The following is a 55,406-nucleotide window of genomic DNA, read 5'->3' on the forward strand; positions in this document are numbered from 1 at the left end:
CCTCCTTCTACTTCGCCCATAAACTCTCCCCCCCTCCTTTTGTTTTTTCAGCAATCTGCAGAGCTCTTTTCCAAGTCAGGTGAGGCTCAAAAACCCAAGTGCCCTGCACTGTGGTGACTCTGGGGTATAGGATGCAAAGGCTATTTATAGTCAGAGGAGGTTACCCATCCCCTCCGTGGATTTTCTCAGTGAATGTGAGTGTAACCTTGTGTGAAAGCCTCATGCAGATCACCTTGCCTCAGTCTCAAAGTCCGCAGAGAAAATAATTTGAATGGAGTTTGGTGAATCAAGCAAATTCAAAAGGCTCTGCAGAGCCACCTTGTGCCCATCAAAAGCATTCTGGAAGAACAAAGCAGTTCAAAGGCAAGGAGTCTGAATAAAATATACACAATTTATTTATTTATAGGAGGTTTACAGCTGTACAATGTTGGCTTTCTGTTTGGACCATTCTCTGACCTTGTGCAGCACGACACGTCAGTGCCTTTGGAGATGAAGACAAGTCACAGCCTGTTTTAACAGGCAGATGTCAAAAAGAAATGGATTCCACAGAGTGTAATGCCAGGCTGCCTGCAACCATTGAAATGATTAACAAAAGAAATGTGAAATACATCAGACACATGTCCTACCCCACTCATGAGGGACTGGAAAGTGTTTTTCAGACCTGCCCTCCTCTAAAAAAAAAAAAAAAAAAAATCAATCCTGAATATTTCTGTTTACTTCATTCAAAGAGAAAAGGCATCAACAATAGGAATGGCATTTCAATAATTCCCTTCCCTCATCTGCTCTACAAATAAGACAAAAAGAAGAGTAAGAAAGGTAATTTTTGTCATTTCATTGGAAATGTAGGGGAAGAAGGCTTCTGCTCTAACTTTTCCAAAGTTTTCTCTTTTTTTTTTTGTTTTAAAAAGGACAAATAATACTGATATTAAGACAATTTTGTCCTGATACAGAGACATGATTTTTTTTTTTTAAAGAAGTTATTAAAAAGCTGCCTTTCCTCTCTTTATGGCTTGATTCTCTGTAGGGAGGAAGGAGGCTGCCCATGGGTACCAGGGCACCACAACTCCTTGGTGAGCTTTGGCACCACTCCTTGGGGATCACGGTGCCATTTGGCACATGGCAGGGCACTCCTGGACAAATGGCTCTCCTTTGCTGCAGCTACCCACAGCCTGATTTCCTGAGAAAACAAGGCTAATGCAGGCAGGCGGGACACCTCCATCTGCTGCTGATGGTCCTGTCACATTCCTGCAATGCCAAATAGCTCATCCCCCTGCCAGGTGAGGTATCTTCAGGCATCCCTCTCACATATCACTCTGAACATAAGCCTGAGGGATCTTCTCCTAAGACCCAAATCATACCTTCTAACCCCACAGTCCTGCTTCCATTTATTTTCAGTGATGAGTCTCATAAAAAAAACTAGGATAAAATCAAAATATCTCTGCACTGGTCTTCCCAAATTCAAGGATTTGCTTTGACCTTGGGATCAAAAAGTTGCTTTACCTAACTAGGAGCATTTAAGTCAATTCTGCAAGATGCTGAACCAAACTTGGTCCCAGTGATGGCATCTGGAGCTGGAGGGTGCTCAGTGCAAGCCAGGAGTAATTGAGATCTGGAAAAAGCATCATGGGGACCTCTGCTTGCCTTTAAGTCCTGGAAAACAAGACCTAAGAACATAAGCAAATGTGGTAAAAAAGCCAACTCATAACTGCAGGACTGTGAAGATGAGGAAAGGGGAAAAGCAGCCTGCAAAAATCCCTGCAGTTGCACCATCAGCTTCTGGTTGCACCAAGAACTGAGCTAGCAGGTACTGTGACTTTGGGGAACACTTCACCATGTTTCAGACTTAGCAGACCTTTAGGTACTTTTAAAAAAACTCCAAACAGACTTGCAGGACAAACATGGGTGTTCAGCAGGACAAGCAGAAACCATTTGCTATGGCAAAAGAAGGCTTTCCTGTTCACTTTTCTTGCAGGAAAAGGACTCTGCTCAGGTCAAAATTTACCAAGATTCAAAGATTTTGTATTAATTTCCACTTGCATGCAGGTGACTGCAAAATATTTGCTCGTTAGAAAATCTGACCGAAAAATCCCTTAACTTGCACCACTTTAAAGGCACACGAATAAAAAACCCAAACAACAGGAGAAAAAAAAGGGGTTGAAACTTGTCCTAGTCAGCTGCTGAAAGGCCAGACAACGGGTTGTTGTTTGGTTTAGCTGGATGATTTATAAGAAGCCAGATTCTGCCACCCAGTGGAATAAGGAAGATTAACCCAGTTTTCATGGAATCAGGAGCAGACTGTGGCCCTAGACACGTCCCCAAGGATGCATTTGGGTTGTGCTTGTGAGACTGGCTCTAGGACTGTGCAACTCATACTTCATGACAGGAGACTGAAAATTAAAGGTGAGAGATGGGCACTGGTATGAATGAAATATTCCCAGCATTTTCAGGCTGCACTGGGAGCAGTGCTCCTCTAGTACAAGCTAAAATCCCACTATTTTTAAAAAGAATTTGAGAAAGCGAGGCACTGAGAAATGATGCACTGTAGGCAGCAGTACAGATGGAGCCCATGGAGCAAAGCTCCCCATCCCTTGAACTTGACACTTCAGCCTTCAGAGGAACCAACCTTCTCTTACCTAAACACTGAACTGCCCCAGTAGACAACCCACCCCAGCTCTTGGGGTGAGATTTTGGGATGGGGATGGCATGGAGACATGGAGACAGCAGGCACCACGGGAGTTCAGGAGGCACACACGGGAGCCGGGTGCAGACTGATTCAGAAACTTGACCCCAGAGAACAGTTATCCCACCACAGCTGTTGTTATCTTTGTATACTTCAGAGTTGCATGGGGTTGAACAAGACTTGGGTGGAGACAGCTTGTCCCCAAAATGATGGAGCCTTTGGTCTTGTTGCCCCTGTGGATTTGGGATTTGGGCTGCCTTGGTGCGTTTTCCTTTCAGTTGCAGTATGCAAACCCATATCCAAAAAACATCCAGCAGGCCCCGATCGGTTTTTCCACTTCTCCTTTGCTGTGGTGCCTCCACAGATAAGCGATTACATGGTAATTTCAAGGGAGAAAACTCCATGCACACTACTCTTAACCCAAGCAGACACATTGAAGATGCACTGAAGCAGCTGGTGGGACCGCGGTGGCCACACGTGTGCGTGGTGGCACGTGTGTGTGCCAGCCTGTGTAAACAAACAGCCCCAGGGCATCGTGCTCTGGCTGTCAGGACCCACAGCATGCTCACAGCGGTCCCACAGCGCACGTGGCAGCCAGGGGGGCTGCAGAGGACGCCAGCAGAAGGATCATTGCGGTTCCCCAAAAAAGGCACCATTTTTTAACATTGAAAACACAAGATTGGCTCCTTGGAGTGGAATGCATGCATGGTTCATATACACTTTGCAGGTGGTAGGTAGGCTCTGTGTGTCTCTCTCTATATATATGTATGTGTGCATGTTTATATTCACATATGTGGCACCAGAAGAGTCATCCTTGAGTACTCAGACATTAGTGAGGATGTTACTGCTGAGCAGCATCACAGCAATGGTTCCAGGGAGATCATTTGACCTCCTGTTCCCCTTGTCCTGGAGGTGCAGTGTGTGCACCGACTGCCGGTCGCTGGGATCCCCCGTGAGCACCACTTGGCCCAAGAACTCATCACTTATCAAGTTGTGGTTCCAGATCTGCGGAAACAAAACAGGGATGAGAGCAGCTCCTTCAGGGATGCAGCCAACCTTCATGAACTGGAGAGAAGGGGTTACTGGGAATGTGCCCTGAGCTGAAGCCAGGGAGGTGGTGAGGTGTGGGGGTGTCACTCTGGAAGTGAGACGGGTGAAGGACATGCCTTTACCAGATGTCACCATGGTGATGAGAGGTTGAGCTGCATTAACTAATGGACAGATCTGCTGTGGACAGTGTGAGGAGAGGGCGGGGGGGTCCAAGTGAGAGAGGGTCTCCATCCCTCAGCCCACTGCTTGCCTGCCAGGTACCTGAACAATGATGGGCTGTCCTGGCTTCTTGCGGTAGAAGAGCCCTTTCACATCGAATTCTGGTGATACCGTGTTCTTCTTCACTGGAGAGCGAACCTTTTGCCCTTCGCACTTGATGATCACATAAGGGTCAGCTCCTGAGGAGAGAAAGGGGAATTTTTGGTTTGTTGTAGCTTCTGTAACTCCTTAGAGTCCTTTTCCAGGGGTGTCATGCAGTACTCTGCCTCCATATCCCACCAGAGGAGATGGGTATCTGCCAAAGTGTTTATCACACCCTGTATGATGTCCATGAAGCTCAGCTGTTTGGGTTTAATTCTATTGGGTGACATTGTCCCTGCACAGCAGGTGTTGATGGACTGCTATGAAGCTAGGGAAGGGTCTGGATGGAGCACAGATCTGATAAGGAGCAGCTGAAGGAGCTGGGGGGGCTTAGCCTGGAGGCAAGGAGGCTCGGGGGGACCTTATGACTCCTACAACTATCTGAATGCAGGATGTAATGAGGTGAGGGTTGGTCTCTTCTCCCAGGAAACAAGCAACAGGACGAGAAGAAAAGGCCTCAGATTGCACCAGGGGAGGTTTAGACTGGATATTAGGAAAAACTAACTCATAGAAAGGCTTATCAAGCACCTGGAACAGGCTGCCCAGAGCAGTAGTACAGTCACCATCCCTGGAGGGGTTTAAAAGATGTGCAGATGTGGCAGTAGGGAACAGGATTTAGTGGTGGACTTGGCAGTGCTGGGTTAAGGGTTGGACTCGATGATCTTAGAGGGCTTTTCCAACTGAAACAATTCTATGATTCTATGAAAGGGCCACCTCTCTTGTCCCCATATTCTACAGAAACACTCCTTCATCACTCCAAATCCTCCTAACCATTGCAGTAAATGTTCCATGGAGGACACCATCCTACTCAGCCCTCCTTTCAGGATTTGCTCTCCTAGCGGCAGGCAGAATTAAAACCATGGAGAAGAGAAAGAGGCTCACAAAAGGAAATACCAAATAGAGGATTAAGTTACCAAGTTTACATACTACCAGCCCACAGCTGGATGGTACCTGAGCTTCCAGAAGAAGGAAAGAGTCCCTCATTAGTGAATACTTTCATCTTGCCAAACAAAGTGCTTGTTTGGGGAATTTCAGTAGAGAAAGAGCTATTGCTATGGAAATTTGACTGCCAGAATGCATTTTCTTACCATGAACTTTAGTTGCAATGATGGAAACACAGACCTGTTGGATGAGTTTTCTTGTCCAAAGGAAATGTGGAAATGAGGAGGAACAAACCAGCCCCTTCTGAGGGCCAGGGATTTTGATTTCCAGACCACCTCTTTGCTAGCTTTCTGTTTGCAAGGACCTGGCTCCCTCGGTGAAACACAGCTGCTGGATTTCACAGCTGTTTTTCCAAATTACCTTGTCTTTTGGGATGTCCCATTGAATCCTCAGATTCCATCAGCCAGAGCCAAATTCCTATCTGTAAATCACTATTTCCAAAGTATTTTGAAAGGCCTGGTCTGGGATGTGTGAGAGATGCCATTGCACTGGAAAACACCAAACACACTGTTGGTGGTGGGAGCTGAACAGCTGGAAAACAGCTGGAAGAAAGCAATTCCCAAGGGGTTTTTGTGGAGAAAATGTTTTGTGACTCCAGAATCCACATGTCTTCTCGTCTGAAGGAAAGATAAACATCCTTGTTTCTGTGAACAGTTCAGAGACCTTTGGCTACCGATTTCCCTGCATTGCTACAGGTGCACTGACCTGTTGTGAATAATCCAAGAAAAAACCACCTGTCTAGGGTTAAATTCCCTCCTCAAACACCAGATAGGGCATAAGAACTCCCTTTGTGGCATGTGGTATGTAAGCACATTTGACTAGTCCTTGCTTAGGAAAGATCCTGCTCGTTACTCTCAGGGATATAGTGATAGGCAGCCCTGATAAAAATTCTTGGGTGAAAACAATTATAATTTTAATTGGGTTTTATTTAGATCTTTTAAGTTTTTAATTTTTATATTTTAAATTTGGCTTGAAAGTGTTTGGCTAAGTCTTGCCACAGCCACCACATGTCCTTGACTCAGGAAATGGGGGAGAAAGGCTAGGATCTGGTCTATTTCCATGGGGGAAAGATATTTGCTTCTCTAACTGCAACCTCTAGACCTTTTATCCCAACTTTAGCAATCTCCCAGTACAAGTTATCACTGCCACTGGGTTTCTTGGTCCAGATGCTCCAGGCAGACAGAACATAGGGCTCTTGCCATGAGCCTCTGTGTGGCTGCAGGACAGGGGGAGGTATGGTCCTGCAGCCATCTTCCATGCAAGAAAAGTGATGGATGTCAGAATTGGTCTAGATCCACACCATCCCAAAGTGACCTAAATTTGACATACCCTCTACTGATAAGACATTTATCCAGCCTCCAGGGATGAATGCTACACATCAGGCTGCTTCTGTCCTTCCTACTGAAACGCCTTTAAATACAATTCCTGGCTTTTACAGCTGCTCATACTTGAGAGGAAAGCTTGGGTTATTACAGGACCCCTGCTAAGGGCTTTGGGAAAGTTTTGGGAGGGTCTCAGATGACAGCCTAAATATAACAGCTCCCAGATCATGTCCACTGCAAGAAGTGAGTTTGGTTCTCCATAGACTTTCTCTTCCTCTGGTGTCTCAATCAGGCATGTTCACTGAAAAAAAAATCTGAGGACATTGATGACATGATTTTTTTGCCTTTTTTATATATGCCTTTTATATACCCTTGTATATAGCTTTTATGTATCCCCAGTGCTTGTAGCATGCATATTTGTAATTCCTTAAGTCTGATAACTTAGCTTAGACCCAATATTCCGTTAAGCCAGGAGACCAAACATCCTGGAGGCCTCGCAGTTGGAGGCCGGAAACCCCTACGCTATCCTGAGAAAGCAAGGTCTTCCCTAGAACATCCTGTAAGCCAAGACAGGCCCATCCAGGGGGGGATTCCTTGGGATGGGGGGTTTGTTTGAGCCTCTCATTGGGGAATCTTTGATAGATATGCTAATTTGCAAGGTCTATAAACTGTAGACGTGATCTATCGTCGGGGTGCATTTCAGCGTGCATTTCGGCGCATTCCACCTGGATGAAGTGGTGCACCTTAAGGTTCCTTAAATAAATATCAAGGTAAAAAACATTTTTTCCCTTAAATCGTGTTTGATTCTTAATTTTAAGACCAGGGAAAGGCAACAATATAAATTCCAGCCATGTCCCAGTTCATAAATCACCTCCCAACTCCTCCGGGGCTGGACAACAGGTAGGGAAAGACCAGTACCTCCTTGGGAGTCCTGATTCTTGAGCCCAGCTGCAGCAAGGACATGGATCTGGGATACTACTTGTGGGTAGCCACACATTCCACTCCAGCAGGTGTGTGGTGGCTCATCCAATGTCAGCTCTCTGCAAGGAAAAACACGTGGCCTTTGAGAGGTGCCTAATCTTACCCCAAGGAGTTTGTTCTGGCACAATGAAGGACTGTATAGGCCATTCACTTAAGAGTTGGACTCAATGATCTTTGGATGATGCTTGTGGATCCCTTCCAACTCAGAATATTCTGTGATTTTGTGACTATCCACTGTCCACTGTCAGACTCTGCTCCCCACTCCAATCTCCTCAACCTGGGTTTGGGATGCCCTCTCATATCATGCTTAGAAGCAGAGTGGGAGCTTCTCTGCATGTCTGTAGAGAGACCTCTAAAGATGTCCTGTCTCTTGATCACCCTTTACAGAAAGCCAAAGAGCAGCTGCAGGCAAGGCTGTGACTATTAAGAAAAACCACAAATCAAAAGCACAGGGCTGTCTCCAAAGAGCCAATTCCTCCCCATCCCTGCTCATGCTCCTTACCGGCAATCTGAAGGCACGTCTGTGAAAATCCTGAGAAGGAACTCGCCTTCATGACCAGGGTCAAAAGTGGTGGGGATGATGACGTAGCGGCCTTCCTTCAGGTCTGTCCTCAGGAAGACGCTGCGGGAGTTGATGTAGATGGAGCTGGCCACCTTCTGCTGCAGGGTGTGCATCCGGTAGTTCCTATTCAACTCCACCTGGGCAGAGACCACAGTGGGATGGTCAGCGGATTGTCACTGGCTGAAAATGTACTGGTATCCACCACGGGGGGGGAAAGACAGCAAGGACTGAGTCCACAGTGCCAGGAGACCTGGAGTTAAGAGAACCAGCAAATTGGTCCCAGCTGTGCTGGGTGGAAAGCAAGTGTGGACGTGGCTTTCCCAATTCTTTTGGCTCAGGGATTCATCTCTTGCATCACAGCTTAACACTGGGGACCCAGCAAACAACATGTAAGCATTAGTCTAACAGATCTCAACATTTGGAGAGAAAAGACTAATCATTGCTTTTAGCAAGAACTGTGCAGAATCACAGAATGGTTTGGGTTGGAAGGGACCTTAAAGATCATCTAGTTTCAATCCCCTGTCATGGGCAGGGACACCTCCCACTAGAACAGGTTACTCAAAGCCACATCCATCCTGACCTTGAACATTTCCAGGGATGGGGTATCCACAGCTGCTCGAGGCAACCTGTTTTCCATGCTGACCCCTTTGATATCCCTCTTCATCTCCAGAGGAGGGCAGGCTGTGCTGATGGCACCCCAGAAGTACCCAGATCATGCTTAAATGAGCGATATGGTCATGCAGGACTGATGTACCACTCCACAACCAACAGATTTATGGTGGCATTCAGGCCAACATGCAGGAACCCCAGTCTACCTTATGGATATCAAAGCCTATGGCCAAATTCTCTCCTTTGCCCTCTTTGCGACTGGTCCTTTTGGGCTTCTGCTGGATGGAGATCAGCACTTCATCTTCTGCCTTCTTCACATCAAACACATACTAGAAGCAAAGAGAGGAAGGTAAGGGAGATTAATACAGGATCCCTGGGCATAGGTGGGGGTGGATTTAACAGATTTAACATCAGTTTCTCTCCATCCACTTCCATGCAGGGACAGCCTGGCTTCAGTACCCACTGGGAGAGCCCATACACCCTCTTCTTGGGACCTGGCATCAACTTGCCAACACAGTGACCTTTTTGGCTCATCTTAGAGAAATACTGCAAAATCCAGTCTTTGAATTGCTCAGCAGAATCCAAGCAGTCTAGATGTAGTCTTATATCAGAGACTTTCACCCCTTGCGGTCTGCCAGAAGTCCTCCTATAAGGCATAGAAAGAAGAACTGATGTTCAGAGACCTAAGAAAGGCTAATACAGAGCTGGAAGCTGGAAACAACTCTTCCACATCCTTGATGACAACTCCTGCAATGGACCAGACCATCCTTCATCTGCTTCTTAGATGAAGAACACAAAAGGACCTCACTTGTGATACTGAGAATCCCAGTTCAGAGCACGACAAGACAATTGTAGAATCATTTACGTTGGAAAAGATGTCTAAGATCATCCAGTCCAACCCTTACCCAAGCAATGTCAAGTTCACCACTAAGCCATGTCCCCGGGTGTCCCCCACATCACATGCCTTTTGAACACTTCCAGAAATGGTGATTTCACCATGGCCCTAGGCAGTCTCTTCTAACATCTTCACCCTTCAAGTGAAGAAGTTTTCCCTAATATTCAATCTAAACCTCCCCTGGCACAACTTGAGGTTGTTTTCTCTTGTCCTACCACTTGTCACCTGGGAGAAGAAACTGACTCCCACCTGGATACAATCTCCTTTCAGGAAGGTGTAGAGAGCTATAAGATCCTCTTGAGCCTCCTTTTCTCCAGAAAAGTTTGCTCCAGGAAATGAACTTCAAGCTAGAAGGAAATGGCTCTATGGGCTACACCTGTCCTGGTAAATTTAACAGTGTCAAAGTTTGGGCAAAAAAACTGGAATTTGGTCATTCAGACATCCAGATTGTTGGAAATGACTCCTGGACTGGAACCAGCCAACACTGCTACCCTGTGGCACAGTTTGTTCTTCCCTTGTGCCAAGGGTGCTTGGATGCAGCCTCCCTGATAAGAGGGATAAGGTTAATAGAGTTGGTCTCAATGCTGGTCATGCTGAGCCAGAGAACTGCCACAAGCACAAATAATCTATTAGAGGTCTGGTAGCCATTTCAGTTTTCTAGATACCTGTAGGACAGTTAAACACTTGGAAGCACATGTGAAGGCTCCAGAAGGGCCTCTGCCCCCTTACTCACTTGGGGGTTCTGCAGAAAGGTGTCCTTGTGGTTGATGCAGCCTCCAGAGCGGTTCTTCAAGGGGTCACTGCTTCTGGTCCATGCCCCATGTAGCACTGCCTCTTCCCAGGTCTTGTGGATGCTCAGGTAGGAGGTGTTGATCATACGGCACTTGATGATGTCCGTGAAGTATTTGCAGAAATCTTCAAAGGTCATCCTGAATCAGGAAAGGGCAGACCTGGGTTATGCTGCTTCATTCCCTGGAAAAGTACACTGCAGGGATTTTCCTGATCACCTGTTAGAGAGTGTGGGTTGTCTCTGATGGCTGATGAATAACAAAAGTTATTCATCAAATATCTCCAAAAGAGATTGAGATACTTTTGTCTATGCCTTCAGTAAATACTTTTTGAGTTTAAACAACAGATCTCTGCTTTTTGGAGCAGGAGAAGCAGCAGAGTGTCCCTTTCCCCACCCAAGGGTAAATGTGGTACTGAAATGTTCCTGGCGAGTCTGTGAAGTTCAGCACATTTATGACAGGTTCTCAGTACCTTGGCGAAATGGTCTGGCCCCTGTGTGATACAGAGCAGCTTGCAATCCCAGGGACATGGCCATCCAAAGCTAACACCCATGGGCTCAAGGAGAGGGCTTCACTAGAGATCCTATGGCTTGGAAGCCTGTTTTCTCTGGATAGCTGTATGCATGGAAATGATGTACATGCTCCGTGGGGTGGGAGGATGTGGGCATGGCCTGTAGTGACAAACCCACGAGGGACTCACCAGAACTCTCCATCATCTTCCACTGTCATTCCCATCTTCTCTCTCTCACTTTTACTCACTTTCTGCCACTCCTCAGAGCTGAGGGAAGAAAACAGGATCATTACTCAGAGGTAAGGGACACACAAGAATTCGAGGCTCAAGGACTGTATAAAGCCAGTCCCCATGCTGCTGTGGTTAGGTCATCTGCCAAACACAGGGAAAGTGCAGCACGGCTTGGAACTTCAACTTCCTTCCTGACCAGTGGAGGTGAATCCAGACTGGCAAGGTTTTATTTGGCCAGTAGAATCACAGCCCTATCCGTGAAGACAACAAAATTGACTCTGGCCAAAGGCTCTGGTTGCACCAGCCCTTGGTTCTTCATCTCATCCACAGCCATCACAGCAGCCAGTGGTGGCAGAGGTTGATTCTGTTGGGTGCTCGTTTTGCTGCAAAAAGACTGGGAGCACAAAGGTGAGCTATAAACATCCTTTGCTACTACAAATGAACATGGAATCATGGAATCACAGAATGGTTTGAGTTGGAAAGGACCTTAAATATCATCTCATTCCAACCCCCCTGCTATGAGTAGGGGCACCTTCCACTAGGCCAGGTTGCTCAGAGCCCCCTCCAACTTCATCTTGAATGCTTCCAGGGATAGGGCATCCAAGCTTCTCTGAGTAACCTGTGCCAGTTCCTCACCATCCTCACAGGGAAGAATTTCCCACTGAAACCAGCTGTCCATCCCAACTCACGTGTCACTCCAAGGGCCGTTCCACTCCCGCTCGCCCCATGGGTTGCGCATACGGATCATGTCCAGCTTCTCCGACTTGAAGAAGGACAGGAGGCCATGGCCGAGACGGACCTTCCGCACGTCCGTCACCGCGTACGCGTGGCCCTTCACCAGTCCGCAGGCCAGGCGAGCCTCCATGTCAGCTGCTGACGTGGCCTGGCAGGAGGACACAGACAGTGCTCAGACCAGGGGGACATGACCACCTCTGCAGGGGCTGGGAAAGAAAGGAACTCAGATTTCCCTGCAGGTTTCTTCAAGCCAAAATGAAGAGCATCAATGGTCAGGGAAAGACCCAGTTGGCACAGGTCTCAGATGCCATTTTATGTGCTGGATCCCTCCTTTTCTTCATTTGCTTCATGAGGTCTCTGAGCTCCTATACTGGCAACCAATAAAGCTCATCCTTATGGTTATACTGGGAGGTCTGGCAACCAGCATTTGTAGAGACGTCTAGATGCAGACACCAAAACGCCTTTCTCTGGAGTGGATTGCCTCCTAGCATTTAAAGGGTGCTGGGATGAACCTGGGCTCTTGGACATAGCAACAAGAAATAAAGAGGGTTGGTTGGCATTCAGGATTAACTCCTTTTGCCATCATCAAGAAGTTGGAACCCTTGGCCACCATTTATCCGATCTAATTTAGAAGTTTATGACTGTGTAAGACAACTGCCTCCTAAAACGCCCATTCCCATGGGACCATGACCATACTGGTAACGTTGCTTACTTTAATGGAGCAGCTGATGAGGCCTCCCCTGTTGTGCACCTTCAACACGCGCTCAAAGAGCAGGTTTCGCTTGGCTTCGTCAGCGATGTAGTCCCCTTCGGTCAGGTCGATAGGTTCAGAGACCCCACCAGTGAAATCCACCAGGGCATCAGCAGTGTTGCCTCCATCCAGGGCCTCGTAGCAGCCTGACAACCTGAAAGAAGGTGACAGGGATGGCAAAGGGGTCTGGGACAATTCTTGGGGCAGCCTTGGCAACGGAGATTTGCAGGTGAACTTCAAGTGGGAGAGGACAGCAAACTACGGTGAAAAGACAGGACCCACATTCCTTGCAGCATTCTTGCTGCCACAGGACCAAAGTAACAGAAAATTGAAAACTCTAGAATAGGCGTTGCTTAAAGAAACATTGAAGGGTATTTTGCTTTAAGAGTAAATTAAGGCTAGAGAAGGGCTTTTTTCCTTATTTTTTGTCTGTTTGAGTTATGCACTACTACTTTCTTGTCCACAGGAAAGATGTTGGTTCCACTGCTGCAAGCCAGCTGATGAATGAACAGAGAGGAAAAACAGAGTGCTCAGGTCCCACTTTATCCTACAACTGCCTGGGTACCTACTTGGCATAAGCTTTCTCCACCAAGGCACACCAGAACTCATTCTTGGAGTTGGAGTGGCAGTAGATGAGCTGGTTGTGGAGTGTAGGAAGGCGGTCATCGATCACCACATCCAGCCACTGACCAAAACGCCAGAACTGGAAGTGGAAGATCCCCACATAGCTCTCAGGTTTCTCAGGGTTCCACTCCTGCTCCTTCCAGTCTGGGATGACCTGCAAAAGAAGAGGCACATATATCTAAATTATTCCCTTTTTTCCTGGGATTGGCTCTCATCCTGGAACTAATGCAGACAATATCAAAGGCAAGGAAAAATATGAGGGGAATGGATTTGCTTACAGTCTGCTAGGGCCAGATTTTGGACCTGGTTCCACCAATGCAGACTAGATTAATGTGTACTGGAATAGCTTAGACTTCCCTGTCCTTTGGAAGGTGGAGTTAAAGACCTTTGTCCTCTTTCTTACAACCCTGCCCTGGACATCTGCTGCCATCTACTTCTGTAGACAGGCTATTGGAGCAGAAGAGTTCTTTGTCTAACCAGAAGTGGTTATTTTTATGAACACATTTTTTGTTTTTTTAGTGTCAGTAGGGTACTAACAAAGGGTACCTTCTTTGATTCTCCTACTTGATTCTGGTGTGACTTGACTGGCCCAAGAGCAAGAGTTGTATTCATCTACCTACTGCCAATGAACAGGCAGCAGATACTCTGCATGAACCTACTCTGCTAAATAAAAGTGGGAAAAGCAGGATCCCCATTCCCTCAAGGTCTCCATTCTTCCCTGTCAAGAGCTACCATGCTCATCCAAGCAAGCACAGCGAGATGACTTGATGAAAGAAGGAAAAGAAGGCCTGAGTTGAAAGAAACCCTAGAGCAGCTGAGGAGTCTGAGGAGGTACAGGTTTGGTGTCACTGCCAGCAGGGCAGGCACAAGCAAAGGGTAACTGCCCAAGTCCATAGCCCTTCATGGCTGCAGGCACCACCAGCTCTGCTTTGGATGGAAAATTCACCCAACAGCTGCAGCAGAAATGAGCACAGCCAGGCACAGATGTTACACGTAGGGGGATCTGCATCTTGTTTAGAACCAGGACACAGAGGCACACAGCAAGAAACTACCCCACTGCAGTTTAGCTTTTGTTGAGGGTGGAGGCAATGTGGTTTTACTGCATGGCCAGGGCAGGCTGTGAGGCCATGTGTATTTACTGTAGTTGATGGCTGACAGATACTGACTTATTCAGCAGCAGGAATGTAATTGCTTCACTTACCTGCTCCCAAAGGATCATGAGCTCAGTGAGGAAAAGCCCCAAGGTGTCCATGCAAGCATGTATTGTGTTCCAATACACCAAATAATCACTGTCCTGTGGAGAGCTGGGCATGTTGGCGTGGGATAGGAGAGGACACAGCTACATTGCATGGAAAGAACCTCTTCAAGAAGTCACAGGACATGATGAAACCATCTTTACTGTGCCTTGGGCCCTTGTCCATCTGACAGAGCCCTTTTCTTTTTTTTTTTTTTTTTTTGTCTGCTGTCACAAAGCAGGAATTGTGCAGAGAGAATTCCCTCTGAAGAGCCCCCTGACTCCTTAGCTACCAGCAAGGATCCAGCCCAGGGCTCTTATTGCTCCTACACTGAAATATTAATCATGCCATCAGCCCTGCAAGCTCACTGGAACTCTTTGAGTTGTCTGAATCAATAGAAGCAGAGCAGACAAAGCCATGAAAAAGAGCCACATTTGGAGGGTTTGGTGTTTTATAGGAGTGCTAACAATGTCCCAGAGTCCCCTCTGGAGACTGCCAGGAAAGGTCAGACAACCCTCCATCAGTGCCCATTGATTCCCTCTTGGCTGGAGCTCATCCTAATGAACTGTCATAGAGGACCATCATGATAATTAACTCACTATTAATGAGGGCTTAGAAATGATCCCAGCATTGATTAGAGGCAGCTTGTCAGCCAGAGCTGGTAGTGACAGCTTCCAGCTGGCTGGGTCTGAGACTTGCTCTTACTGTCATTCGTGGCAGGACACCATCCTCCTCCATCCCTTCACTTGGGGACAGCTCTGGGAGCACCCTCCACCACTGAAGGCAGCAAAAGCGGTCAGCTTTCATCCAGAGCAGGGTCCAGGAGCAAGGATGGGTTGTATTTGTACACTGACCCAAGAGGAGTCTGATCTCCAGAGGTGTTCCCTGCTGGAGAGTATGCCATGGACCACCCATCCTAGGATCCCAGCAAGTCCTGGACTCAGCTTGGTTTCGTGACACTGGGGCAGTGGAAATCACATCTTCTCCTTCACCCAACTGTGCTGCTTTTTCCTTAGGGGCTCACAAAATCTGGAGCTGCAACACCATTTAGTGTGACGAATTTACAGTGGAAAGGTTCAGAGACAGGTAAATTGGGAGCTCAGAAACACCAGGTTCCCCTCCCTAAGCTGATTTAGGGCTTTTTTCAATTTTCTTAAGAGTGGCTAATTAAGAGAAAAGGCACCTGTGGCCCTGGAAAAAACGTCCCTGATTAGAACAAGAAATTGGTACACGCCAAGTTCTCCAAGCCTTCTGCTGGGAACTGGCCAACTCAGGATAAGGAGAGAGGCACCCAGCTCTACCAATCTGCTGAACTGTGGCACAAACTCAGATGAAATTCCCCTGGAAGATGGGACAGGGTGGTGTATCTGAAAGTCTTTATGGGATGCTGAAACGTGTAGGGATGGTTTCAGTGACTGGTAAAAAGAGGCTCATTTTCCTTGCAGCAGAGAGAGATCACACTGCCCCCTTCACCTCTCTCCCCAGCTCTGAAGAAAACAAGGATCCACCTGAGAATCATTTCCCCTTCTATGCCCAGCTTCAAACCCCTCTCCAAACCACAAAAAAACTGTTCAATACTCCATGAAGCCTTTCACACCAAGAGAGAAGAAGGCAAATGTTCATCTTACATTTTTCAGGAAGTTAAAAGGGGCTCAAAAATACCAGCATTGAGTTGAAATTTGGTGCTTTATTGCATGCAGGATTAGGGTAGCTTCCAAAGGGAGCATGAATAAGACACAAACAGCCTCAGTCCTTAAGGGGAACCCGTTGTCTAGGCTTTTATTTACTGTGGTACACCAATACCCAGTGAGATATCTGCAGCAAGAACTCTACCCCAGCAATGTAGCAATGGCATATTGTGAGATTTGGCATGCAAAACCCCCTTTGGATGTTGCCAGTGGCTCCTGTTACTTCATCTAAAGTGGTTTCTAGTCAGGAACTCTGCTCTGGGATATACAAGGAGGGAAAGTCTGCTAGGACCCTAGAGGTGTGTTTGGCCAAGCAGGGATGCATCCATTTTTCTCTCTACTCACCAAGTCCAGCATTTCTTGGGGTCTAAACAAAGACATCAACTTCTCTGGCAATGGCCATGGCATGGCTGTAGGATTTGGTGGTTGCTGAGCTTTGGCTGTGGGCAAGACTCAGAGCTCCCACCATCTCTCCAGCCAGTAGCTGATCTTCCTGCTTTCCTTCTCCTCTCTGCCTGGCATGACTTGTGCATATCATTTTATACACTATTGTTGGGCTGGGGAAGGCATAGTGTCTGCATCTCTGGAGGCTTTGGAGAAGAGGTTGGACTCTTTTTGGGGCTGGTCTGCATGAGTCAGCAGGCCACAGGTACAAAGTCACCTTGCCCTGGCTTTTCCATCACTGGTCTCTCCTCACACATCTTGGGAAGATGTCAGGCCACACCTTGAGGAGTACTCACACACATTTGAGTGAAATCTGAGCAAAGGACTAACTGTAAGAATACTTAACTCTTTCAAGGGACTTTTCTATCTGTCTGTCTCAAGAAACTTCATTGCAGTATTCTCCACATTTTGGTGGAGGAAAAGGAAACATCCAAAGTTAGTAGTTTATTCGCAGTCATGGGGCAAGCTGGGTACAACACACTCTCCCATTCCAATACTTATAAATGTACCACTCCCCTCCGCTTCCATGGTCACCCAGACACCCTTCCCCATGTTGTAGAGGGTAGGAGACACTGCTTTTCAGGGACAGAAGCAGAAGCAGGTTCCTGCTCTGCGGTTTGCAAAGTGCTCTGCAACCTCATGGCTCTCTGTAGATACTTCAGAGTAAATATTTTCACGGGTGCTTTAAGGACAGAACAAAGCACAAATTAGCTCTGCACACACACACATCTGCTCCAACCCTTCTTGGACCAACACACTCCGCCCTCCCCTGAGCAAGAAATGGAGGCAGTAGTCAGAAAAAGCTGGTCCAACCTCCCCATCAGTTCAGTGGGTTTGCAATCTGCAGAATACAGTGAGTCCAAATGTACTTCAGCTTCACAGCAAGGTGGATTCTCCATGGGACTGGTCTTCAGAGACTTCAAGCAGCCACAGCAGCAGCACTAGTCACCAGAGCCTGCAAGCAGTCAGCACCTTGCAAGGAGAGGAACTCCATCACAAACAAGTCCTCCCTTTTTAATGGCTAGAATGGAAACTGGAAAGCAGGGCTCGCTCCAGGGGTCCCTGCTGTTTTCTAGTACAGCAATTACTTATTTTTCCAGCAGGGTTTTGGTGTGCAGTTGCTACAGTGAGAGGACTTAGGGCAACCTCATATTTCCAAGCCAGCAAGACCCTGCGTGAATCCCTGATGAATTCACAAGCACACAGCCTTATACTCCAGGCAAAAGCAGCAGCAAGCTCATGGTCCCCTTCTCCCCATCATTCAGAAAGATGACAGCACGTTTGGGGAATATTTCACAGGGCTGAGGGGCACCAGAAGCACTGAGCTGTTCTCTGCTTTACCACAGTGCTGTCTCTCATAAAAAAAAGAAAAAGACAGATGTAGAAACTGAACAAAGAACTGAACTGAAAGAAGCATAGCTGGAGCAAGAAAAGCTGAGCAAGAGGGGATCAGGCTTTAAAAACAATGGAGCCTTTCAGCTGGGCTGGTTCGAGGCCGCCAGTGAAAGTGAGGAGGAAATACATCACCTTGCGGATCTGGGCTAATTCCGCTATCCGCTCCCCAAATTCCTGGGCATCTGCCTCATTGCACTCCACCTCCTTGGCCCCTAGCTTCTTCCAGAAGATGCCCACCGGCTCCAGCAGCTGCCGGTTCATGAGGTGGGTGAGATCAGGAGTCCAGTGCTGGGAGGTGCCAGTCACCGTGACCTTCCCAGGTCTCTCCAGCTGCATGTCCCAGCGGAGGAAGCGCAGTCTGTGCTGCTGGATGAAATCCACTCGGTAGATGTGCTCATTGGGACGCAGCAGCTTCTCACCATCCTGGGGCCTCACGTTTTTTTGCTGCAGGCTCTGGAATCGCAGCCGCATGCGCCGGGTGAGCTGCTCGTCGCGGGTGAAGGGCAGCTCAAGCATCCCTGCCTCAGCTGCCATCACCTTGGCTGCTCCTCTGCTCCTTCCTCAGCAGTGTGTGGCTCTCAAACAGGACACGCAGGGGGAAAGATCAGACAGGCCCCTGGAGCTGGTGTCCCTTCTCCACAGTCCCAGCAGTGCTAGGCAACCTAGGCCAGTGACGCAAAACACCTCTGGGACTTCCCCTGAGTGCCCTCCCAACTCGTTTGCAGATTCAGAACTGTTGGTGCTGCTGTGCACAATAATCTATAGGGAAGGGATGTCTGATGTCAGCCTCCCTGGCAACTTCCCTGACAACCATGGCTCATTATCCCAAAACAAAGCCAGGGATGCCACCTTGGCAGGGATGAGGGGCAGTGGCTTTCTCCAAGTGTAGGTTCATGGGATAATTCAGGCTGGAATGAGACTCTGGAAAAGTCTGATCCAACCTACTGCTCAAAGCAGGACTTATTTCAGGGTTAAATCATGTTGCTTGGAGCTTCAGCAAGTCCATCTCTGAGTATCTCCATGGACAGAGGTTCCACAGCCTCTCTGGGCCCTGTTCCAGCATCTGACTGTGCTCATGCTGAAGATAAGCTGCAGCTTGTGCTGCTGTCCTTTGTCCTCTGACTGCATCCCTGCAAGAGCCCGGCTCCATCTTGTCCACACTCCCCTATCCAGGCTGGATGGGACTCTGAGCAACAAGGTCCACTGGAAGGTGTGTCTGCCCTTGGCAGGAGTGTTGGAACTAGATGACCTTTGAAGGCCCCTTTCAACCCAAACCATTCTATGATTCTATGGTTAAGTAGCTGCACGGAGCAGTAAGCTCCCTTTTCACCTTCTCTCCTCCTGGATGCACAAACCCACTTTCCTCCAGACCATTTTGGCGGCCTCCATCAGGCTGTGCCATCCAGGAAAGCACACGAGGGTCCCAAGGGATGGATTGACTATAAGTCAATGAATAGCAAACCACTGTAACCATCATGTCCTTTTCTGGATAGCATAGCTGGCAGGAGTCAGACACCACACTGCGCCTGCAGCAGCAAGTCAGCACCAGCATCCTGGCATGGTTTTGCCCCCCATTTTGATGTCTCAATTTCTTTTAATAAAAGCTAGACACATCTGAAGGGTCATAGAAAGGGTGTTACAGAGCCAGATCACACCTAGAGCCATGTAGGGTCAGCCAAGGCTCAGGAGTTCAGAAAATAGCTCTCAACTAAATTCCAGTACCCCACTCCCACTCAGTGACTCACAGGCATAATGGGAAGTAGGGAGGGACATGGAGAAAGCAAGGTGGAAGAAAATGTTTGAATAAAATAACCTCCTGGGATACACAGGGATGTGCTGGCCTGCCTTATTTTCTTGAAGGTATTCCCCCTCCCCACACTTGAGAGAGACAGTTTCACTGTGTGAAATGGAGCAAGGGACACGCAGAGCCTATGTAACATCCTGGTGTACACCAGGAAAACATTTTCTAGTAGCCGGGGAAAACCTGGGACAAGATCCCTGGACTGATATTTCAGAGATACTAAAGCCTGCGTCAGCATTTTTCAGCTCTTGCCAGACCCCAAACAGAGACATTTTGGTGTCCAGCAATGTTATCACAATTGCATGTGTAACCACACTGAGGACCAAGTGGTCCATTATTTCTGTCTCTGAGATCTTCAGCAATTAAGAAATTCTTTACTGTGAGGGTGGTGAGGCACTGACACAGGTTGCTCAGAGAATTTGTGGCTGCCCCATCCCTGGAAGTTCAAGGTCAGGTTGGATGGGGCTTTGAGCAACCTGGTCTAGTGGAAGGTGTCCCTGCCCATGGCAGGGGGGCTGGAACTAAATGGTCATTAAGGTCCCTTCCAACCTATACAATTCTATAAATCAAATCTTTCTGAAAGAAAAGAGGGGGGAGGTAAAAAAAAGCCTCTGAGAGTTAAAGCAATGGAAACTGAGAAGTCACAAACACCAACAGCCAAATTGCCAAGGGAGGAAAAGCAATGCCTGACAAACTGAAATAATGAAGTGTCCAAAGGGATGCAGCCTCTGGTTGGCATTTCCCAGGGCAGAGCTGGCAGTGAATGGTGAGGAAGGAAGACAACTTGCCCACTCACCCTTGGGGGATGTTGATGGTGAGGAACAAGCTAAACAACCCCATGCATCACCCTTGTAATGAGAGCCACAGCAGTCACCACCACCACCACAGCAGGAAGCCTTATTGCTTATCTAGAAGGCAACAACAGCTATCCTGTTCCTGTATAAAGAAAAACCTTGATTTTAATAAAAAATGGGGATGCTGCAAGAAATCCCTGAGCTTGCTGTTTATGCTCACCACAGGAAGCAGAGACTGGAAGAACCACAGCAGACAGAGCAGATGTAAAGGTGTGGGGTGGAGGAAACCATCTCAGACCTGTGGCTATGGGAGGCTGTGGGTGAAGTAGGTGGTGCTGTCTACACAGACTGGCTGCCTTTTACAGTAAAATCTGGGAGAAGTTGCTTGCAATTTGCTGGTCCCTTGCCCTATGATGATGCCCACCTATACCAGAGTCTGTACCTGCCTTGGCTTTCACAGGGCTGACATCTTGCACAGCTGAGGACATGGTGGAGATGGGCACAGACTATCCAGGGATGTGGCACTGAGCACCTCCTTCCCCCTGAACCTCTCTGCTTGCTCCTCAGGTCTGCAGCCCCTTGCTCTGGTGCGGCTCCTTGGTGGCTTTCTGGCCCACACTTGAAGGAACACTGCTATATGGTGCCATCCAGCCATGGGACATGGCAGGGTTGGATGCTCTGGGCAAGCAGTGAACTTGGGAGAGATGCTAATGCCCTGAGATCAGCCTATCAGCCCCCAGCATGAGGTGTCTCAGTGCAAAGGTGGGAACACAGTAAACAGCCAAAGAGAGAGAACACCATGGGAACTAGGGAAATGGGACCAAATGCTGCAGCTGAGCATCCTGAGTTTTGTACTTCTTGTTAATTTTTAGGTTATGTTGGAATTCAAAGGGTCAGATTTGAGACCTGAAAAACAGGATGGGATTTGATCCACTTAGTTAAGGAGAAACTGGCCAAGGGTTTGGCTGGAGTGTGGTAACTGCAATCATGATGACTAATTCTCTTTGAAAGACAGTTCTTTCAGGGAGGTTTTTGCACATCATCAGCTTTTCAGGACATGAAGCAACCCTGAGAAATAGTCTTTGAGCTGGACAAACCCAATGCAAAGCCAAGGTGTTGAAGACAGGCATGGGGAACCACTCACCTTCTGCCATAGAGACTCCCGGGATGCCAGGGAGGAGCAGGCAGCCACAAACCAGCAGTTCCCGACCTGGCCCTGGTGTAAGTCATGGGAGCTGATCCCATCCACAAAGAGACGTGGATCATTGCAGATTTCCTGTGGGACAGGAGAAAACCAGACACACTGGGTCAGTGAGCAGACAGGGAAATCAGAAGCAGGGCTTCTTGGCAAAGGAAAGTCACTTCCTCTCTTCCTCAGACTCCATGCAAACCTGACCTGCAGCTTTCTGCTGGCCTCGCTCATCATGCTGGTGGCAGAAGGACCCTGTCCTGCCTTCTGCTCTCACCAGGACATGGGCAGCATCACTAGACCTGCTCCCTATTCTGTCCCAGCACCAGTGCAGCTTTGTTATAATTATCCCTGTTGATAATAGTATGCTTTCACACCATTACAGCCCTTCTAAGTCTCCTCTTGCAGATGCCTCTACTCTGCCACCGTTTTACAAAGGGTGAGGGATCTGCCCTTCCAGATCCTAGCACAGCAGATGAAAAAAATTCGGTGAGCCAAAAGCTTTGTAGCTGGGCCAGGAGGATTAAACACTCGTTCTGCCACCAAAACCAGGATGGTGGATTGTGCACAGACACCACAAATGGAGAAACTTGGGTAAGAGGCAGCTGGGAGGTGAGCTCATCCCTCCAACCACGCACCAAGACCATCAGCTTTTCTCTGCCAGGCTGCCCTCCCTGCTTCCCACTCCCACTTAGAGCCTGGCCAAGAAAGCACTTCAATAACAGAGGGTGTTGGGGAAGCTTCAGGTGACACACTGCTTTTTTTAAAATGTATTTTCTCCTGCTCAATCCAGTTTGTAACATCACATCCAGCTGGAGGCTGGGAGCAGATGAGACAGATGAAGAGATGAAAGAAATCTTTTCCCCTTTGTTACTACATTTACTTTGAAGAGGAAAAAGGAAAAGCACATTATCCCTCCTCCCCCACACCTGCCAGTTTTTCAGGCTGGTTGCACCCAGAATAATATGCTCCCCCCCAAGACTTTGCATATGAGGACTTCTATTCCCTCTACCCATAGATTCACGGAAGGGTTTGGGTTGGAGGTGACCCTAAAGATCATCTAGTTCCAACCCACTCTAGGCAGACACCCCACCCACTAGATTACGTTGCCTAGGGCCCCATTGCAGGGATGAAAAGGAGCCATAAAACACCTCCTGCTATTCCCGCCTAGCCAAGCCAGCACCAAATACCTCAAAAATAACCTGACACAAACTGGCCAGGATCAGACCCAAGGAAAAGGACTAAGCCCCTAATGCTGGTGTTGCAGGATGTTGGATGAGCGCTAGGGGGAGGCAAGCTGACACCAGCAAGGGCAGGAGCCGCCTGTGCCTCTCAGCATCACTGAGCACAGGCAGGGATGGGAGAGGAGCAGTGGGGTTCAGCTCCTCTTTCATAGCACCGGGGAAGCATCCAGCAGCTGGGCATGCGTCTGGTCGGTGGTGGGGGTGCCTGCAAGATCAGCTCTTTGTCATCCTGCTCTGGGGAGCAGAGGCACCTTTTTTGTCCCACCTGAGGACCACAGCTGCCCCTTCTGCCCTTGGGGGGGATCTGCAGAACACAATGAAGGAGTCACTTGATATTACAGAGACAGTTGAGAACATGAAATCATGAGAAACACAGAGCCACAGAATGGCTTGAGTTGGAAGGGATTTTTTAAAGGCCATCTAGTCCAACTCCCTGCAATAAGCGGGGACATCTTTAACTGGATCAGGTTGCTCAGAGCCCAGTCAAACCTGACTTTGAACGTTTCCCAGGCATGGAACATCAACCACCTCTCTGGGCAACCTGTGCCAGTGTCTGACCACCTTCATTGCAAAAAACTTCTTCCTTATAGGTAGTCTAAATCAACTCTCCTTCAGTTTAAAACCACTACTCCTTGTCCTATCACAACAGGCCCTGCTAAAAAGTTTGTCCCCATCTTTCTTATAAGCCCCTTTCAAGTACTAAGAAGCTGCAGTAAGGTCTGTCCTGAAGTGCAGTGGGGCTGCCATGCTCCTCTGCAGAAGGAGCCCTCAAGCCCTCAGGCTGAGCCTGGTCCCAGTGGACTCCCAGTGATCCTAAGCACAGAATCACCAAATCAATGTGGTTATAAGGAATTTCTGGGTGTCACCCAGTCCAGGCCCCCTAATCAAAGCAGGGTCTGCTACAGCAGGTTGCTCAGGACTGTGTTCAGTCAGGTTTTGCCTACCTCCAGGAATACAGACTTTGCAACCTCTCTGGGAAGCCTGTGCCAGTTTTTGGACCACCCTCATAGTAAAAAAGTATTTTCTCATGTTTAAATGGAATTTCCTGACTTTCAACTTGTACACACTGTCTCTTGTAATGTCACTGGGTACCACTGAGAAGCTGGGCTCTGTCTCCATCGTTCCTGCCTATATGGTATTTATGGACATTGTTAAGAGCCCCCTGAGCCTTCTCCAGAGTAAAGAATCACAGAATCATTAAGAAGACCTCTAAGATCATGGAATCCAGCCATTAACCCAGCACAGTCCACCACTAAACCATGTCTCTCAGCACCACATCTGTACTTTTCTTGAACATTTCCAGCGATGGTGATTCCACCACTTCCCTGAGCAGTTTGTTCCAATGCTTGACCATCCTTTCAGTGAATAAATTTTTCTTAGTATCCAATCCTTGCAAAGGGGAAGGCAGCATTGCCTCCTTGTTCTAATGCTGTGGAATGGATTCTATCAGAACAAGTCTCATCCACGGGTCAGTCTCCCCAGAAAAACCCCCTGGGAAGGTTTGCCATATTCCTTAGACTGGAGCTTACCAATATTAAATTACTTGGATTCTTCAGTCCTCATTGAAGCTGCTGAGTTTCCACTCACACATTTTGTACCTGGTCTAGACTGTGTGGCCTCAATCCAACGGGATGACATTCCCTGTGTGCTCTGTCTGTACTGAGATGGGAGCCAAGGAGCAAGGCACTGCTTCAGCCAGGCTGCAATGCCCCAGGATCGCGTGGAGCACAGTAGGGCCCTGGTGTGTGATGCAAAGCACACTCGGAGCCATGGAGCATCATGCCCATGTGCAGAGGTGGGTGATGAACAAGGTAGCAGTGGGAACTAGGTCAAAAAGCCAAGAGAAGCTTTGGAACATTTAGTGTTCCTTTTCCTGTGAAAAGTGCTGGAAGTGATAAGGAGCTTATTCTGAAGCCAGATGGAATTACAGGGCCTGGGATTTGCACATGCAAAGGGAGGAGAGAAGCAGAGATTCCCCGATCAGAGAAGGTCATGACCTTGGTTTCCTTCCCTCCCTCCCATGGAACAGACAGAAACCAGGTGAGCAATAACATTTATCCAGGTAGCAAACACCACGTCACCCTCCCAGCACCACGACCCTGAGAGAAGAGAGCAGCACACCAACATTACACCCACACACACCCTGGGGCCTTCTGGGTTCAGGCTTCAGCCACCACAGAACCAGCTCAAACTGCCTCTTGCCACTTGAGGCTTCAGCAGACAGGGAGTCCATTCTGTCCTTCATTTATCATAGCCAGATCCTGGGTCCTGGTTGCTCCTAGTCTGGACACAGGTGGAGAACAGGAAGAAACAGGAAGGGGAAGCCAAAAGCTATGGCTGCAGGGAAGTTATGACTTTAATGTGCTGTTCTTAACTCTCCTGTGGCCAAGGGAGTCATCTATGTCTCTTTACCCCCAAGGAGAACCTGTCTTGGAGGGTCCCAAGAATCACAGAATCATTGAGGCTGGTAAAGCCCTTAAGATCACCAAGTCCAACCATTAATCCAACACTTCCATGTTCATCAACAGATCATGTTCCCGAGTGCCACACCCACATGTTTTTTGAACACTTCTGGAGATGGTTATTCCAAGAATCCTAGGCACCATCAGAGATGATCTTCTCTCCCTAAAATTGTCTGCTGAAATGCCTGCTGAGCTCCAGGCAACAAAACACAATTTAGAGAAAGCCTGTGCAGATGGCTCTATGGAAAGATTCTGACAGATAATACAGAGAGGGCCAAAATAGCGATTCAAAGTCCTGGTGATTCATATCCTTCCTCCTCCAATGGATGTGGGACAGAGGTGGAAATCAGAGCCAGAGCAGGTCCCTGTCGATGAGCAGCTGATTGCAGAGGTCTGGCTTACAGAAGCCCAGATTGGGGCAGTTTGCTCCCTCTGGCTTTGGGTTTTTGAAGTCCATTAAGGAAAAAAAAAGACCCAATCAGAGCATTATCTTGTACTTTTTTGCTTCCCACCCAAAAGCATGTGGTCTTTTCCTCTGCTGTCCCTTTTGGTACACTTTCCCAAAATACACACAATTTTTTTCCAAATGCATTTAAGGCAAAAAATATCTCCCTTGCCTTCTCCAGCCAGTCCAATTCCACACAGGGTTTTAAGGAGAAAATCACTCTAACTGGCTTTATAATTGGCAACTGTTTTACCACAAATGTTTCCTTGTGCAGGGTTCTGAGACTGAGATTCACTGGGAATCTGGATAATGTCAAACCAGATGTAGGGTAGGGAAAAGCTATGGCAGGAGGAGGAATAACCATGGGAGATACAATATCTGCTGCGTGCAGCATTTTTTCTAACAAGATTTTGTAAGGAACAGACTGGTCTAATTTCATTGCAGAGCCTGGCTGTTTCAGAACAATGCCTTCACTCAGACTTGCAAAATCAGCAAAATAATCTATTAGCATGGCTGCGCTTCCTCCCTCCCTCCTGGCCAACTGGGAGCTGAAAGGATCCTGTCTTAAATGTCATTCACACAGACAAGAGAGGAAGAGGTGCCCAAGCATGGCGAGCAACGGTGACAGAGCAGACACAAAGGTCCCCGTGCTGCCCTGCTGCAGGTACCTGCAACTGGGATGTGCTTGTGCAAAAAGGGGAGTTAAAAAACATTTGCACCAGGGTGACAGAGAAAAGGGAAATGGAGTGAATTTAGAATGCCAAGCTTTCAGATGGATTATTATAGGATCACACAATCATGGAGTGGTTTGGGTTGGAAAGGACCTTAAAGATCATCTCTCTCCACCCCCCTGCCATGGGCAGGGACACCTTCCACAAGGACCAGATTGCTCAAACCCCGTTCAGCCTGGCCTTGAACACTTCCAGGGATGCGGCAGCCACAACTTTTCTGGGCAACCTGTGACAGTGTCCTGCCACCCTCAATATAAAAAATTGTGTTGCTATATCTATTTTGAATCCATCCTTTTTCTGTTTAAAACCATTATCCTTTGTGCTATTGCTACAGGCTCTGCTAAAAAATATGTACTTGGAAGATCAGCTTCACACACATGGAAGGATAGGCTTGGTTGGGAATATCTACACCCTACAGAACTGTTTGTGGGGGTTTGTATTGCCTCAGTCAGGCATCCCTAATGCTAATCCACTCACAGTGTCTCAGTGTATACACATTTGTATTGTTATCAGCTCCCACACCATGCAGAGGGCACTAGACACTCCACCCACAGCAAACAGAACTTGCTTGTGAAGGGAGGCATCCCAAAAACATGCTCCCCACAAACTCCTCGACTCAGTTTGTGTACCACAGCACCATGCAATGGTGTTTGTTTTGGCACCAGGAAGAGTGGGGGCAGCATTACTTTTGGCACCAGGAAGAGCGGGGACAGAGGCAAACAAGATCTAAAGGTCAATTTGCAGGACCTTGACAGGTCCCTCTGCAGTTTTATTTTCCGGGTATCCAAAGTACAAAGGCACCAAAGAGGGATAAAGCAATGAGAAGTGGTTGAAACACAAGAGCCTGTTAGAGTACTGCACTTTCCCAGGAGCAGATGGAGAGGGATGGGAAGGAGAATGGCACAAGTACAGAGACCCCAGACCTGTCATTCCTCCCACATGCACTTTCCAGAGATGCACTCTTGGGAAGTCTCACCATTACTCAGCCCAGGACTACTTCAGTTTTTATCCAGCCAAGACTGATGCAGAGGCTGGCACGGCCTGGCTTTTAGAATCACCACACATCCAGACACAGCCTTCTCTCTCTCTCTCCCAGACCATCTCTCCCATAGCAAGTGCTTCTGTCTGGTTGCAAAGCCACTAAGAAAAAAAATACTCCCTGGATACCAACAGCCCTAAGGTCTGCAGAAGTCACTGCCAAAACAGGAAAGTCTTCACATGGCCCACTGACAAACCAGGGGGTAGAATGCTCAGAGCAGTGAGACGACATGCCACAGGTCACCCCATGCAGAGGCATAAATGGTCCCCCTGGGTTTCCAGTCCCACCACAGCCCAGTCACCATGGGAGCCACCCTTCCTTCATAGAAATGATGTCACCTGGCTCCTTTTCATGCTGCATTGCCTGAGCCAGCCTGACCCTTACAGCTGCACACAACTACAGTCTTGAGAAGTGGAGAGGACACTGAGCAAATACAGCTCTCAGAGACGGCTCCACCTGGATCTCCTTCCCTAAATCCTAGTCCATGTAGGCATGGGCTCTAGGAGCTACACCAGAGAGGTAGAGGAGGTAAAAAAAAGCTCCCAAGGCTGTTTAACACCCTCTGACAGATACACCTCTCTGACTCAGCACAGTGCTGCTGGCCACTTCTGCCCAAGTTCCCCCATCCTCCATCATATCCCAGTTTTGAGCTCTCCTACAGATCTCCTTTGACCAGCTTCCTTTGGGAAGGACTTGCAGGGTGAAGACCAACCCTTGTTTGGCAGTATTGTGAGTTTAAAATACACCCACATTCCAAAGCCTGTCCTCTCACATGGCACACCATGCTCTCAGTTACTCCAGCACTTTTAGTTGTGGGGTTTAACCTCAAGCAGAGAAACTGCTTTGGCTTGAAACTATGATGTATCAAGCCTTAGACTTGGAGGATCACAGTCATGCAGTACAAGTGAAGGAGCATGAACCACAGGCAGCAGCCCTGAGGATGCTCCACATCTTGCACCACTTTTGAGTCATCAGTCCCCATCCTGGAGGACACAGTGGTGGGGCCATGCTGGTGGAAAGGGAGGAGCTTATTCAAGTAGGTCCTGCTGTGAAAAACTACAGTATTTTGGGAGGAATGGTCCAAACCCAGCCATTCATCACAGAGCTAATGTGAAATCCTGGAGCAAGCTGATGTGGCCATGAGCTCAGCTGCACTGTTTCTGCCTCCAAGCAACACAATTCAGCAGCTGCCCTGCCTGAATCCCAAATCCTGTGTCTCACGGAAAGCCAATCTTCTAAAACAGGATTTAGAAATCTAAATTATGCAGGGTTTTTTTGTTGGTTTTGTTTGTTTGTTTTTAATCATCCTAAGAGTCAAGTTATTGATGGGAAAAAAATAATAAGAAGCTGCAAAGGAAAACTACCTTCACACTCCATTGTGCATGTCTCAGATCAAAATCTCCTAACTGCTTTTCTGTGGGACACCTCCCACACCCTATTGAGCCATACTCTCTCTATTTCCTTGTCCTTAGGGCAAGGAAATACCCTTTGGTTTGTGATTGTGTCACATTCCCAGCACCTCCATTCAAAAACAGGACTTGACCTCACCACAATCTAAACTAATCCCTGACTATCCAAAGATGATGAAAAATGAGGTTATCATGAGTTTAAGCCATTTAAAGAAACTACTTTCAGCCCACACCTATTCTGGTTATTCATACACTGGGTGTAGCTTTGCAAACAGAATCCTGCTTTATGAGAAAACCACCCTCTAGGAATGTGGAGTCATGAGCTTCTGCTAACTGGGAGAAGGGACATTAGTTCTTATGTAACTCTGTCAGTGGCTTTTGCATCAGACCACAGTCAAAATTTAACCATCCATGACCAGTCCCCATTCAGATGGTTTGTTCATCCTTTTCCTTCTTGGAGGGGGACTGGGAGGAATGCATCACTGAGCAGTGTCTTCTTCCCAAAGTTCCAGAAATATCAAAGATGCCTTGTTTTATATTTCCCCTCACACACACTCACTCACACTCACAGTTACACACTCACACAACCTCTTACACACTCTTAAACACTCAAACATTCTTACACACCCAAACACACTCTTACACAGACCCAAAATCCTATTCTCTCTGAGGGCTAAAATATTAGAGCTCACAGGCAGTGCAGAAACTCCCAACTTGCACCAAGATTAAATCCCTTGGTTGACTCAGAACGTGCATCCAGCTCTGGGACCCCCAACATAAGGAGGATGTAAACCTGCTGGAGCAAGTCCAGAGGAGAGCACAAAGATGCTCAGAGGGCTGGAGCAGCTCTGCTATGAAGACAGGCTGAGAGAGTTGGGGTTGTGCAGCCTGGAGTTGAGAAGGATGAAAGGAGACCTTAGAGCTCCTTCTGGTGCCTAAAGAAGCTCTAAGAGAGTTGGAGAGGAACTTTTGACAGGTGTGTGGAGTAACAAGACAAGGAGGAATAGCTTGAATGGCTTTAAACTGAATGAAATCAGGTTTAAGTTAGATAATAGAAAGAAATTCTTTCCTGTGAGGGTAGTGAGGCATTGGCACAGGTTTCCCTGTAAATGCCCCATCCCCAGGACAGGTTAGGATAGGGCTTTGAGTGGTGAGGAACACATTCAGTGCAGGTATCTTGGTGAGCAGCTGCAGTTTGAGCTCTGGGGGGAGGGAGCCTGAGCCCGAGACAAGAGGCTGTGAACTGCTGACCAAAGAAAAAAGGGGCACCTGTGGCCCATCCACGTGACCGGACACTGGAGACTCCTATGCTTGGACTGCGAGAGGATAAAAACCCAAGGTTTCCTTTGTTCATGGTCCCTCCTCAGAGGCACCAGCTCGGACCATTATTCTATCACTGCACCAAGGTTAAATAATTGTAATGACTCAGATGTTTGAGACTCTGCTATGGGAAAGCTGGGGTCACGGTAAGGAAACCTGGTCTGACATTGAGTGTAGGGAGTCAAGTGGGGCACCCACTGTCTCACTGGAGCCACCTGCTGCGAAGGGGTTTTGGTCCCAGCTCAGGTGGTGGGAGTGTGACTGCCAGAGTGGCTCCTGGATGGTCAGACAGGAAGTTTCCTTAACACTGAGCAACCAGGTCTAGTGGAAGGCGTCTCTGCCCATGGCAGGGAGGTTGGAACCAGGTGATCTTGAAACCCAGCCACTCTGTGATTCTATGAGAAGCAGCTCTGCAATTGCTCCACAGGTTGAACGTGCCCCTGCAGGATCCCAGAGTCCAGTCTGGGAGGATTTCCATGCTCCCTCCCATGGAACTCAGAGGCAGTGGATGCCCAGGGCTCCTTTCTGCAACACCCTCTGCTATTGTTCTGCTCTTCCTCATTACCAATACAATAATTTCTTGTCACCAACATGCAGCTGCACTAAGAAGCATGCAATGAATCTAATCCAGGGATTTTATCGTTGCTTTTGCTTTTAAGGCCACGTCCTTCTGATGCTGAGGACAGAGCAGACTGGCTGGAAATTTCTTATCAAAGGCTGCACTGCTTATCAACCCCAGTCCTCACTGGGGCTAAGGAGGGGAGTGTGTTTGCCTGGCAACAGGAGGCCACGGCCCTGGGAGGATCCGGCGAGACCTGCTGGAATGCAGCCAGGGTCAGCATCACATCTAATGGGAGTAGAGACCTTTTAAAATAAGTACAAGTAATAACAATGAATCTCTTGTTCATCCTTGAGGGATGGGGGGAGCCTATGAATGGCTTAAAAATGTAAAAACAAGGTCAATTCAGAGATTGCATTAAATGATGACCAAATCCTTTCCTGGCAAGGAGCAGCCAGACTGGCAATCAGCTCCAGTTTTACTGAAAACAGCAGATAAATTAACAGGCAAGTGGCTCATAAATTCTTAAGCCAAGAAATGCAAAGGTCTGGAAGGATTTCAACCCCTGTGATGGATGCCAGACAGTCTGTTGACTCTGTTCAGAGGAGATGACCCCTCAGTCAATCCAGCAGCACAGAGGAGCCCCAGCATCAACACTCACTCCAAGCATTCTGTAGGAGAAACCAAAACTGAGAGGGACAGGCCAAGTCACTGTGAAAAGCTCAGCAAAGACACCCCTGGAGCACAGAAGTTAGTATTTTAGTCATTCTGGAAGAAAAACCTCCAAGTGGGACACCAGAAGGTTTCTGCAGCCAGTGGCCATTGCCAATGTAAGTGCCTCCCTGCTAAATTCTTGGTGAGCTTCGGAGAGCAAAGAACTGCAAGAACTTAACCTCTGTCTTCCCCATTATCTTCACTCTTGTGTTTTTGCCAGCTTCCCAGCTTGCACTACACACTGGAGAAAAGACCTTTTAATGCAGAAACTTGTGGGCAGGGAAGTGCTGGTCCTGCTTTTAGTGAATTAGTTCACTGACTCCTTTCCCCTTCCAGGAAACCTCCATGGGGATTGATTGTATAATCCTCACTCAGCAAGAGAAAAGAGCTAAGTGCTTAATAATGTAAAAAAAAGTGGAGCTAAGAGATGCTCTCCCATCCTGCAACACCTTCTCCAAAGACAACAGCATCCCATTCAGGAGACAATGGACATAATGTATCCTGAATGACAGGGCAAGGGAGAATGGCTTTAAGGTGAAATAGGGTAGATTCAGATTGGATATTAGGAAGAAATTCTTCCCTGTGAGGGTGGTGAGGCACTGGCACAGGTTGCCCAGAGAAGCCATGGATGCCCCATCCCTGGAAGTGTTCAAGGCCAGGTTGGATGGGGCTCTGAGCAACCTGGGATAGCGGAAGGTGTCCCTGCCCGTGGAACTAGAGCATCTTTAGGATCCCTTCCAACCCAAACCATTCTATGGTTCTTTGAGTGGGCAAAACCCCTATACAAAAGTCAGGGTAGATATATACCAGGACAGCAGGGAATGGCTATTGAAAAATCCTATTTTCTAGGCTTCTGAAACGAGATTTCCCTTGAATGTCTGGGAATAAACCTCAGGACTGTGACTGAGAGCATGTCTCCCCAGTGCCATAGTAGGCCTGAAAATGCCATGGTCCTAGTGCCCAAAGATCTCCTACTTCTACAACCCTTCCCAAAACATCTGGCCTGTCTCTCTCCCCCAAAACTACTCTCTCAGGCTTTCCCCTTCAAATGACATTGCCTTCATCCAGATAAAATAATATTACCATTTAGCAAGAATCTACCTTTATGTTCTTTAATCAGTGACAATCTCCCCTGACAATTAATTCCTGCAGAGATAATTCAGCACTTGCAAGTAAATACTGGAGAGAGATAAAAATACTGAGAAACAGGGATGGAGGGAAAAACTCTTTCCCTGAAGATGGGAGGGTGTAGACTTCATCCAAGAGCGTTTGTCTGGTGGCTGCAACCATCCAGGCTTGAACTCACAGTGCAGGGATGCAGCTCAGGTTCAACAACAACCACATGTCACCTTGAGCCACACAGTCCCTGTGACAACAGCCCGCTTGGAAACCCTTGTGCTTGTCACAGCTTCTCATTACAGCACTTTTGGCTCAGCTTGGCACTGAGATCCCACCTGGAGCCCTCCAAGCATCTTTGGGATCTCATGTCCCAGCCGCTCAGCATCTTAGGGATGACCATGAGGTGCTCCTGCAATGTCCTGCAGCACACTGCTGTGGACAGGAATACACTCAGCACACAGCAGCCCACCTGCCTCCCAGAAAAGGGAGGAAAAACTGTCTCCACGCTCAACCTTGCTCCCTGGGAAGAGCTGAAGGATCAGAACATGCAGCTCATGTGGTTCAACATCGCACCTGTGCATTATGTAAGCCTCTCACCAGGCTTCATTTGCTTCCCACAGGTGCAGTGATGCCCAAATTTGTCCTGGGTGGTGACCTGTCCCAGCAGCAGGTCATAGCTTGGCAGGCTGAACCTGAACCAAGCAGCCCCCTTGCTGCAGAGAGACAACAAGCCCTGGGTAAGGCCCAGAGGTATTAAAGACAGACCCTAATTGAAGCCTGTACCAATGCCATGGCATCGTTGGAAGCAATCTGTACCCAAGAAGAGAGCTTGGGACTGGGATAATTAGAAGAGATGAACTCTTTTCCCAAAGGGTAGATGAGTCTCTTCTACCTTAGACCATCATTGCTTTTTCTACAGGGGATCAACAGACACAGCAGATGCCCCAGATCTCCCCTTAGTTTTGCCATCCATCCTGCACCTCATCCATCCCCTTCTACTCATCTTTGTGCCACCCCTCCTTATTTACTCTCCAACCAAATACCCAGACCAGCTCACCCAATGCACAGACCAAACCTCCTGATTCTAAGGTGCACTGCCAGCATTCCTGTCCCAAAAGGGGAGGGCAAAACTCAGAGCTTCAGGATCAGGCCAAGATTTCCACTGGGAAAAGTAGTCCTACTTGCCTGGATACATATCTCCCTCTCCTTCATATGGCAGCACACAGAGCACAAGGAAAAGAAGTTTCAAGCAAGGTGTTGGGATTTGGGCTAAGCTCAAAAGTTCTGTTTAATTTCTAATGCAACAGCCGAGTGCTGCTGCCCAAAGGAGCCGCTGATGCTGCCTGAGTGAGCTCCAAAATCTGCTTTGGCTAGGCAACGAGCAGCCAGCTTTGTTTTTAAGTGGATTCACTAAAGAGGGCTCTTCAGGACCCCCTTCCCTGCTCAGGCTGATGCTGTGGTTTCCCTCCCTCCGAAGCACTCCAGTAATTGGCTTTCTGGCTTTGCAGGGCTGCATCATAAGGCATCCAGCAAACAACCACCGGAGCCAAAACACGATTAGAGGGCTCAAACAGCTGCTCCCTCTGCAAAGATCTGGCATCCAGAGCAGGGCTGGAGGCCAAGGAAAGCAGGGAGGGAGGGAGGACACCCTGCTGGAAATAATAAGGCTGAGCCCATTCCAGGAAAGGCTGCAGTGCCGGATGCAGAAGGAAGTTGAACAGCCCGACCAGGGAAGGGACCAGAGCTGTTCCTCAGCCTTTCCTTTTCCCCTCTGCCCAGAAAAACCTCAAGCAAAAGGGATTGGGATCCCTGCAGATCCACTGCAGAGATTGGGGGTTTTGCTGTTTTGTTGGGTTTTTTTGCCAAAGCAGCCTCAAACTTTGGGAGTGCATGGACAAACAGAAAGGATGCCAGAAGAATAGCTGGGAAAGTAGAGATGCACAGACAGAGGATGGGCTGTTTAGATCCATACCAGCACCATGTAAGTACATGGAAATAAGATCCTGCCTCTGCCAAAGCACATTCCCAGCACCCCATGAGTCCACTATGATTACTGTTCACATGCAAGTGCTTTATCTGAAACATCACAGAATAGTTTGGCTTGGGAAGGACCTTCAAGATCACCTGGTTCCAACTCCCCTACTGTGGCCAGGAACACCTTCCACTAGACCACGTTGCTCAAAGCCCATCCAACCCGGCCTTGAACACTTCCAGGGATAAGGCAGCTACAGCTTTTCAGGGCACGACTTATCTCATATGTCTGATTTCTTCCCATAGATCACAAGTGACAACTTTTCCGAGAATGCAAGGGGTAGTTTTTAATAGTGGACAGATTTTATTTCCGTTCTCCACCCCCTCTGTTCTCACAACAAAGCTAGAGACACCATGAGCTCTTATGTTTTATCACAGTTTTAGCTGAAACTCTCCAAAACAACGCACGGCCACGGCCCTGAGGGATAAAAGCGTGTACACACCATCCCTTCCCTGCAGACAGTATCCCTGGGACTGGGGACTCCATTTCTGGATAAGGAAATCCCCAAAACAGCATCTGCCAAAAGCTGGGAGTAACACTACTTGGTTTTTTTCTGAAAAAGGTTTAACTGCCTAAGATTTCGCCTAAGACAAGATTTGCTGGTTGTAATAGAAACAAGATGCTGTGGTTTAATAACTGCACCATGCCATTCACTAGCACACAAGCAGAACAGTTGATTTAAGCTTCATGGACATTTTGGACCCTACTGAATCCTGCATTAGCTTGGGAAAGCCGATAGTGATTGCTTTCCTGCAGAACTTGCTGGGATTTTTCCTGGACTCTCTCCCTTAGAAAGCCAGTCTGAATTCAGGTCCAGAACTAAAAGTGTCATTTTGCATTGTCTGCTGGCACAAAGCAATTCTCCCCATGAAATTTAGTTACTTTTGCTGAAATGAACAATTAAGAACCTAGAGAAATGCTTTTAAGAAAGAGGTTTCTGGAAACTTCAGCAGTAAACAGGGCAGGTGTGAGTTCGAATTCTTTTTTTAATGGTGATTTTGTGGTCAAGGCAGCTGAGTAGGTCTGATCAAAGAATCCTACCAGACAGTGGCATCATGAGTCTGCTACTGCTCAGCATGCATTCCTTCTGGTGCCCAAACTGCTGGCAAAGTTCCCTTTGTCTGGTGCAGAGGCAGCAAAACAAGGACCACCTCTATGTCTTGTTAAGCTACAGGACCTTGCTGGCACATGGGACCCATTTCCAGCCCCCATTCCCACTGACAGCCCATGCCAGAAAGAGCCCTGGTTCAGCATTCTATGCTAATTGCTTTAATTCTAAGGGTCCCTTCCTACCCAAACAGTTCTATGATCCTACAAAACTGCAGAGCTGGGTGTCTGGAAAAAGTCTGAATTCACTTCATGCTTCAGCAGGGGTGGGTTTGGACTAGGTAAGCATGACACCTTGCAGGTGAGGATCAGAAAGCTTTCTAAGAAAGACCTCATGCTCTACAGAGCAAGGCCAGCAAGAGGATAATACCTGCCTGAACACCAAGGGCTGCAAGTGAGATGAAAGCCTGAAAAGCACATGGAGAAAAGCTCTGAGATGCTCAGCAGAACACAAGCAATCTTTGTCCCTCCACAAAGGGACCCAACCCCCTGTCTTTAAACATGGGGCTGAATTAATGTGTGCAACCTGACTGCAAACCAGCAAGGGGGTCTCAAATACATCCCCACCTTTTAGTCCCAGAGAAAGTTGTTTAGAAACACACAGCCATCACCTGCTGGCTGTATAAACAGGATATGCAAGGTGTGTTCATGTCGGCCCCCACAGTGAGACCAAACCATGGTCAGCCCTGTCTTCAGAAGGCACAGAGCCTCCTTTTCTTCCAGCAGACAAGGGGAATAAACTAAAACACACGCAGGGCTTTGCACAAATCCAGTGTCCAGGCAGAGCTGGTGTGGAAGAGACAAAGGCAGAGCAGAGGGAAGAGAGACCCCCTCCCCCAAGGAGCCCAGTGGGATGCTGGGGGCTCAGCCCCTCTGGCCACACAACAAGAGTCAGTTCAGCTCCATCTCTCCCTCTGCACAAAGCCTTTTTGTCCACCCCCCTCCAGACTGCCTTCACCCAGACAGACACAGCCTTGTCTTGTGGAAGGCCAGCTGATTTTCTGGGCTGTCAGCGGGGGCGAAGACGATGACGGCAGCTCAGGCAACCCTACAACAGTGAAATGCCACCAAGTCACGTGTGGAAAAGCACAGGCTGGGCAGAGAGGGCTGCTGCTCCCCACAGGGAAGGAAGTAACCTCAGGTGTGTGAGATGCTGGGATGCTGCCACTCCCCAACCACAATTATCACTGCTACCTGGGACTCCCTGTGCTTCATGGCAGTCAGAGCACTGGTCTCATGGTCAACTCCAAGCAGATGGCCATAACAGGACATACAAATTCCCCATAGTGCCCTGAGGTCCTGATGTGCATCCTTTGGGCTGGCACTGAGGACAGCAGAAGATGGGCTGGCAACACTGTGGACAGACAATGTTATCCCAGCCTCCCATAATGTGCCTTCATGACAGACACCGAAGCATGGAGGAGAGGCAAAGAGCATTTTCCAGAGGACATGGTTTTTGCACAGAAGAGGAAGGATGGGTATGACCACCCCCTTCCCCAAAGATTCCAAAACAACCTCACCTACTCAAATCTTCTTTTTCCTTTCCAAATGGACCACCAAGAGTATTCTAGTGGAAGGTATCCCTTCCCTTGGCAGGAGGTTGGAAATAGATGATCTTAAAGGTCCCTTCCAACTCAAACCATCCTGCGATTCAGAGATAACACTCTGCCTTGCTGGACCCACCAGCCTTACAGGGGTACACAACACCAACCCAGCGGCAAACCATCTCTCTGGTCCATACATGGGGAAACTGAGTCACAGAACAGCTTCCTTTGCTCTTGGTCCTCACAGGATGCAGAAAAGTCTGTACCTAAGCAGGTCTTCCTGGCACCCTAGAAGCTCACAATATCAGGTCTGGGCCAATAAATGCTGTCGGGGAGAGGAGATGTTAACTGGGGCTTGACAGCCTTAGTGAAGGGTGCACTGTGCATTTGTAGGAACACCTGAGAGCAGAGATGGCAGAAAGCAGTGTGGAGGGGCAAGGGGGTGGGTGCACTTACTTTGGGTCGTTTCCACTGGATGCCCTGAATCCTTGACTTGTAGAAGAGCGAGTCATCATTGGCGGGGAAAAGCGGGTCCTCAAAGAGCTGCTTCCGCCGCTGGCACTCCTTCTTCAGAGAGGCGTAGCGCTGGTTCTCGTACGGCTTCACCGAGGAAAACATCCTTCCCCACCGGCTCTGGAGGACAGGCAGAGCAGGAATGAGATGGGGCAGGGTCTGGCCAGGGATGCTCAATCCTCCTCTGCAACATCTCCGTGGCAGGACCAAGACATCGTGGCTGCAGATAACCACCTCTGAGCCCAAGTGTACCTTGCTGATCCCCCGGGACTGGGACTCCCATCTACCCCCCAAGCTGGCCAAACAACACCAAGCCAGGCATAGTAGTAGATAATAATTGGTGTCCTGCTTCTTAACAAATTTGTAACTCATGTGGGAAAAACACAGCCCTCAGAGGCAAAGGAGGAATAGACACCCCCTGCAAGGCGGGTATGCACAGCTGTGGGGGCTGAGCCTTACCCAGAGCACCCCCAGCACAGAGCCTCAACTCACAAAATCATGCAGTTCATGATTTTGTCAGAGATGCCAATTTCTCAGCAAACTTTATCAGATCTGGTTTTAATTAAAAAAAAGTCTCCTGGCAGAGCACCACGTGTTTCTGGATTAATTATTCTTTCCTGACAAGCGTCTTGCTTCCAGGGCAGAGATGTGAATTTAGCAATCCAGACAACAGCAGGAAACCATTGCTCAAATGCTCCCCAGAGAGAGATCAGCACCTGTCCATCACCCCTGCCTTTTGGTCACTGGGTACCAACCCCTTTGCTCAGGCACAAGGAAAATGGGTGCTCTGCATAGTTCCCCACTACTTAATCACAGGCTTTTTCCAAAACTCCTTCCCTAAAGTTTCTCTGTATTTATTTGTAACAGCCAGGTACAATCCTTATCTCTCCCCAGAATGGGATGTCCTTTTTCAAAAGCTGGCCATTAGCGACCTCAGTCTGGAAATGTCTAGTATGTTTTCCTAAAGAAATGGGAATGTGTGTGCCACATAACCATAGAATCATGGAATCATTCAGGTTGGAAAAGACCTCTAAGACCACCTATTCCAATCGTTAACCCAGGACTGCCAAGTCCTCCACTAAAGCATGTCCCTAAGTGGCATAATCCCAGCTTTTGTCTCCAACATGGTAAAACTAAGGGTGCCCCATGCAGTGGGTGGATGCATCCAGCAAGCTGACCTCTCATCCCTCCTAGTGAGACACACAGAAACCCTATGCTTGTTGTGCTATTATCACACGTGGTGGGATAATGAAGTTGCGATAATGGCTAATTGGAAGCTGCTAATTTGTAAACATCCAAAATCTCAAGGATTATATGATCAGTTACAGTTGGCACCAATTTAAGTAGCAGTGTCACATCCCTTGTTTATGAACCACTAGGATTAGCTGAAGGAAAGTAGGTGTCTGAGAGCTCAACTAATGCCCATTCTGATGCTCCAGGAGCACTGCCCACCCAGCCAGCCTTCTCTCCTCTGGGAGAGACAAAACCACTTCACTTCTGGAAAGCTGAAGAGCAAAGCACAGGTTTTAATTGACAGCATTTATCAGCTTGATTAGCAGCACAAGTGCTCATCACTCAGAGCTTAAGTGAACCCAAAATAATCCCCTTGCTGGCTGCTCCACAGGTCTCTGCTTCTGAGGACGAGTTGCTAAAGCAGCTCGTGGGGATTTTCTCCCTGCCATCAGTACCAGATGCTCTGTAGACCCCAGATGCTACAAAGAGGCCCAAGTGCATCACCTGCCCTCAGAAAAGACTTAAAAATAAATGGCCTGCTATAAACCCCCAAATAATACACCAAATTTACTCGTGGAAAGGCTCGCAGCCTTTGAGCAGGCAGGGAATGCAGCCAGTAGTCCTATACACGCTGCTAAGAGGGCCAGGGAAGGTGCTGGCCTTCAGATCTCCAGCAGAGGAAGGGGTGAAAAATAAGGGAGATCTACCCAGGGAGGTCATGGGGACATCTGAGCACTGAACGAGCTCCTTTTGAGTGACAATCAGGCAAGACTTTCACAGTGATAGCACTCAGTGCTACAGAGAGACACAGGGAAAGCAGCAGTGCTGGGAAAGGATGGCTGGCAACTGCCTTCTGTAGGAATACAACAGGCTGAGAGAGGAGCAAGATGCTGTTGGCTGACATGCAAGATGAATGGCTTGGACTGGTGCATGAAGTGGGCTGACAAACAGGAAAGGATATTTCCTTGGGAGGTTGTGCAGGAAGAACCAGTGAGATTAGGAAGGGAGCCTGGAAAGGAGGGGAGGAAGGAGGTCTGGAGCCTTCCTAAAAGCCATGCTCAAGTTAAAGGCAGGAGTTTTGGGTTTGATGTAGGAGATGCTGGATGCTGCTCTGCAGCCTGTACCATGGCCAAGGGCTGGCACTTGGCTGCTCATTCATAAAATTACTGCTACACCCTGCAGCTTGGAGCCGTGCTTTCCAATGATCCCTGCAACACCGATTTCCACAAGAGAGCCTGAGCAACGTCCATCCCTATGAGAACAGGACCGCAGTCATCTCAGCCAAGGAGTTCCAGCCTTTCTGATAGCCAAATTTGCCTGAATTTTGCCCTGCTATCCCACCCCACAGTGACTGTCACCTTGCCAGCCATCTGTCCTCGCTGCAGGGCTACTCTCACATGACAGCATGTAGATGGATTTGAGTTACAAAGGAAGGGATACTGTTCAGGATCATTTAGAAAAACAAACAAAAAAAACCACCTTGCTAAATAATTAAAAGGAAGCGGCAGAGGGAATGTTCTTAGGGCAGTGTTCAAATTAATTACTCTCTCTAGTTTGCAGCATTTCATGCTCACCAGGCTGAACTCTACCTCTGCCACCTTAAAATGCCCAAAGGCTGTCTAATTACTCTTTGCCTTCTTGCACCAAGCTCAAACGCTCCAGGAGCACAAGAACTGGGTGTTTTCATGCCTGATTTGAACTAACAACCCTACACTTGCATATGCATGTGTTTGCATGCGAGCAGGGAGGGGAATCTGCACTCACCACTCTTAGCAGAGCTGAGTTTTTAGGAACAGTGGTCTGATCCCAACCGCAGTCCTGCCACGAAGGAGTTTAAAGAAACTATTTTGTTGGAAGACTGAGCCAGACTTATGACTCAGGGGTGTTGTGGACTCCCCTTTTCACCTCTAGCATCATCCAAGTGCTCCAGCTCCTGCCAGCTGGTAACAATCACGGCTCCTAAGGACTGTAACAGGGAGAAGAATTGAAAGCCTTTGCATTGGCCAGGACCAAATATTTGCTGGAAGATGCTTCCTTCCTCCCCTACAAACATCTTCCTCTCCTTGCCTTTCAGCTCAGAGGCTCCTGCACCTCGGGTAGCTGGCAGGGGCTCACCACACCTGTGCTACCACAAGGCTGCAGCCTGGTCAGGAGCAAAGCCTCCTTACTTACAGATCCTACAGCTGTCTGCCTCCAGGTCAGACAAAACACTTTGTTCTAAAGGACAGGATCTGCTGTCCTTCAGCTCCACTCTCACTAAACAGGAGAGGGCTTCCATATCACATTGCAAGGGCACAGGATCAGCCAAGGAGAAGATGAAGCAGGAACCAGGTTGCCCAATCCTCAACCAGGTGCAATGTTATGGGGCTCAGTAGCGGGGTGTTCAGAGCAGCCATCAGGCTTTTTCTTAATATGTTATTTAAACAATTTTTTACAGCCTCCTTGGGTGTTTCTATTGACAGACATGGGGCAACACCAGGGTTATCCTTACACCTACCAACACAAAAGTCCAGCTCAGCAAAGGAATCCATCCCTGTCGATGCAAGGAGAGCTTTACACACTGTTTCTCCAGGACCCAGGGAAGAAGAAGGTCTTGAATTGTTACTGTTTACACAGAACACAAGATAAGCACTCCACACCTCTTGGCCAACCATGAACAAAAAAAAGCCTGAAGTTGTCTTTGAATCATAGAATGCTTTGAGTTGGAAAGGACCTTCAAGACTGTCTAGTTCCAAGCCTGGTCACGCAACTCCTCTGGGAAACCCGAGCCATTCCCAAAGCCCTTTACCACTCCCAGCTGTGCATGCACCGTAGCTTAGCTTTGGACCCCAAATGGCATGGCCCAGAGCCAGCAGCACAGCACAGCATCCTGCATTAGCAATGTCCACAAGGAGTGGAAGCTGAAACCACACTGATGGCAAATAGAAAACAAGACATCATTTCTTCTCAAATTGACTGCGGTTAACCAGGGAAGCTAATTCCCATGGGAGGTTACAGGTAGCTCATCTCCAGATGTTTTTGAGCACAGTTGGACATCTTTACAGACCAGCTGCTTTAGCCAAAATGCAAATTACTGAACATTTAAAGTGGTTACTTGCTGAAATAAAACTGATGAAGAACAGAGCACTGAATGTCCCTTCTGGCCTTTATCTCTTTTCTTCATCAGGTCGTATCTCTGTTCTCACTTAAGAGCTAAAAGCTCTGCTAGGCTAAAGGTGAAATAATAATTTTTACTCTTAATTATGTTTATATCAAGCTCTGATTTTAATCAGAGATTTGCTGCAGTACAGATGGTATCCAAATCAGGACACCTTAACATGCCACCTTTCAGCCCGAGGGTTAATCTTACATGAGCTCACACAGGGACAAGCCATTCCCCCTCAGAAACTCAGTGAGGTGGATTTAGCCCCAAAAAACATCCTGATGGGGTTGGGGGCTGTTTGTTCTAAGTGAATAAACCCTCTGCATCAACATGGCTTTTTGCAAGCATATAAGTACAGCAAATGCTCACGGATGAATCCTCCTCCTCTATGGAGCAGGAAGCAGCATCACTCTCCTTCTGCAGAGATCCTGGTCCCTTCTGCAAAACACTCCAACACCTACAAAGAAAGGTGCTGTCTAACAGCTGGCTATTACTGAAAATAAACTCAAAAGAAATGTCCTTTTGACAAGGGCATGTAGTGATAGGACAATCTGGAATGGCTTTAAACTGAAAGGGAGTAGGTTTAGATTTTATATCAGGAAGGAATTCTTCCTTGTGAGGGTAGTGAGGCACTGGCAGAGGCTGCCCAGTGAAGCTGTGGCTGCCCCATCCCTGGAAGTGTTCCAGGCCAGGCTGGATGGGGCTCTGAGCACCCTGGTCTAGTGAAAGGTGTCCCTGCCCATGGCAGAGCGTTGGAACTAGGTCTTCAAGGTACTTCCAACCCAAACAATTCTGTGGTTCTGTGAATCCAGAGCAATCTTTCATTAAAAAGTGCAGTTGCATCTGGGGCCAGGGGAAGGGCGGGGTCACATCTCCGGGCAGAAAGCTTCTGCAAGTGACTCTGTAGTATCAAAACACGCCTGGCTGTCAGCATCTGCTCAAAATCAACTGGATGTAAGATGTCACATTTGGAGGATGTTTCTGGCAATGCCCAGTGATTTTTATCATACTTGCTTTATCTCCTCTGGATTTTTTTCCTCCAGAACATCACTCCTTTATTTCTTAACAGCAAGATGACAGCACAAGGAGAGACACACCCAGCTAGCAGGTCTGCATGTATGTACAGGATCGGGATTTTTTTCCCTGGGAACACGAGGGTTAACAGGAGGGTCTGGGCATCCTTGAATACCCATCTCCTTCAGGAACCAGCTGGGTGTGCTGACCAGGAGCTCCCTTTCTGCTTGGATGACTCATGCTGGGACAGAGGCCTTTGACTCGGGAGTTCCTCCTTCCTTGCAGCGATGAGTCACCGTTTGCAAACAGAGTCAGATGTTGGAGCTGCAGGAAGAAAAGGCAGCCCCACACTGGGAACACTCTCATAACCCTGTGCTGGCTCCAGCTCTGCCTGGCCAGAGCGTTGCACACAAACTGGGCTTGTGGCACCAGCCAGACTGGCCCTTCCCTCAGCACAGACTCTAAGATCAGATGGGAGCAGGACACATGTCTGAAGGCATCCTGGCACAGGAAGGAGTAACAAACTCAAAGCAAAGCTGGTGGCAGCATCTCCCACTAGATCAGAAAATGCAGGAGGCTGGAGGGATGCAGGAACAGCAGGGAGAGGGATGCAACAACAGCAAATGTGGTGGCAGAAAGCAAGCCCCAAAAGCAGTGGAAAGAGCAAGGCAGTAACATGCCACCAGGTAGCCAGCCTTGGCTGAGGGAAAGCAGAGGTGGGCTCAATATATTCACCACTCAGGGTCCAGCTCATAATCCCCCAACTCATGGTTTGGGGAGAACAGAGACACTAAGTTTTGGGTACCTTCCACATGCTGTTTGGTCCCTGAGCCAGCATTACTGGTTGTGTTATTTTAGGCTTGTATCCCAGGCCACAGCAGGGTTAAAAACCCTTGGAGATCAGCAGGAGTTTCGAGACAATCAACAAAAGGTAAATTAATGGGCTTTGCCAATGCCAAGTCCCTGGAGACAGCCATGACTTCACTAACCCCTCACACCTCAGCACACCCTGACCCTGGTTAATAATTGTAAGGAGCAGCACAGAGCTCTAGCAACACCAAAGCACTCCCAAGCTCACTCAGCAGCCAATGCAGCCTCCAGAAAAACACCTTTGTGCAGGAGAAGGCAGGAACCTTGTCCAGCACATGACATGGCTCACGCAGAGCAGGTTTTCAGGCACTGGAAAAATACAACCTAGGAAGAGCAGATTCACACATACAGAATCGAGCCACCTGCACCTATGGTCATCCAGCCACACGGCTCCTGCTTAGCCCAAGAGGGCTGTCACCCCACATGAGGATCATGTTGAACACAAACCACACACCCCATGAAGTTACAGAGCTGTGCCCTTCTCAGGAGAGGAGAGGAGAGGAGAGGAGAGGAGAGGAGAGGAGAGGAGAGGAGAGGAGAGGAGAGGAGAGGAGAGGAGAGGAGAGGAGAGGAGAGGAGAGGAGAGGAGAGGAGAGGAGAGGAGAGGAGAGGAGAGGAGAGGAGAGGAGAGGAGAGGAGAGGAGAGGAGAGGAGAGGAGAGGAGAGGAGAGGAGAGGAGAGGAGAGGAGAGGAGAGGAGAGGAGAGGAGAGGAGAGGAGAGGAGAGGAGAGGAGAGGAGAGGAGAGGAGAGGAGAGGAGAGGAGAGGAGAGGAGAGGAGAGGAGAGGATGCTATCTTTGCAGGATCCGACTGAGCATGTATTTCTATTATCTATTCAGTGTTTCTAATTGAACAGCTAGACCAGCTCCTTTTAAATCCAGTCACACTGACTCCACTGGAAGCCTTGCACCACATCAATACACTCATGCTGGTTTTCTTGCCAGCTGGGCAAAAAAACTATGGTGTAAAGGCAGGCCTGTACCTTTATAAGGTGGACAGAGGGAAGGACAGAAGAGTCACAGGGTACTGCTTGACATCACCATGTGAGCCTTTTTCTTGGCCATGTTGGGTCACAGAGGTGCGTATTGAAGAAGTTGAGGAACTGGAAAATCCATTCAGAAAACTCATCATTAATGCAGATAAAATGCAGCACGTCTCCATGCAAATGCTCTGCCTTCAATAGCTTCCGCAGCCTCTGGGATGATTAAAGCAATTGAACTTCAAACGAAGCACAGAGACTCATGCAGGAGGAGCAGAAGAGATAACGGGGCTGCAGCTACTCTGTCGAGGAGTGAGGAGAGGCAGCTGGATCCTTCAACATCATCCCTCCCAGGCGAGCTGTGATGTTTGCCCTTCTGGCTGATCCAGAGCATCCTTCCTGCAGCTTCAGCCCTGATCACTTCATAACAAGCCCTATCTCTCTCTGGGAGTGTTCAAGGTGAGGACGGATGGGGTTCTGAGCAAGCTGGTGTAGTGGGAGGTGTCCCTGCTCGTGGCAGGGTGCTGAATGAGATGGTCTTCAAGGACCCTTCCAACCCAAACCATTCTGTGATTCTACAACAACACCATCCCCAAGGCAATGGGTTTCTGCTCTCTCCATCACCTTCACCCCTTGCTGCAGGCAGAGCCCAAAACTCCATCCCCACAGAGGCCTGGAGGTACAACCAAGTCCTTCAGGTCTCCTCTTGAGAGGCTCCTGGCCATTCCAGGAATGTATCCCTTGACCTGTTCCACTTCAAGTGGGGTATGATCATCTCCTGCAATTCCAGATGATGGGGACACCCCACTGCCTCTGACAACAGGCTCCACACCACAGGCTTTGCCCCAGCCCTACAGCTGCTGGCCTCAAGTCAGGTCTCACACCTCTGCCAAGACTCACAACTTTGGCTAATAAACCTGAAACATCTTACAATTTTCTCTTTGCCTGACCCAAACCTGAAAAGAAGCACCAAGACACTCTGGTCCACTTCAGACTTGGGTCCTCCATGTTCAGTTTTCTCTTTGATAGGCCCTCAACCCACTTGCCAGTCCCTTCCTGAAACCCATATCCTATAAATTCCAAAGCCACAACAGCAAATATCAGACCACACCTGGGTACAGACTGATAAAAACATTCTCCTTGTCTGTAAAACTTTCTGGATCGCCCAGCAAATCTGATTTTTTAAAATTTAATTTTACCTCCTTTTCCCTCTCTGTCTTAAATGAATTTTTCTTTTTGTGACTAGTCTAAAGCATCATGAGCACCAAAGTCATATTTAAAGGCTTGTAGCAACTGATAATGTTAGTGCTTTTGAACAGGGTAGCCTCTCTCAGGCATATTGGACCACCTCAAATCTGTGAGATTTATTAGAAATCCTTGTTACTGGATCCACTCAGCTCTTACAAGCTGAAAGGTTGGAATGTAAGTTCCCACTGTCTTAATTTGAGCTCTTCAAACTGTGTTTCTGCCTTGGATGCTGCAACTCCCCCAGCCTCCCATCCAGCTTTCCCCCCCATTATTCCTACATTTGAGCAGTGCTGCCCTTCTCTAAATGCAGAGGTAAGAGTTTGCCATACATCCCTTGGAGCAGAAAGGCTGCTTCTTTCTCCAGGCAGGGACTAGGCATGACCTTTCCTCCCCCTCCGGGAAGATGGATGAAATGCTGAGCACTGCACGTTTTCTCCACTCGGTGTTCCAGATCATAGAGTCATGGAATGGTTTGGGTTGGAGGGGATCTTAAAGGTCATGAAGTCCAACACCCTCTGCTGTGGACAGGTACACCTCTCACTTTTGAGATGAGGATTCCTCCTCTTTTGGAGACCTACTGCTTTGCTGCAGTCCAGCACGGCTGGTGCTTGCTCCTGCTACCACAGCTGGCAGCCAGATCCATCACCCTGCTCTCACGCGAATAGAAATGTCCATCACTGCTCTGATGTCTGTCTGGATTCTCTGCACGAAGCAGGTCTGGTTTGTCTTCAGGAGGAGGCTCAGAGCATGTTCCTAATGCATGTTGAGCAGCAAGCAGGAGAGTGTGGGCTGAGCACAGCACTCTGGGATCAGGAGTAAGCCCCCTCCTCATCTCCCAGACATTACCCTGCTGCAAGTCCTTGCTCTGTATCCTTTTAGATTCCCTCATGCTGCAGCAGCTCTGAGCTGGAGCATCGAGTCGCAGAGTATGCATGAGATGTACCTTGTGACACAGGGAGGAGTTCCACTCCCCTGCATGGGACAGGAACCTGACACAGCCCCGTGTTAGATGCAACAAATCATCACTCTCCTGCTCCTGCATGAAGACCTGCCAGGAAGCCAAAGGCACCAATTACTGGGCAAGCAGCCAGCAGCCACCATCCCCACCCTGCACTCACACAGCAGCGGTGGTCTGGCTCTGAAAAAGTAGAGTTTGCAGCTGCAGCTTTTATCAAATCAAGGCTTCCCTTTGTTCAGCAGAGAAATCACCTCCCTTAATCACCCCTAAGCTATCCTCACAGTATTTACATATGCTCAGACAACTGGTAGGACCAGCTCTTCAAGGATTTGGGAGCAACAAGCCTGCAAACACTTCATAGGAAGCTTTTGATTACCAGGGTGTGCCTCAGAAAAAATAAAACAAATGAGCCCCAAACCCTGAGAGACAAACAAACATGCATCCTTCATCTCAGTACAGGACTGGAGGAAATGGTGGAACAGCCCAGGAGGGGCTGTGAAGGGATTGAGTAAACCAGAGCCACCTGCATCCTGCACCATGGAGGCAGGGAAGCTCGAACCAGTCAAAATGTGATGAAAACTGGGATGAAGGGTGCTTGCTGCAAGGGAGGGATGCCTTTTTTCACCCAGAGAAATCACTGTATGGATTATTTGGAGATGTAACAAAAACACCCCAGCTACAACCACAAAAACACAGTGCATCGTGGTTTAAGGGAAGGTCAGGCAGGAGCAGAGCTGGAGCTTTGCCCTTTTCACCTGGAGCTCAGGGAGACCTGCTGCTGCCTGTCATGCTGTAGCTACATAGGAAGCAATATTCTGTGTCCCTTTCCCTGATGGTAAAAGCACAGCACAGCCCTGCCCTGGTCTGCTGCAGCCTTGTTTGATAGCTATGTCCAGACTGCATGATAGACCTTGAAGGAATCAACCAGGGCTGCAGGCTCCCTCATGTAAGGAGGAGCTGCAGACAGGCAAGGGGTAAATTTCATAGAATCATAGAACCATAGAATGGTTTGGGTTGGAAAGGACCTTACAGATGATCTAGTTCCAGCCCCTCCGCCACGAGACATCTTTCACTAGACCAGGTTGCTTAAAGCCCCATCAAATCCGGCCTTGAACACTTCCAGGGATGGGGCATCCACAGCTTCTCTGGGCAGCCTGTGCCAGTGCCTCACCACCCTCAGAGGAAATAATTTCTTTCTAACATCTAATCTAAACCACCCTCTGTCAGTGTGAAGCCATTCCCCCTTGTCCTATCACTCCACACCCTTTAAAAAGTCTCAGCTCTCTTGCAGCCCCTTTAGGCACTGGAAGGTGCTCTGAGGTCTCCTTGAAGCCTTCTCTCCTCCAGGCTGAACAACTCCAACTCCCTAAGCCTGTTTTCATAGTGGAGGTGCTCCAGCCCTCTGACCATCCTCATGGCCTCTTCTGGTGTCTTTCCAACACACCTGTCTTCTGTTGGGGGCCCTGATAAGCTGAGAAAGACCCTGCACGGTAGGGAGAAGGAGCCCTCTCCCACATAGCATTTCAGAGCTTCATGTTAAGGTCTCCAGCCTCCCAGCATGGGGCAGACTTAAGGTGGTTGGGATGCTTCATAGTCCCCTCTCCCTTTAACCTTCATTCCCAATGGATTGAAGTCACAGGACAGGAGGGAACAGAGATGATGCTCAGATGGATGGTGGGAGGACTAAAACTGGTCATTTTTGCACAAGGGCAAACCAAGGGGCGGGGAGAGCTTTTCTCTGCCAGAGGAGTATTTTAAGGCAAAATGCATCAAAGTGTTATTGAACTGGGACACAAAACTGCAGGCAGGGGCTGAGGAGCTCAGTCCAGCCCCTCTGAAGGGCTGGACCAGGCCCAAAGGAGCCAGTCTCTGACCTAGATGCTGCAAACCCCGCGGGCTCCCAGCACGGCTTTGCAGGGGTATCATCTGTCACATCTCCAGTCCAGGAAGATCCCCAAAGCATGAGGATCTGCAATATTGGCTGGAAAACTAATGCATCATGCAGAAGAGCAAAAACTGTGAAGTCTCCTTGGCCACAGAGTGTGGAGCAGAAAGGATTTTTTCCCAGAGAGGGTGAAAAACTCAATGGCAACCATTCCTATTCGCCTCCTTGACCTCAAGAAGTCACTCCTATGTCGAAGGGGTGCCTCCTACAGTGTAAGCCAATTTAGTAGGAATAAGCTATGGGTGAAAAGTCTCCATGGTGTGAAGGGGAAAGCTCAGAGCAAGTAAAGGGTTAACACAGCCAGACAGATGCTTGACTGGTGAAAAATGTAGCTTCCATGAAGCCACTGGGTCTGTGTCCATTTTCTGCAGTGCCCAGAGCCTGGCCCTTTCTCCCTGGGTAATCAACTGGAAGTGAGCAGAGCTGGAGTAATCACTGCCCCTCATTCCCCACCCGTGACACTGCCCGCAGGGCTGGGAGATGCAGGAGCACCGTCTGGCCTGGAGCAGGTCAGTGCAAGCCCAGTGCTGAGTCCTTGTGCCCCACAGCCCCTCAGAAGAGCAGGTGAAGGTGAAGGCATGAAGACATAAGGGAGTAAATGGTGCCCAAGTGTGCCCCGCACCCCCACAGCACGAGCAGAGGACAACAAACACCTCTGTGTGGGCTGAGGAGGCTTCTCTGTGGAAGGGGTTTCACCTCTGGACATCTGCAGAGAAAGGACTTGACACCTCTGGAGATTAGCGAGGAGGAAGAGAAGGAGCGCCTGATCCCAGCCTTCCAAGGCACAGCTGCATCCTTCTCCTTCTCTCTGTATTAACCTGATGCTGCCCTGCTTGGAGAAAGCATTACAAGAGGAATCTTGGCATCTCTGGGCAGCCAAAAATATCCAATAATTAATGCACAAGCGTGAGCAGATTTAGAGGATGCACCCGTTCTCCGTAACATCATACCCCAGCATGAACACTGTCTAAATCTCCTCTTGGGATCAGAGCCAAAGCCTTCTTTAAAGTGTGGATGCTTTGTTATTAATCCACACAGCAACTGGGCAAGGGAGAGATGGATTCAGTTTTTTGAGGCATAATCAAAGACAAAAAATTATTTCAGCTGGGCTTCATCTGCTTCATGGCTGGTCTGGTCCCACATCAGGAAGATGGTGAGATCTGCTTGGCTAACACAGCCCTTCCCAAAGGAGACATCAGGACAGGGTGTCTGGACCACAGAGTCCCGGCCTCCTACACTGACAAATGTTAAGACCTCCTTATATGACAGCCAAGCACCTTGCAAGAGAGGTGATGTGCTCTAATTCACACTCTCCTACCCTCCTCTGATGTGACACAGTTGCAGAGCCTCTAGATAAGCCTCCTAAGCTAAACTGAATGAATTCACACCCCAGCACCAACACAGCCCCCAGTTTAAATCGCTCTTCTGCCTGCCTGGAGTTCACCCCTAGGATGTATTTGTAGTCAGCAAGCACATCCCCTCTCTGCCTTTGTTTCACTGGGCTTTTATAGCCTTGTATAATAGCTCTCCATCCCTCTGAGCAGCTTCAGAGCCCTTTTCCCTGCACCTGCTCCAGGCTGAGTTAATCCCTCTCAAGCACCAGATCGAAGAGCCTGGTCCTTCCACGTTAACTCTTCCATACCCATGTCCCACAAACACCCTTTGCCTGTTTCCCATTGCTTTTTTTGCAACACTCCCAGAGGCATCCAGGACCAAAACAGCCCCGAACCCCCAGTCTGGGCTATCCCAATATGATTCAATCCCTAAACCTAGCACAAAGTCCAGAAATAGAGTGCCCCACTGTATGAGCTGGTATAAGACCTAGGGGACATCCCCACAGCCTGAAACCCCTCCTCAAGGCCAGCTGTTCCCCTCTGGCTGAGCACCTCATCCACCTCTCAGCTTGGTTTCGCAGGCGAATCTCGGCATGAAAAATGAGAATGAGCTCAGATCCTCCCTTAAAGGCTTTAAGCAGATTTAAGCTCTGCTGCGTGGGCTTAATCTGTCCAGCAGTGCCCTTTGTCACCTCCCCCAGCCCCCCCCCCGGCAGAAATCTTCTCCACTGGCACACTCCCACATGCACCGTGTAAAGTGCTGGCACATCCTGGTAAAGGAGACCTGGGGCAACTCCTTTCCCTAAAAATGAGAGCACAGCTACAGGTCAGCCTCTTTCAGTAACAGCTCTGGGTTTCCAACTCCCTCCACCTCAGAGGCTTGAGAATACCCACGGTAGCTGTCCATCACTGGTTGAAAGCTCCCTTGAACAGACAATGCCATGGTGGACACAGCAGCAGGGCAGAGATTTTCCTGGGCTTGTGGCCATGTCAAAGCCCCACCTAAGTAATTTCACACAAGGACTGGGGTGCTGGTGGCAGGGAGCAGGGTGGACCTGAGCCTGCCACAAACCTCCTGAGTGCCTTGGTCATGTCACTTTGCCCCTATTTCATGTGCCACTGCTTTGCAGATGGCATTATTCCTTCTGCATGTCACCATGGTGTCCTTACAACATGACAAAGGGGTTTGATTTCTACCCTGGGCAGGGCCTGCTACAGTGAGCCCTGCTGACTTCCTCAAAAACCTGCTTTTCCTTTCGTTCATACCTTGATCCTTAACTCTGCTGCCAACAAGAAAGTTTTTCCCAACCAGTTCTGGCACATGGCTGCTGGCAAGCACCAGCCACCGAGCAAGCCAGCTCCCACGCCCACAGCAGCACCTGTACACGTGAACCTGTTGCAGGAGGAGTTTAGACCTCACATCCCGCTCCTAAGGGTGGAGAGAGGGTCTCTGAAAGAGCATCCCTCACTCCCTCTTAGGTTTTACAACCCCACTGCCTGTGTGATGGGCTGGAACTGAGCCCCAGGTGATCCACATTAAAGAATTGCTTAAATACGTAGGAGGCAGCTGATGCTCCTGGGAAGGGCAGGGGGAAGTAGATTCCAGCAGGATAGGTGTGCCTGTAGCAGTAAGTTGCACCGAGCAGGAGCTAAATGGTGAGCACTTGGATCAGGCTCTGCACCTCCATCCATGCCTGACTCCGCTGCTTTTCCCCCTCCCTAGTCCTTGCTGCCCCAAGGATGCTCCCAACAGGTGAAACCTGCTCTCACCTTTATCCCAAAATTTGTTCCTCCTCAATTCACTGCTACCTTAAGCAGCAGGGCCAGCCAGGCTCCCTGCACTTGCCCTGGGCTACCCACTATCCACATGCAGAGTTAGGGGTGGGAGATGCAGCTCCAGGGACCCTGTGCTGCTTTCCCTCCAGTGTAACACCAGTTCAGCACACTTGGAACGCAGGCCGACCCTGGCAGGAGGATCCCTCTAAGATACGAGATGGGCTGGAGATAAAAGGTGCCCTGGGGAAAGCCTGCAGATGGTCCTTGCTGGATGCAGCAAGACAAGCAGCCGAGGATTTGAGAACATTCTCTGTGACACACGGAGCTCACTGCTCTGCTTCCAGCTCCATTTGCCGTGGCTGTACTCCCCACCAAGCTCAGAGCTAACACAGCATCCAGGCAGAAACAGTAACTGGTTATAAATAAATATAATAAATACATAATAAACATCCAAGCGTGACACAGGGTGGATCTGCAGAGCCAGGCATGCAGCCCACACTCACCTGCAGCTACCAGAATGGGAGGTGGGGTATAGAAGACCAGAGCCATAACCAGTGGGACACCCTCTGCTAGAAAGCACCAGGCGGGCGTCTCAAGCTCAAAATAACATTTTTCAGGGAAGGGAGAAAAGGATGGGATTTGGGAAATCCAGATTCATCTCTCTGCTTGGAAACCCCAAAAGCCATCAGTCTCCTGCACCCTAGCAGCGAGCTAGCCTGCCTTGGGAGCAGGAGCTCTCTCTTGCTTTAACTTTCCAGGAGACTTTTTAAAAGCCCCTGCGTTTGTCCCAGAAAAACGGAACAAAGAACAATACTGAAACCTCAGGATTTTTTTCTCAGCACAGAAATCCTGCTCTCCAGCCAGCGCCGAGGCCTCGCTGCTCAAAGTTTCTGTCCAGCCTGGCTCCACAAGCTGGCCTGGGGGGCAGCTGTGAGGTTTTAACCATCCGGAATGCAACTTTCCTACGCACCACGCCGAGCACCCCGGCTTCCAGCAGCCCCAAACACCAGCGCTTGCTGAAGGCAAGGGCAGCAGCGTGCTCCGCGCAGGGGAGGCGCCGGGTGCCTGCTTCGGGCTTTCTTCCCCCCAAAAAACCATCACGCTCATACATGCTCACATACAAACACACACTGCCCGCCGCCCCGGAATGCAGCTGCCCTCGGTTCCCAAAGCCACAGGTGCTCGGAGCATCCCCCGAGGAGGCGGCGGGACCCCCGGGCGGGGCGCGGAGCCGTCCCCCCCGCGAAGGGAGCAGCGGCGGAGCTGCAGGGACGGGCCAGCCCCCTCCCGGAGCCGGGGGTCGCCTTACCTGGCCGGGGCTGGTGCCGGTGCCCGGTGCCGGTGCCGCCGCTCCGGGGGCGCCGCTGCCCGCAGCGCTTCGCCTCCCGCAAGCACCGCCCCGACGGGCGGGCAGGGACCGCGCCTGCGCCCGGCTCCGAGCGCGGACGGAACCGGCACCCGCGACACGCCACGGGACCGGCCAGCGGTACTGCGAGAGGGACCGGGAACTGGCACCGGGAATGGGAACTGGACAGAGGGGACCGGGAACGGGATCGGGAACTGGACAGCGAACCGGCACAGGGAACTCTTAACTAGGAATGGGAACCGACACCGGAAACCGGCACTCCCCACTGCTGGGAGCTGTGGTCACTACTGGGAATGGGGACTGGCACCACCTGGTAGTGGGAAATGGGAACGGCGCCAGCTGGCGCTGGTCCAGGAGCTGGGGACCAGTCTGGTGAACTGGGAACCCTGCTGGGAAGCGGGATCCGGGTCCAGCATTGCTCAGGCACCAAGACCTGGGATCATCCAGAAAATGGGCCCGTCGGTGGGAACAGGAGCTGGCACCGTTCTGGGTAGGGAATAGGAATGGGGAACTGGGGCTACCCTGACACCAGCACCACCAGCTGGGGACAGGAACTGGGACCAGCACCTGCATAATTGGACACTGGCAGTAACCACTGGGGCCTTCCAGGCACTGGCACTTGGCCCCGCATTGCCGTGGCACTAGATAATAGGACAAAGTCCCACTGGCACTGCCTGGGACCTTGCACTGGCACTGGGAACTGGACAGACTGGAGCACCATGCACCACCACCAGCTGGGCCACCTAGACACTAGGCAGCTGGGAGGCCTTGGGACATAACCTATGGAAGGTGCAGGGAAGAGTCATCAGAGGTTGCAGGATTTGGGTGCAAAGGCCACATCCCCCAGTAAGGAATAGTATGGGCATGATCACAGAGGTTGAGGAGATGTGTTTTCCAGCCCAAGACCAAAGTTAATCCCCTTTTCCTTTTTGTAAGAGGGAAGCTGAGACACTGGGAAGGGGGGGATCAAAGGATGGGCATGCACTTGGCCCTCCTGCTCGTCCATGGATGTTGATGTGCAACAGGCATCGTGGGGCTGGCGATGGGGCCAAGGTATCCAGACTGGTGGAAAGCTTTCACAGCTGACAAACAGACATTCAAGAGGGGAAAACCAAACATGGCCCACACAAAAGTGCATCCCCCCGGTGGGAAGGAGGCAGTGAGGTTTTACAGACCCTCTGTCAGGGGCAGCTCTGATCTGATGCACTGACTTAACATACAAGCTTTATTGGTAGTGTTCATGGTTTATCATAAATTAAGCCAAAAATAGATGGCAAGGGAAGAACAGTTAAAGAAAACATTTAGACATGACAAAAATAAACTTCTCACATTTAAAATCATGGGTGGTCAGACTTCTTTAAACTACAAAAAAATAGGGCGAAGGGTTAGCTGCTGCCTGCCAGCAACAGAGTGGATGCTTAAGGACATCTGCTTGCCACATTAGTGGTAATGCAGTGAAATTTTGGTGATAAAATTAGAAAGGAGGCCGTGCCCAGAGCAGCATTGGCCTGGCACACGCTCCTGTTCCCATCGAGGTGTCACCTGCAGCTGTACGTGGTCACCACCTCCTCTAGCACCAGCCATTTCCTCCAGTTTCTCATTATCTGAAACCCTCCTGGACTTTCCATATTAAGGTATTTTCCTGTTAGTTTTTAAATTTCATTGCTTATTCAATTCTTGCAATATTTGTGTTAGAATTCTGTCAATTCATTTATTA

General features: G+C 49.0%; 2 protein-coding genes across 7 annotated transcripts; both read right to left on the reverse strand.

Moving 5' to 3' along the window:
• Nucleotides 1–371: 371 nt before the first annotated feature.
• On the reverse strand, nucleotides 372–53,775 carry CAPN5 (calpain 5). Of its 5 annotated transcripts, none has more exons than XM_069016921.1 (14): nucleotides 53,633–53,775; nucleotides 49,910–50,042; nucleotides 37,769–37,945; nucleotides 21,543–21,674; nucleotides 12,987–13,195; nucleotides 12,379–12,571; nucleotides 11,621–11,814; nucleotides 10,890–10,967; nucleotides 10,135–10,330; nucleotides 8,713–8,835; nucleotides 7,838–8,034; nucleotides 7,273–7,394; nucleotides 3,992–4,128; nucleotides 372–3,685 (listed from the first exon to the last, which is right to left on the reverse strand). In XM_069016921.1, the coding sequence occupies exons 3-14, from the start codon at nucleotides 37,928–37,930 to the stop codon at nucleotides 3,503–3,505; spliced, it is 1,926 nt and encodes a 641-aa protein (XP_068873022.1). In that variant the 5' UTR covers nucleotides 37,931–37,945; nucleotides 49,910–50,042; nucleotides 53,633–53,775; the 3' UTR covers nucleotides 372–3,502. The 5 variants fall into 5 exon arrangements, with proteins under 5 accessions (XP_068873022.1, XP_068872995.1, XP_068873003.1 ...); XM_069016894.1 differs by lacking the exon at nucleotides 53,633–53,775 and adding an exon at nucleotides 51,814–51,980; XM_069016902.1 differs by lacking the exon at nucleotides 53,633–53,775 and adding an exon at nucleotides 51,814–51,980 and having other exon boundaries at nucleotides 49,867–50,042.
• On the reverse strand, nucleotides 16,017–19,199 carry OMP (olfactory marker protein). Of its 2 annotated transcripts, XM_069016943.1 has the most exons (2): nucleotides 17,936–19,199; nucleotides 16,017–17,380 (listed from the first exon to the last, which is right to left on the reverse strand). In XM_069016943.1, the coding sequence occupies exons 1-2, from the start codon at nucleotides 18,335–18,337 to the stop codon at nucleotides 17,354–17,356; spliced, it is 429 nt and encodes a 142-aa protein (XP_068873044.1). In that variant the 5' UTR covers nucleotides 18,338–19,199; the 3' UTR covers nucleotides 16,017–17,353. The 2 variants fall into 2 exon arrangements, with proteins under 2 accessions (XP_068873044.1, XP_068873035.1); XM_069016934.1 differs by having other exon boundaries at nucleotides 16,017–19,199.
• Nucleotides 53,776–55,406: the final 1,631 nt, after the last annotated feature.

This window comes from Aphelocoma coerulescens, chromosome 1, assembly GCF_041296385.1.
Source record: "Aphelocoma coerulescens isolate FSJ_1873_10779 chromosome 1, UR_Acoe_1.0, whole genome shotgun sequence".
Classification (NCBI taxonomy): domain Eukaryota; kingdom Metazoa; phylum Chordata; class Aves; order Passeriformes; family Corvidae; genus Aphelocoma; species Aphelocoma coerulescens.

Bases quoted from the DNA above. Each gene is read 5' to 3' on its own strand.
- OMP (XM_069016934.1), bottom strand. From the start codon at position 18,337: ATGGCAGCTGAGGCAGGGATGCTTGAGCTGCCCTTCACCCGCGACGAG.
- CAPN5 (XM_069016887.1), bottom strand. From the start codon at position 51,870: ATGTGCCAGAACTGGTTGGGAAAAACTTTCTTGTTGGCAGCAGAGTTA. The intron at 37,946-51,813 runs GTATGAACGAAA...CCTGTCCTCCAG, and splicing joins CAGCAGAGTTAAGGATCAAG to AGCCGGTGGGGAAGGATGTT. The intron at 7,395-7,837 runs GTAAGGAGCATG...TTTTCCTTGCAG, and splicing joins GACGTGCCTTCAGATTGCCG to AGAGCTGACATTGGATGAGC.